Source organism: Siphateles boraxobius, unplaced genomic scaffold (genome assembly GCF_051911475.1).
Source record: "Siphateles boraxobius isolate OS27281-9 unplaced genomic scaffold, OSU_SipBor_1 24, whole genome shotgun sequence".
Classification (NCBI taxonomy): Eukaryota; Metazoa; Chordata; class Actinopteri; order Cypriniformes; family Leuciscidae; genus Siphateles; species Siphateles boraxobius.
In genome coordinates, this window is record NW_027508855.1 from 329,250 (window position 1) to 383,865 (window position 54,616).

The 54,616-nt window shown below is 38.6% G+C and overlaps 2 protein-coding genes and 1 long non-coding RNA gene across 4 annotated transcripts; all 3 read right to left on the reverse strand.

Moving 5' to 3' along the window:
* Positions 1-22,285: 22,285 nt before the first annotated feature.
* On the reverse strand, positions 22,286-25,924 carry LOC143748504 (uncharacterized). The gene is made up of 2 exons (XR_013206803.1): positions 22,959-25,924; positions 22,286-22,446 (listed from the first exon to the last, which is right to left on the reverse strand). It is a non-coding gene; the product is annotated as an uncharacterized LOC143748504 (long non-coding RNA).
* Positions 25,925-27,110: 1,186 nt separating this feature from the next.
* lmo4a (LIM domain only 4a) lies at positions 27,111-44,696 on the reverse strand. Of its 2 annotated transcripts, XM_077240600.1 has the most exons (5): positions 44,274-44,696; positions 38,996-39,241; positions 34,216-34,312; positions 28,259-28,414; positions 27,111-28,113 (listed from the first exon to the last, which is right to left on the reverse strand). In XM_077240600.1, the coding sequence occupies exons 2-5, from the start codon at positions 39,232-39,234 to the stop codon at positions 28,105-28,107; spliced, it is 501 nt and encodes a 166-aa protein (XP_077096715.1). In that variant the 5' UTR covers positions 39,235-39,241; positions 44,274-44,696; the 3' UTR covers positions 27,111-28,104. The 2 variants fall into 2 exon arrangements, with proteins under 2 accessions (XP_077096715.1, XP_077096716.1); XM_077240601.1 differs by lacking the exon at positions 27,111-28,113 and having other exon boundaries at positions 28,253-28,414; positions 44,274-44,618.
* Positions 44,697-49,152: 4,456 nt separating this feature from the next.
* ccn1l1 (cellular communication network factor 1, like 1) lies at positions 49,153-53,460 on the reverse strand. The gene is made up of 5 exons (XM_077240531.1): positions 53,250-53,460; positions 52,437-52,650; positions 51,562-51,912; positions 51,202-51,404; positions 49,153-50,961 (listed from the first exon to the last, which is right to left on the reverse strand). Exons 1-5 carry the CDS (start codon positions 53,355-53,357, stop codon positions 50,650-50,652), a joined length of 1,188 nt encoding a protein of 395 aa, XP_077096646.1. The 5' UTR covers positions 53,358-53,460; the 3' UTR covers positions 49,153-50,649.
* Positions 53,461-54,616: the final 1,156 nt, after the last annotated feature.

A 54,616-nucleotide genomic window follows, 5' to 3' on the forward strand; every position in this document is an offset into this window, starting at 1 on the left:
TATATGGGTCATTTTTTACCCATGTATGTAAAATTGATGTAGAACTACAAAAACTGTGTTTGTTTGTAAAGTAAGAAAGGAAACAAAAATATAAATATTTAATGAATATCTGGAATAACAAATGATAAAATACATATATTTTTAAAGATTCAGCAAAGAAACACTCAGCCATGACTGAAATGAATACGGGTCTTTTTAGACCCATGTTGTGCATTAGAAGGGTAGTGACACAAAAACAATTTTTATTCAAAAAGTAAGAAAGGAAAAATAAAAATAAGGATTTGTGATGATCAAAAACAAGTTAATTGAAGAATACCTGGAATACTGAATGATTAAATTAATTTCTTGTAAAGATATAGAAAATAAAAACTCAGTCAGGTCACTTTAGACCCATGTTGTGCATCAAAGGGTTAAGAAAGTCAAAAAAAGGTTAGCAATTAATCTTACATATTTGTTGACCACTACCAAAATACTTTGTATTGTACTCTATATATTAGAACTCCATATTGTAAAAAAACAAAATTCTGAAATAATCTGCCTATTCGTAAATGCATTGATGTTTGTGAAAGTCCTCAAAGCAATCAGTCTCTCAGTGACTGATAGTGAGCGAGGGCTGGCGCTTCCCTTGAACCTCAGTCAGCTGAGATTAGGGCTTGTGATGACAGAGATTTAGGTAGACTGGAGTACACACTGTCACACCTCTCTGTGGTGGCCTTTAATCAGAACAGTACACATCACTAATGGCATACATTGATTGATGAGTGAACGTTCTCTGGGGGCTTTTCCTCCTGATTGTGTCTCGCAATACAAAACTGACTTTGTTTTTCACAATCTATTCCACTTTTTCACAATTTGGTGTAACGAGGACATGATTACAGCGAAATTCTGATTCACATTTTTCTAAGTAAAGTGATTTGGTCAGGGTAGTGGACTTTGGGAGATTTTTTGCTGGGTTTTTATTGAGACCTTATCTGAATGTCTGTACAGGCCTAAGTGGAGCATTACTCTGTTTCTGTGTTGTTCTTGGAACAGAGCTGGATTGACTTGGTTGAAGTTAGTCATACTCATACTGTATTAGATGTGCTATTTTACTCTATCAATGGATAATTTTTTATACCAAATCATTGTTTGTCTTTACAGGCTTATTGCTATTGTTAAGCCTTTTTTAATCAATCTATTTGATTTTTTGTACCCTGATAAATTTATTAGAAAAACAAAAGTTTATACTTAATGGACCTTGATGACAGATACGACTTTGAGGTTGCTTGATTTTAACCACCAGGAGGCAGCGGCAGGCAACCACTGGAGCAGACTGTGGCACACTGCTTTTGGTGTAAATTAGCCAGTACTAAACACACCTGGAAAATGATCTGTTCTGGGTTGTTTCTCTTTAGCATGCCCGTTTTATAGCAGAGGAAAATTGATATGCCTGCTACGTGCCAAGAATGCTCAATTGCAACCAGTACACAAAAGCATACCGAGGCCTTCTAAATACTGAAGTCCTGCTTTTAAAAATGTGTTCAACAGTTTGTAGGAATGCTATGCTAACTGCTAGTGAAATCATACCATTGTTGTTTTGGAGATCAAATTTAAAATCAACATCAATAAATTCATCATGTACATTTACAGATACGTTATACCAGATATAAGTCAGTTTGACCTATTAAAAAGTTGCTCTAAAAGGGACAGTTTATTAAAAAAAAAAAAAAAAAGTAGGGCCATTTTGGTTTGTAATAAAAAAATATTTTTTTGCTGCTACAGAGAATTATGGGAAATGTAGTTTGGTCACACAGGTCTGACTTTAATCTTGGAATGATCACATTTGTGATTCAAATGCACACGAAACACACTGTACACTACTGTTCAAAAGATTGGGGTCGATAGGTTTTCTTAAATGTTTTTAATCAAGCACTAAAAACAGTAACATTGTGAACTATTTTAATAAAATTTCAATTTTAATACATTTTCTATTTTAATTTATTTCTGTGATGGAAAAGCTGAATTTCCAGCAATTACTCCAGTCTTGAGTGTTATATGATCCTTCACAAATCATTGTAATATGCTTATTTGGTGCTCAATAAACATGTTTTATTATTATCAATGTTGAACGTTGTACTGCTTATTATTTTTGTTTAAACCATAGTACATTTTTGTCAGAATTCTTTGATGCTAAAAAAAAAACAGTATTTATTTGAAAAATAAATGTTTTGTAATATTATAAATGTCTCTCACTTTTGACCACCTTTTTTGTCATTGTTCAAATTTAATAGAATGTAAAAGCTGTATGAGAATGTATACTACAAACTTAGTTTCAGAATTCAACACATTTATCTGATAGCCTCAATGTTTCGCCGTAACCTTCTCAAGGGTCCTTCGTGTATAGAAAAGTCTCATTTCTCAGTACTGCCTTCAGACTTTCCAGGAAGAGCGAGAGCCTCATGGGTGAAAACAGAATAATGAAAAGGAGGGATTTTGCCCATTTGACTTCAGTGGTAGCCTTTAAGATACTGCACCAAAGAAATGTCAGACCAGATCTTATCAGTGTAGTGATAAGAGGACAGCGCCCCCTAGGTGGCACTTTTTTACTGAAGGTCAGAACGGGGTCAGGCTGGTGAGGCAAAGGGAGATCCAGGTCCAGGACTGGCCACCCACTGTGTAAAATCCAGTTTCCGTTGAGGGATGGGAATAGACGAGACACAGAAGGGAGAGAAAAAGCCGGAGAGTGAGGGGGGGAGCAAACAAATCTGAGATCATGGAGCATCTCTGTCCTGTATCCATCCATAGAGCTATATCTCTCTCGCTCATCTCTCTCACCCACGCTGATTATTTCCTGGTCTGAAGCCCCTGTGGTTTTCCAAATGATTTTAAAATGGATTTCATTTCCTGTTGGGGGGGGGGAAGGGGGCAGCGATAGTAGTAGGAAAAACCTGAATGCTAGTTGTGTGGGAGAGAGATGAGGAAGAGAGATGGAGAGGAGAGGATGTGAGAGAAATAAAGAGAAAGGGGGATTCTTTTTCCTGGATATGAGGTTTTGAGTTTTGTCCTCAGGCCTCAACACCACACAGCATTCTGTTACAATGCTCATTTCCTCTCACAGACCCTGGAAGACTTCTCTTCTTTGGCACCGTTCTCCTTTCTTACTTTCAGTTGCCTGTTTTTTGGGTCTCTCCATCTTTATTTATTTTTTCTCAACTGCTGTGAGAAAATCACAAATTTTATCACAAAATAAAGTTTGTGAAATCACTTTGAAGCCACTTTAATTAGACATGAGGGTGAATAAATGATGACAGTATTTTCAGTTTTTTGGTAAAGCCAGGATAAAGATTCTTTTCAGCAATCTGTATTTTGTGAATCACTATCTACTTCAACAAGCAGATGAAGTTACAAACTCAATGCATGCACCTTTTCCCATTTCTTTCTCAATCTATTGCTTTCATTCCTTCTCCCACAAGGCCCGGGGAATCGGCATGACATAAGCGCCTTCCCCTCGAGGCGCAGGTCGGAAGACAGAAGGAAAGGAGGAAAAGAGAGAGAGACGGGGCTCGATTAGAGCCGCTATCAGAACTCACCCAAACACAGCGTCCGGCTGTTCTCCCTTGTGCATGCGGAGGAAAACAGATACAGGTTTGGGCACTTTTCCATGCTGTCTCTTCCCTCTTTTGTCACCCATTTCAATAGGTAGGTCTCAGAAAGGATGTCTGTTAGGATGTTCGTGACAAAGAGTAAATACAGCAATTGTCTTCCACACAAGAGGTTTTATCGTGTGTGTGAACCTCTGCAAGTAAGCTTGTGAGAATGAAGGTTTATTTAGTGCATGTTGCTGGCTGTTTTAAACAAATTGAAATTATAAAAAAAGAAAGCGAAACAAAAACAAAGGAGAAGAGCATGTGAGGAAATAGAGGTGTCATCACCTTCTTCACTTAAATCTTTCTTCAGCTCCAAATCCACATATCCGCTCATCCTGTTTCCCTCACTGAGCTATCACTTTCCCGAGCCCCCGTCTCCCTATCTTTCCTAATGAGCAGAGACTCTCTTAACCTGAGCCACCATCTACAGTACTTCTACGTCTTCCTGCTAATTACCATCGGCTTGTCACAGCTTATGCAGATGAAGCTCACTCCTTCCCCACAGGTATAGCACCTCTCACAAACTAGTGTGAAACAAGGCAATGCCACTATGTTTGGTAGCTAGACTTTTTCCAAAAGTTAGTGGACTTGTTTACTAAGTTTAAAATGTCATTTCTACAACTGAACAGATGTGGTGGAAATGACAGTGTGCTGGAAAAGTCCCCCTGTAGTCAATAATTGGATCCCTTAAAACTCATCTTTGATCACCAAAATGACATATTTAAATGTTTTTCCTGCCTTAAAATAGCTTGAATGTAACTGCACCCTTGCTTCATTTCGTATACAAGGAACCATGAATATGCAAGTGAGTCCGCCTCCACTCGCTCATACAGGCTCGTCTACAAGTTGATGTATCAGAATGGTAATGGGTTTTTAAGTATCGCTCTCTACAACATCGGATACATAATGGTAATTAATATTAGTCTTTGGCTTGACTACATTATCAAATAGCTAATAATGTATTGCTAATGTTACACAAACCATGTTCCCGTTTGCCATCTCAGAGTCAGACAGCTGCCTTCTAACAATCAGTATCCGTAGAAACGCTTTGAACAACTCAGAACGTCAGTGGAGAAAGGCATATAATTCATCATAACATTGTAATATTCATCATATAATAATTCAACCCAAGCTGTATTACTAAATATACATGATTGTTCATATCAACAGAAAAATATACCGAGATAACCTGGCTTCTCTTGAGAGGACATGCTAAAGCCTGCCCCGCATGTTGACATGATTGGTTACAAGGTAGTTTGTGACGTCAGAAACACCAGCGATTTCAACCACGTTTTTGAGACTGTCTTTTTTTTCCACTGCAGTTTTAAAGAGAAAATACTCAGTAATGGTGTTGACTTATGAATTTGCACATGGTTTGTCTTAAAACACATTAAAAACACCACATATATAAACAAAATTAGTCACCACAGGCTTTAATGAATTTCTAAGGGGGAAATGGTAAAATAATAGAATTATCTTGTGTGTAAAAACAATTCAGAGTTTAAAGGTGATTTTAAGGGATTGTTCACTCAAAATGAAAACTCAGTCATCATTTCCTCGTTCCAAACCTTTTTTTCTTTTGCAGATTATAAAAGAAAAAGTTTGGTTCTTTTATCTTTCTTTTGAAAGAACCAGCTTCGGTTCGGTTATGTGCCAAACAGGTTTGGTTAGCATTAATTTGCACTCTATGAACACAAGAAACTTCTCAATATAAATATATATATATATATATATATATATATCATTATTATTATTATTATTATTATTTATTATTTTATTTTTTAACGGATAAAAGGTAAGTCATACAGGTTTGGAATGCCATGTGAGTGAGTAAACAATGACAGAATTCAAATTTATGGGTAACCTGTCCCTTTAGGAGAGTTTAAAACAGTCCCCATAGTTTAAACTTTTGAAAAAACTTTGAAATGTTGCTTCATTAGTCCATATAATGAACCCTAGCATTAATTATTGTTTTAGATTATATTTGACAGTGGAACTCTGACTGTGTGTTAGTCAACCTGGGAAATTTCCCTCTGCTATGGCCAAAATCTTGATTTGAAACAGAATGTACAGCATCTAACCCCCATAGCTTTAACACAGGAAGTAAGGCCACCCTAAAAGTGCCTCTCATACAATAGCCAGGAGGGCTGTTCACTGGCCAGATATTTTTACATTTTATATATTTAGGACTTCTGTTGATGGAAGGAAACCCAATTGGGCATCAGACAGAAATGGAGAGAAGCCTTAAGAGTGGGACATACAGTGAGAGCTAGAGAGAGAGAGAGAGAGAGAGAGAACTCATGTGTGACCTTGACCACCAGCATAAACAGTAGCGTCCTGTGAAACCGGATTGCATTCACAAACCGGATCGCATCAGTGGTTCTCAGGCGACCAACCGGAGGTTCTTAGGTTCAGCTTTGTTTATGAAAAATTAAAGGAAAGCAACACCTTTGCTCTCTTGTGATCTATGCCTTATGTCCTCTCCTTATCAACCGAGATAATGAGTGAGAGAGGAACACAAGCTGTTTTGTCATTAAAGGAATATTCCGGGTTCAATTGAAAGCACTAATTTCCACTTGTTCCTCCTTTATAAAATGTAAAAATATGGTTTACACTTACTATGGAAGTTAATGTGGCCAATCGGTAAACGTTTTAGTTTGTTTCTGTGTCACAACAATAAAGAATAAGCCTCAAGACATAAATTATATGGGTGTCGATGTGCTTTTAGTGTGAAAATATCCTGTACGAACATTTTCTGTTTAAAATGATATCAACTTTGTGCATCTTTGTTATAAAGCCATAAACCCTAAAATGACTGTTAATTGATTATTTTTTATTTTTTGTAATCAACTTTATACCACGAATGTCATCCATTGAGCTTAACTTGTATATAACCCAGAATATTCCTGTAATTGCAAGACAAATGCCAAACCCTGATAATGGAGCAACTGTGCTCCTCCCTTTGATTTCCTCAAGGTGGAGCGGGCGATGGGAAGGAGAATCTTGCAAATGCACAAAGAATTCAGTCAGTAAGTAGGATGTTTCTGGGATGGATGAAGCCTGTTTGAGGGGGTGGGGGAGAGGAAGGAGGGAGGGAGGGATGGGGTTGGCCTTGGCTCCGCTTGGCTCGGCGGGGTTTGATCAGCCAGGCTCTGGGCTAATCACACTCGCGTTGATTAACAAGCTGCGCAAACACACAGGGCATGATTGAGCTGCCCGGGTAAAGAAAATAACCGGCAATCTACGAGAAGCCCAGGACACACATGTCTTTCACTCATCTCTCCTCAACCCCAAACAGCCTCATACACGCACACATCAGAAACAGCACTCTCCTTCCTTTAGTACCTCTGGTCAGACTTTCAGAAATCGTTCTGTCCTTCTCAATAATTTTTCACCCCCACTGTTTTGTTTTACTTAAATGTTCGGCGCACAAAGCCGTGAGGTAATCACATACTCTCCATAGTCTATCATATGGCTATTTACAGAGGTGCTCCCTCTTGACTTTTTCTCAACATTGTTAGCAGTTAGTTGGCTTGTCTAAAGCTCACTGATCACTTTGGGGCATTGCTGTCTGGACATACGCCCATACATGCATTAGATTTCAATTTAAGCATAGTGTTTAGGCACGTGTGGGGGATTGAAATAGGGGGTGCACCTCCACCTCCTCACTCTCCTTCACACACACACATACCCTCCTGCTTTCGCAAGCTGCAAATGAAACCAGATGGACTCATTTATTGCCAATTAGCTCCAACGCTGTAAGTGAAGCCTCACCTATACAATTTCAACTTTTTTATTGAAACCTCCCAGCACCTCTAACACTGCATCTCAATAAGAAGGACTAACATCTTTATAACCTCCACCTCCCACCAGTTCCAGGAAAGAAAGAGAAAGAGGCTGAAATCTTTGAGGTTTCCTTCCAGTGAGATGTAAAGATATACAGAGAAAGAAAGAAAGAAAAAATATATAAATCTGACATGTGTAAATAACCTATAAAATAAAAATAATAACTAAAATATAATAACTGTTAATGTAATATTTCAATTTATTTTAAAATGTCATTTATTTCTGTGATGGCAAAGCAGTCGTTACTCCAGTCTTCGGTGTCACTCCTTCAGAAATGCTGATTTGCTGCTCAAGAAACATTTTTTTATTATCATCAATGTTGAAAACCATTGTGCTCCTTAATATTCTTCTAGCAGAAACTTTTTTCAAGGATTCTTTGATGAATTTAAAGTTCAACTGAGAAGTATGTATTTGAAATAGAAATATTTTGTAACAATATAAAATAAAATTAATCTCAATTCAATATTTCATTTACATGTATTTATTTGTCTGGTTTATTATTCCTTACACATCTTTAATTTCTCAATATTTATTACTTTCCTAAACAGTTTGTTTCTTTAGGATTTATCAGGAAATGCATCAAATGTCTAATTTATGTGTAATTTATGTGATTCTGAAATATGGAAAGAACATTAGGGAGCACTGAAGACTCAAAAGGTCTTTACGCAACTTAACAGCCACATTATTGAGCCAACAAGAAATGGCTAAAGAGGGGTGAACACATGTCATTAATCCAAGGAGCCACACACTTGGAGGTCCCAAGAGGAGGATTTCCCATTAACATGACTTTTTAGTCATTTAGGCCAGATGTACTCTGTGAACTCTATACCGGTCTCAGACAATAATGCTTTCTTTTCATTCTTATGGCATACTCAGGTAATTTGTTAACTGTAATGGCATTAAGGTTGAAGTGTAGACTATTAGTGTTTCTTTAATCTGATGGCCATCTGTAGGTGTTTATGTAGCTCAAACAGTAGAGCTTGGTGCTAACAATACCAAGGCTGGGAGTTTGATTCATAGGAAATGCATAAATAAATAATATGTATTCCTTGAATGCAATGCTTTTGTCAAATGCATAAATTCAAATGTATGTTTTTGCCAAATTCAAATGCTTTTCTTGTTCCATAGTGACCTTGCTTCATCTGCCAAATACACTGAACAAAATTATAAACGCAACACTTTTGTTTTTGCCCCCATTTTTCATGAGCTGAACTCAAAGATCTAAGACTTTTTCTATGTACACAGAAGGCCTATTTCTCTCAAATATTGTTCACAAATCTGTCTAAATCTGTGTTAGTGAGCACTTCTCCTTTGCCGAGATAATTCATCCACCTCACAGATGTGGCATATCAAGATGCAGATTACACAGCATGATTATTGCACAAGTGTGCCTTAGGCTGGCCACAATAAAAGGCCACTTTAAAATGTACAGTTTTGCTGTATTGGGGAGGGGGTTAGAAAAGCAGTCAGTATCTGGTGTGACCACTATTTGCCTCACGCAGTGCAACACATCTTCTTCACATAGAGTTGATCATGTTGTTGATTGTGGCCTGTGGAATGTTGGTCCACTCCTCTTCAATGGCTGTGCGAAGTTGCTGGATATTGGCAGGACCTGGAACACGCTGTCGTATACGCCGATCCAGAGCATCCCAGACATGCTAAATGGTTGACAAGTCTGGTTAGAATGCTGGCCATGCAAGAACTGGGATGTTTTCAGCTTCCAGGAATTGTGTACAGATCCTTGCAACATGGGGCCGTGCATTATAATGTAGCAGCATGAGGTGATGGTCGTGGAAATGTTAGTGAAGATGATCGAGCAAACCACAATAAGAGCTAACAATAAGAGTGTAGTGTCAGCTCCACTTGACCTCTGACCTCTGCACTATGTACATGCTCCACATAAAATCCAGTTTGGAATACCTAAACCTCATATCAGATACACATGTTCCCTGACCTCAATTAAGATGCCACAACTAAATTATTGTCCCTTTAACAAATAATACTCAAATTTGTATTCTCCAAATTTTGTTCCAAACAACAACACAACAATACAAACATATTTTGTATGTTACAAATTTGTGTACTAAAATTGTTCATCCCACTTGTTTTCTCCATTCTAAATGTGTTGATGGACATGAACCATTAGCCTCATGTTCCATGTGACTTCTCTCTTGTTTACTTATAAGCAAAGCCATATGTCTGCTGACTTGCATGTCATATGGCTCATATTGTAATCATTTTCATTCATTTGTTATTTTTCTTGTCCTTATTTTAATCAATGCTACTTTTTTGTTAGCAAATGTAAGTGCTTAAAAAAAGAAAGTCTGTCATCATTTACTCACCCTCATGTCAAACCTGTGAAACAAATTTTTTTTTTAACAATTTTTGTTGTTGTTTTTGTCCATACAATGAAAGTCATTGGGGTCCAATTTTTACTTTGTACGCTCTCAGGAAAAAAAGTGAAAAAATGTACAACAGCTTGTCACTGAGTAAGTACCCTTAAAGGATAACATTGGACCTTACCCCTAAAAGGTTCATAGCTGTACCAGAAGGGTACATATTTCTACTCTAAGCTCTGAAATGCACCTTTTTAATGGTAAATACGGTATAAATGTGTCCCTTTAAAAGTACTGCCCTATTGACAAGATGTTGTAAGGTCAAATTGTACTGTTTTTTGTTTTCTGATTTGTATGAAAAACATTAATAATTACCTACACTTGCTGGATGAGCAAGTGCACAAAGAATCCAAACATGTTCTTTGAGGAAAGCCACATGAATGAAGCTTTTACGTTATTTATGTCCAGGCCGATGGAAACACATCCAGTCAATTTGTGTGTGCGGTTTCAGTGAACTGAAAATGATGAGGAAGAGGTTATTTTCAGTGCTCCTCATTGAGAGTGGCGCTAATTGTCCCTGCAATGCTAATCAGTTCCGCCAATCCCAAGTGGGCCAGAAAGAGAGACCAATTTTCCTGTTACTGATCTTTTGTGTGTGTGTGTGCGTGTGTGTGTGTGTGTGTGTGTGTGTGGGGGGGGGGGTCATCATATATTTACAGATGTGTGCAAATATATATGTGTGTGTGTTTACATTTGTGTATCAGTGTGTGTGAATCTACAGTCAAAGAAGTGCAAAAAACCTAAAGAGTTGGCATGGGACTCTCAGGTGTTTGATTAGATAGCTCTTGTGCTGTTGACATGTTTGTCATTTTTAAATTACATTTTTAAAGTAAATCTTAAGGTCTGGAAAAATTTGGTTTGTTTTATCATCATGTTGAGAAGGTGCTCTTTTCTGCGATGTGTAAGCAATTACAGACACCATCGTTACTGCTCATATCACTGTAGTTCTGAGGAAGTCTCCGGAGCTGATATCAAGATATGGTATGGATATGGTCATTTTGTTTGAAACACGCACTGTACGCGGTAGACCAATCACAACAGACTAGGCCATCTGACCAATCAGAGCGGAGTAGGCTCTCAGTTTAGAGAGACTGAATCTTTTATGGAGTCATTTCAGACACTGAGAAAAGAGGTGATGCTGCATGTAAACCTATTGTAGGAGGCCTCCAAAACAAAATTAGGAACTTTAAAATAGCATAATTGTGGCACTTTTAAAGTTTGTCAGCAGGTAGGAGTGTGACAGCTTTTAAACAGCCTTTTACAACCCATTTTAATGTAATAAACTAATTCTTAATGGCCAATTGGGGGTTAGCCTGATCTAAGAACTAAACTGTTCCGTGGTGGGCCTGAATAACACATGACCAGATGGACAAGATTATTTCTGTTGTGTTTACAGTTTCATTTGGAGATTGTGCATGGGTGCATCTAACATTAAATACTTTAAGTGTGGGTACACCATAGCTGCAATTTCAATCTGGCCAACCAGCTGGATTTTCCCTGGAGGATTTAGCCTGGCAAGCGCAATTTATGTCTGACAAACTATCACAACACATTACATGTGACTATGTGGTGCTACACAAAACACACCCGGTGGCTACTGCACAGATGTTAGAATCACATATAACTTGTATATCTGATTTCTCTATTCATTCTTTATGAAGTCCCTTGAGTCACACCATGAAATGGTGCGGCTTGAGTATGTTAACGGCACTATCAACCAACTTAATATTTAAATCAAATTTCTGCCCACTGTAGAAAGATGTAAACATTTAAAGTCCATCTTGTATACTTAATCATAAAAATAACAGATAAAAGTTGCCAGACAGATGGTGAAAATAAGACCGGAGGGTGGGCAATCATTAACAGACTGGATTTATTCACCTAAATGTTTTAAGAAGCAAAATGTAATGTTTAGCACTAAAGACACTCATTCATAATTGCTGCTAAGCTGTAAACTTGTGAAGTGATGTTGTCTTGGCCATTGGAATAGCATTTGTGTCCTTTATTTCTTTAATTTGATAAATTATTTGAAATTGATAGGACCTATTTGTGTGATGGTATTTTAAAGTCACTCTTTAGGACGCGTTATTGGCTAAATTTGAAGAAATTTGTTTCTTATAATTTTTTTTTGCTGTGGGATAAATCAGATTTGCTCAGATTTATGCCGTTGTAAAGGACCAGTTCAAATATATAAATATATAAAATCTGTCATTATTTTCTCTTTACCCATCATTTATCCTCATGTTGTTCCAAATCTGTATGCATTTCTTTCTTCTTTGGAACACAAATGTCAGTGGGGTCCTGTGTTGTTTTGGACTTTTATTTTATGTACAAAACCTGTTCTTCTAACATGCTTTTGGGTTTTGCAGAAGAAAGAATGTCATATAGGTTTGAATTTCCATTTTTGAGTGAACTAAATGAAAGTTAAGCTCTGCTTGTTCAACTGTAAGTGTTTACATTTCATAATACTGTAAGTGGCATAACATCGTCTTCTCAAAAGCGTATTTATAGAAGCAGTGTATATAGAAAACTGAAACAGGTGATGTGATTTCAGCAGGATGTTTAAAGTGTGACGTCTGACCAGTCTTTCCTGCCAAGAGTAGCCTTTTCTGTCTGAAGAGTGCTGTGGATAAGTGGGAGGTGGAGGGGGGAGGGCTGGAGGGGGTGTCAGCAGCCCTAATCAACAGATGACTGTAACACTATTGTCAGCTTCTGCCCTCCTCATTAAAACATTCCCCAAACTGCCCACGATGCCCATAAAGTCCCCTCTTTATTTTTAGGTGTCTAATTAGGGGCCTTTGGCTTAGGCTTCTCGCACTCTGTGTCGACTTTAAAGGGGTAATTAGGGAGATTATGTCTAGGCTGCTGTGAGAGTTTAGGGAAAACAGACCAAATGGATGGATGGATCAGGCTGGAAGTTTGGAGCAGGCAGAAGAGCATAAGCTTGCGTTAATATTTGGCACCAGCTTGGCATTGTGAGGCTGGCAAGACAAACATGTACCATAAACCAGATCCAAAAGGCATTCTATGAATAACCATGTTTTCTATTACAGTTTTTGAAAGTTAAGTAGCAAACGTTTTCACGTAAATCTTTTTTATGATAAATTGCGTGTGTGATGTGCCTTATTTGCAAGTTACATATAAATATAAAATCTTGTACATTTATGGAATGAAATAAATGTAAACGTTTTAGGGCTGATTAAATAAATAAAATAAACATTAAGGTATAGTTCACCCAAAAAGGAAAATGCTGTCATTACCCTCATGTTGTTACAAAACCCATAAGACTTTCGTTCATCTTCGGAACACAAATGAAGATCTTTTTGATGAAATCTGAGAGCTTTCTGTCCCTCCCCTGACAGTCTACACAACTACCCCTTTGTCGCTTCAAAAAGTTCATAAAGAGATTGTAAAACTAATCCATATGAATTGAGTGGTTTAGTCCACAATTTTCTGAAGAGACGATCGCTTTATATGATGAACAGATTAAATTTAAGCTTTTATTCACATATAAACATTCATCAACTCACACATCTGTTGTGGTATACAGAAGATCAAGCATGTTCGCATTTTGTGCGAGAACCAATGAGGTTCATTCTCACGCAGCACGTTTGAGCTTCAGCAAGAGGTTTGTTCTCGCACGTCAAGCAGGTTCACTTTAGCTTCTTTCACTCGGCGGGTAATTAATGACATAATTTTCATTTTTGGGTGAACTAACCCTTTAAAGGAAAAAAAAAATATGTGCTGGGTTCAGAAATTTGTTTGGATCACACTCACAGCAGAATGTGTACTTTTAATGGAGGTTAATTTATACAACGCTGATTTTTATTCATCTCCCTTAGTCCTCCAAAACAATACAAAAGTATTCCTATTTTTGTTCATTTTGTTCTTAGCTCATAGGCATAGTAAGTTTGAGAGGAAGCTGATTGATGAGTCCATTTCCCCCCACAATATTGATTTTTCGCTGTTAATATATATTTATACAGTAAAGTGAACCATTATAATATTGGCCATTTTCATATTATTAATGCAAATGCTAAGTGATATCCAGGATAATATGAGTTAAAAGAAATGTATTTCCGGTGTCAATGAATGAATTACTGATGAGACTGTGTGTAGGAGAACATAATACAAAAAAGGTTTGGAAAAAACTGTGATATGTGATATTGAAAGTGTAATTAGCAAATACAGTAGAAATTCCTGGCTTGTCTTAAACAGCATGCATGCTGTTTTCAAATAACCAGATAAAAATTCCTAGCAATTTCCTTTAAATTCCCACAGGGATGTCTGCGGAGGCACTCATTACAAGCGAATACATGGCCGTTATTTAAGAGACAGCGGAGTCAGGCTAGATTTGGTGCAAAATCTGAAGTCCATTTCATTTCTAGCTCTAGTCCGTAGAGAATGAAACTAATCATTATAAATAACCCCGGTTCTGGCTTTAGGATGGAGAGAATCGGTATGAGACAGACAGAAAAACAGAGGGCGATTTGGGAGGGTGGCACTGGACCAGCATGGTGTAATGGAGTTGGAAGTGTCCTTAATTACACATGTGGCTCTGTGACTATGCAAGTGTGAGGCGAGTGAATCTGCGTGAGAGAGACATAGACACACGGGCAGGATAAGCATAATATGCAAAAATCCAAGTATCATCTATCAAAATCACACAAAGCATCAAAAGACTGAAGAATCTAGAAAGGGAAACAAAATGATTCTGTAGGCAGACAGAAAAGAAAAACAGGGAGGGAGGAATAGAGAGCAGTGCTGCTTGGTGTGGGCCCCGTGCTGTAAATTGCATCTGTTCCTAATTAGGGAGTGCTAATGAAGGCCCGTGTTCGTCCCGGTCCCACTGAGAGACGGGCTGGCTCACAGCCTTCATCACAGAGAGACTGAAAAAGAGAGTGAGAGAGACTTTAATATCATTCGGTTACTTTGCACAGTACTTAAGTCTAAATGAAAGACTGAAAGGAAATATGGCTGTAACTGCAGACAAATTCAGCTATTTGGATGCAGATTCCTGCAGAACTACTCAGGTGACTGTGTCTTGTGTCTTTTTAGGCGTACACACTTGGCTGTGTCAGTGTGTGCATGCACGTTTGTAAGCAGCAGGCGTAATTAGCAGGGATTTCTCAGATAACGAGTTTTTCCTCCAGCAGCAGGGGATGCGGTAAGGTCAGGCTGAGTCGGACATTCCCACACCCTGCAGTGAATACAGGTGGCCATCCTCTCCATGGCGTGCACATGCTCGCTCATTTTTGTTGACCATGAGTCCTTCACTTGCATTAATTCACTATCCCACACAACTTTTTACAGGAGATCAATTCCATTCTTTCCACTGTAAAACCATAACTAAAGGAAATGTTAATTTTCCTCAAATATTACTGAAAGTTCATTGTACTTTAAAGGGGTAGTTCACCCAAAAATGAAAATCCTATCATTAATTACTCACCCTCATTTCATTCCAAACCCGTAAGATCTTCGGAACACAAATGAAGATATTTTTGATGAAATCCGAGAGCTTTCTAACCCCAGACTGCGACGTTATAACCACTTTCAAGGACCAGAAAGGTAGTAAAGACATTGTTAAAATAGTCCATGTGACTAGCGGTTCAATCTTAATGTTATGAAGCGACGAGAATCCCTTTTGTGCAGAAAAAAAACTATTTCTTCTCTTCCTTGTCAGTCTCTGATGCTCCTGCGTCAGCATCACATGCATGCGTCATGATGCACGTTGTGTTTAATGAATCCCAACATTCATAGTGGTTTCTGTTGCAGTTTTGCAGGGGTTACCATTAAGTCAAGGATGGACTGCAAAACCTTAAAACTATCAATGTTGCATGTTGATAAACTGTATACATAGTATAGTGGTATCTCTTTGCTAGTTAAATTAAAGGCTAACTAAACCCTAAAACAACTTTTTTTAGTTAATGAACTGTAAGACTGGCTTTGTTAGTGCTGTTCATTGATTCGAGTAAATGTTTTGACATTTGGGTATAAAGTGTTTTAATTCTACAATATATGGTGTAAAAACGTCTGAGTGCTGCACTCGAGTTGAATGGTGGCTACTGCAGTTGATTTTTTTGTTTCCCCGCGTGACGTATACAGGCTCTGCCAACGGCTCAGCCACACCCCTGGCACGAGCTCACCACACCCTTTTTGCTTAATTATTAACACTAAATCATACCAAAATTAACCTAAATGCATGGATTTGAAATGTATGAAAGTTCATTCGTATTTGCTATGAGGATTAGCTTAAATTAGCCATAATGCTAATGTTTTACCACTCATACACTGTCCCCACTCTCTTTTGCGCTGCTGCTTCGCTAGCATTGTCGGCATTGGGAGTTAAGACCGCAGTTTGAGCCAGCGGCTCGAATTGATAAGGCTCTGACCCTGTGTCCACAGACAATTCACCCTCCTCCACTTCAGGTGAAGCTAGGGGAGAAAAGTCCTCTACTTCAAATAGCCGCACTATTGCAAAGTTACTGGCGTCACTCCAGTCACTCTCCATCTTTGCGAGTCTGACAGCTGTCAATCAATCCATCACTGCGAGTCTCAGGTGCACGCCCCCCACTCAGCCCCGCCCACGGTTCGCCCCCTCTGTCTCCACTGGGCTCTGCCCACTTTTCCAGCATTTTTCAAATATTGCCAGTGGGTGGAGTTAGGCTCTGTTAAAATTCTGTCATTACTTAAGTTCTTTCAAACTTCTGCTGAACACAAAAGTAAATATAATGAAGAATGTCGGTAACCAAACAGTTGATGGACCCCATTGACTTCCATAGTACTTTTTTATTTTTTTTTACTATGGAAGTCAATGGGGTACATTAACTGTCTGGTTACAGACATTCTCCAAAATATCTTCCTTTGTGTTCAGTAGAAAAAAAAGAAATTCATACAGGTTTGAAAAAATTTGAGGGTAAGTAATGGTGACAAAATTTTAATTTTTAAGTGAACTATTCTAACACCGCAAAAGAATATGATGTTTATGCAATCAAATTGCTTGAGTTAGCTCAGTCAATATAGTGGCGCAGGTATGACCTCAGAACCCGGGAAGTCTAATTCGCCGCTGGTTCCTTCGAGATATTCCTATGTGGTTTTATACTCCTTAAATGCATGCATGTTTTGCCAATCCTTATTGCATATTAGGTCTTTAGCGACCCGGATCTATACCTATATCTATCTCCTGGTATTAGGGTAACATTTACAGAAGAATAAAATAAAGCATATTTTGTTACCTATTGGAGCTTGGAAGGGTTCAGTTTGAGTAGATGTTTTATACCACTATCACTGTCACTGTCCTCTTCAGAGCTCATTTTCTAGTACATTCAGCATCTGGCTCATTTTCACAATCTCAAACATATTCTCAAATCTATAATTTTCAACATCTTCATAATCAATATATTGATCGCTGACAGCTTCTTCACCAGATCCACCATCAAGTGACAGTGACACTAATATTTGATTGCATTCAGTACTTGCTCTGCAGTAAATCGCTGAGCCATTTCAAGTTTTCCTGATAATACTTCCTATTCTGTTTTCTGCCTGCAGTAACTATGAGTGAAACTTCACTTCATCATTGTGTATTAGACATGGTCATCTTGTGAAATAAAGGTGAATTGCACTTATTCAGTCATCAGAGATAAAATTATTGTTGTGGAAAAAAAAAAAATTTACACTTACACACGATGTCGAGTCGTTAGTGACCCTATACAATTTTTACCAAAAAATTAATGGGAAAACAGGCGTTTTTTATTAATAAAAATTATTGTTATATTGTTTATAATGAATTGATTGAGGAATACTGAGAAAGTTGATGTCTAACTTTAAAAAATTAACGAGGAAGATGGTAGTGAATGACATCCCGGGTCACTAAAGACCCGAGGTATGCACTGAAGGGATAATGGGGTTTTTCAATTGATGAGTTACATAAAGCCTGTGGTAAACATAACTTGACGATACTTTGATGTTTTGTTCTAAAATGTACACTGCACACACTTCAAAATAACTGCTTCAAAATTCATGTTATATGGGTGTGTGTAATTTACATTGTTGAACAAAACATCAAAGTGTTGTTAAGGTATGTCTACCACAGGCTTTATTTTACACATAAATCAAAAAAACAATTAAAACTCCATAGGAAAAACTCGAAGGAACCAGCTGCGAAGACTTCCGGTTTTTAACGTCATACCTGCACCACTCTATGCTTCAATTAAACTGGAATTAGCATGCTTATGTAGTACAAAATCAAAATGTAAAGTCCTGCAAACGTATTTGCCCATCCCGAAGTAACTACAGATTGCGCCAGCTCCAGTTTGGATCCAGCATTGGTAATCTTTTCAGGTGACGCCAACAATTGCGAAGATTTCAGATGACGGCACAAGTTGTAATTGCTGCGTAACACATTTTTTGTGTTAGATTTACTGAATACATGATGTTAGATAACAATGTATTACATTATAGCTTTATATAACTATGGACATGTTTTATTAGATGTTGATCAGCTGATTACCTTATTAGGGTTTAGAGTGAAGTGTACAAGAACAAAAATCAGGAAATGGTCTTGAAGGGGTCAGTACTCCCTGACTAGAAACACCATTTGACCAGAGAATGGAATGCAACTAATGTGTAAAGCTATTGGCGTGGTCCACTCACAATCCGCAGTGAAGGTATTCAGCTCGCACAAAAGGAACAGCTTGTGCACCTCCCCTCCCAATTACTGACCCTGACAGGGGTAAACAGAGCTCCCCTCCAATCTCTGCTACATATCCTACCACCCAGGCCAAGCTGCGGCCCTTTGATCAGACTGGAGCTCATTAATGCTCTTATCTGCTTTAATTAGCTCCCAGGGTCACGGCGGCCCCTCTAAAGCCGACCCTAGACCAGCTGTTCAAGAACTCAGATCAGCATGCCACGAGAGCAGATCTGGGTGGGAGTTCTGTCCAAAAACAGATACAGAATCAGTTTTTCTGGCTGGAAGTTCAATCGTGAAGCATTATGCGTGTGGAAGTGGAACGGGCCCTGGGTCAGTAGCTTTTGAGTTTTCACAATTCATCTCTTTAGATATGACACGGTCAAATGTAATTCCATATACCTTCTTTAAGTTTTAATATGTCTGCATTTGTGACAAAATCCTCATTAAGGAGTTATTTGGAAGCTTAGGCCCAGATTCGGTCATGCCACCCAATGTTAGCCATCGGCCAAGAGCTGCATGCTATCAAGTTTCATGAGACATCTCGTAATGAGGTCCACTGGCTATAAAAGCTTACAAAGTTACTCAAGCGTTCAGCTGTGCTACTAGAACTGAGGACGAACATTCGTGTCATTTTAAACGTGTTGTGTTCATGCTTACGCGTATACAAGCAGGTGTCGGTCCATTGTTGTATAAAGTAGCACACAGCATCTCTCCACTTTACTCACAAGAGAGGGGAATAGTGCATCAAAACCAAAGCAATTAATCCACAGCATGCTCTCCTGCTGCTCTGTAGGACAAACCGCCTTTGAGGCAATTGAAGGTAACCCAGACAATTAACTAGAGGGATCAGGTCTGGACAGGGACCACAAATGCAGAAACACAGGGAGCTAATAAGACACTACGTGGAGTGTTCTAGACGTTTCTAAAATATTTAAATGGGTCATTCTTGTTATGCAGTACATTTAGAGAAACATATATAGGCCTATATTTTTTTTTAAATAATATTCCCCTGTTATATAGTAAAATATTATTACCATTTACTGTAAAACAACTGTTTTCTATTTTAATACATTTTAATATGTAATTTATTCCTGTGATGGCTGAATTTTCAGCATCATTACTCCATTCTTCAGTGTCACATGATCTTTTAGAAATCATTCTCATATGCTGATTTGCTGCTCAAGAAACATTTCTTATTATTATCAATGTTGAGAACAGTTGTGCTGCTTAATAGTTTTGTGGGAACCATGATAACTTTTTTTGGGGATTCTTTGATGAAAAGAAAGTAAATGTGAAATACGCACATATTTTGTAACAATGTAAAAGTCTATTTTAATCAATTTAATGCATCCTTGCAGAATAGAATAGAAGACCTTTGAATGGTAGTGTGTATTTTATTTATTAATAGCAATATTTTTTTATTAAAGACTGTGGAATGTTTTAGGGTGCAAACTAATTGTAACCAAATCAACCACAGAATCCATTATATACAAATACGCACACGCATGCATGCTACCGCTGAGGTGAGTCTACACATTGCTTGCGGTTAATGCAAGCACCTGTAACTTTGTGACAGTGTATCATTGTATAATGATTCATTTCATTAACAGCAGACGTGTCAGGTACTCGAATTTGTGCATATGCAGCATGTGCACAAAGTTATTCGTAGAAGTGAAGGTGAGTTGTTAAAAAAAAATGAAGCGAAGAACCACGATGTTGCTAATTCATTTACAGATTTAATTAGATGGATGGAGCCCCTCGCAGTTATTAAAACAGAGGGGAGAAAATGTTGCCAGCACCACAGCACTTTTTAATTATGACTCCAGATCCCTGCTTGCTGACGTCTGGGGAACTGCTTAATTAAAATCCTCATTATTTTACTTTTAATTAGTTCCCCCCTCTTTTGTTTCCTCTCACCATATGGCCATGTTCCATGGTCAAATCAACTTAATTGAGCTAATTAAGCTGATCAGTTTAATTATTCAAAGTCTTCTGATTGGATGGAATTGCTGTCCAGCATCCCTGCACCCCCTTCCCTCCCCCCTCCATCATCCCTCTAATAAAGCTTTTTTGTCATTCCCTTCTCCTCTCATACAACTACTTCTCGGTTATGCTCAGATCATGCTCATTTATTTATCAGTGACGTACACACTATGTCTAGTGACCTCTAGTCTCACGTAGCCAGACTTTTAGAAATTGGCCAATGACCGCCCACTTAGTCAGGAAGTGGCCAACAGACTGACATGAAGTGACTATTCAGTTTTGTTTTGTTCAATGTCATGTAAATTATGCTACACTAACCTGTTAAACCAGCGTGCCATAGGATAGTGTATCAGTAATTTCATGTTTACCTGCATATGATATTCCCTTCTCAGCGAGGTACTTTGCCTGATCTTTCAATGTAAGAGGACACACAACTAATACAATTAAATCACTCAGGAATCTAAAAGCTCCCAGAACTTTTGCCTTCACAATAATGTTTCCACTTTAGTGTGCCATATGCATCAGATGTTCAGTGAACTTAGAAACTAACCCTACTTACTATATAGTAGGTGAAAAATGCATGTGAGCCGAGTTCCGAATTCATAAAATATAAGGCGGAAAATACCCTGAAAATACCATTTCTGGTGAGATTTTGAAGTGTGCAATCTGTGCATCCAATGGACACTTTATTATCCTCTGAGGCCACAGGAGAGGAATTGTGAATGACAGTGAAGCGTCGCAACTGACGCTGTAGGTCACATGACAAAGACAACATGGCAGATGTAGTATGTCTGAATTTCATTCATACTACACACATTCATACCACATAGAACACACTTTTTTTTAGTGGTCGAGAAGTAAGTTTAAAACGAACTTAGTACATACATTATACGATTTTGGATGCAGCTTAAGCAGTGCTCAATGTGGACTGGCACTTCTATATATTCTTTAGCTTACCTTCACTTTTTCTTGCATACCGCCAATGTTGCTGGTGAGGTCAGGTCAGGTCTAGGTGATTAGTAATACTTCACACTACCCAGGAGCCACTATGTGAATTACTTTTATGATGCTAATTTGAATAACCTGAATGAATGTCATGTAAAGGCTAGTCGTGCAAGGAATTCCGTATTACTATAATTCAGTCCTGTGATTAATCACATTGTACCAGCAATATTTCCAAGGTGGGGTTTTTTGCATTGTAGAAATTTGAAATGTGATAATGATTTGCACATGCCAGCCGGTGCACAAGAGAGTACCGGCACTTTCCCCCACCCGACACCCCCCCCACCCTTTAAGCACTGAGCTTAAGTGACCTCACACCCCCTGCTGCTGGGACAACAGTCTCTACTGAGCCTATTCTTGTGTCCCTGAGGGGCGAGACCACCACATAAATCCCTTGGTACTAAGATGAGCTGACAGCCAAAATTGTTCTCTGACTGTCAGTAAATTATGTCCTCACAATATATATCTGCCAAATAAAAACAGACACTTGCTCTCTGGTGTTGTTTGCTGACTCTGGCTGGACTAAGTAAAGCGGTTATGGTCATTAGCAACAATAACTGCTCTGCTAAGTCTGCTAATGAGAGCCATTAATGAGGGCTGACTTGTCTTTCAATTTTGCCAGTAACACCTCAACCTTTACCCTTTTTTCTTTTTCCTGGTTTTATCCTTATTTATCTTTTTTCAAGAAAGAAAGGGATAGCATTGTGTCTTAACCAGCCGCAACCACAATGAGCAACGACTACGAGTGACATTACATTTTATTGATCAGTTTGTATTTCCAGTACTATATTCCTGCAATACCGGAGGCTGCAGTTTCAGGACTGCAGTTATAGGACCCTCGTTTTTTTGTCATGGCGCCGCCTAACCAGTTCTACTCCAACAGAGAAGACCTGAATGAAACCTAAAAGAAACAAACACAAAGACTGATACAAATACCACAGAAATTATAACATTTGTTTTCTCTTTCCACCTTATTTTTAATGTAAGACAAGGCACAGCCATTTTAAATTCAAATGTGAAATGCTTTCGGTGTCAGGCACCTCCAGTCATTTTAGCTGTGCAACACCAACAAAATCACAGAAGTCAGACAGAGAATTTGTGTCTAAAATGCTTGATATGAAAAACACGTGTCATTATTAATAAAACATACTATGTACAGGCAAGCAGATAAACCCAGAATTTTAAGGCAACACAGTTTCCCCATTAAGTATTTTAGCATAGAAAATAGTTTGTGTTCACTACTCAGTGTGCAGTATCGGTTACCTTACTTGGCCTTCAGGTCATGTGACTTTAATAAGGTATACTCTGAATTTGATATTTTATCGGTCATTATACATTATATAGTTTCATCTTGAAGAAGACACTGTATAATCAGCATTCAGGGAGTCTAAACTGATTGTAAAGTTTCCTTACACGTCTTCAGCCTATCTCCCCATTTCTTTCTGTCCAGTATGCGGATTGGCACTCGTCTCCACTGCTTCTCTACCACGAAGCCAAACAGCTGTGGAGTTTATGATGCTGGCAGCTTAAAAACAGATCAGAGACAAGTAAGGAGGCCTGGTCATAGCCATATATATCAGAGGCAGGCAACAGGATCTGACTCCATTGGCTGCTGAAACAAAAGATAGCGGTGCACAAGAGTTTCAGGTCACTGAAGTAGCACAAGCAGGGTATTAAACCAAAAGCCTTCTCCTATGACTTATTATATTAAATGACTGAGCATTGGATTAGATTTTCAGATTTGTGTGCCTTTCTGGGACATCTCGGAGTTATTAGAGTTAGTTACTGTGGCTGTGGTTTGCACATATTTAATTACACTGGGATATTATATTGGGCGTCTTACAATGTGTCAGTGCTCTCATCCAATTGTGGGAGCTAATGAATGATTAAATGATGCACAAAGAACTATTTAAGCTGCTTCCACAACTTTATAACTTTATATATGTGTGCACTTGGCAGATGCATTCATTCAAAGCGACTTATATAAATGAATACCTTGACTGCAATGTTAGTTAAAACAGTTCTGAGCCTTTATTGTCTAAATATTTTTATAGAATAAACTGCACAAAGAACGATACATGATCCATTGTTATAGTCTTTATGTTGTAGGTTATCGCAATGTGGTCGACCCATTGACCTGTAGTAGCAGTACTAGCCTATTGCCGTGATTTAGTTGTGTTGAGGAGTAATGTAGAAGTCTACGGTCTATGCATCCCTCACTGTCTGATAAAAAAAATATCCCGTCTTCATCTGTTCTGCTTCTTCCCCATCTTCACTCAACATGAGGTGAGGAAACAATGTAATTACACCAATTTGCATGTGTTAATTGGATTAATTAGAGAATTGAAGAAAGAAGAGGGAAAACTGCGTGCATGTCCTCACAGACAAGGGCTTCTTTAAATCAGTGTACTTAAAAATAAAGTTTCTCCTTCCTTTACAAGTTGGCAAAACCTTGTGGTAGAGCTCTGATTTTAGAAACCGTTAATTGGCTTTTGAATATGTCAGACTAATTAGAGATGCACAGTTGAAGCATGATCGGTTTGAATGCAAAGAGCTACTCGAATGGCCAAGGGAGTTCTTATTTTATTTTTTGAGATTCACTAACCCCTCCTCTCACTTAACAAGATTTGGAGATAATCGCAATTAGGATAATTTGCATAAGTTAATGAATTTCTCTGATACGTTCCTTAACGATCTCAGGCCACAGAATATTTATGGAGCACTGAATCTTAAGTACAGTACATGGACCCAATACTGTAAGCTTTCACCATAATGCGTTTACCACAAAGCAGCTTTCATTTCAAGAAGTTTTTTTCTTTACTTTTTGATGCTACTGACCCCCAAATATGATCCTAATGTTATGGACTTGCATTATAAAATATATTCAGCTGTATAATTTAATGTAAAAAGGAAAAAATTTATGTCTATTTACCAAGTTGACCCTTTATGCACACCACCAGGGTACTGTATACTAACTGTTGAATACAGGTCCTTTTAAAAAAATTAGCATATTGTGATAAAGTTCATTATTATCCATAATGTAATGATAAAAATTAAACTTTCATATATTTCAGATTCATTGCACACCAACTGAAATATTTCAGGTCTTTTATTGTTTTAATACTGATGATTTTGGCATACAGCTCATAAAAACCCAAAATTCCTATCTCAAAAAATTGGCATATTTCATCCGGCCAATAAAAGAAGTGTTTTTTAATACAAAAAAAAGTCAACCTTCAAATAATTATGTTCAGTTAGGCACTCAATACTTGGTCGGGAATCCTTTTGCAGAAATGACTGCTTCAATGCGGCGTGGCATGGAGGCAATCAGCCTGTGGCACTGCTGAGGTGTTATGGAGGCCCAGGATGCTTCGATAGCGGCCTTAAGCTCATCCAGAGTGTTGGGTCTTGCGTCTCTCAACTTTCTCTTCACAATATCCCACAGATTCTCTATGGGGTTCAGGTCAGGAGAGTTGGTAGGCCAATTGAGACAGTAATACCATGATTAGTAAACCATTTACCAGTGGTTTTGGCACTGTGAGCAGGTGCCAGGTCGTGCTGAAAAATGAAATCTTCATCTCCATAAAGCTTTTTAGCAGATGGAAGCATGAAATGCACCAAAATCTCCTGATAGCTAGCTGCATTGACCCTGCCCTTGATAAAACACAGTGGACCAACACCAGCAGCTGATATGGCACCCCAGACCATCACTGACTGTAGGTACTTGACACTGGACTTCAGGCATTTTGGCATTTCCTTCTCCCCAGTCTTCCTCCAGACTCTGGCACCTTGATTTCCGAATGACATGCAAAATTTGCTTTCATCCGAAAAAAGTACTTTGGACAACTGAGCAACAATCCAGTGCTGCTTCTCTGTAGCCAAGGTCAGGTGCTTCTGCAGCTGTTTCTGGTTCAAAAGTGACTTGACCTGGGGAATGTGGCACCTGTAGCCCATTTCCTGCACACGCCTGTGCACGGTGGCTCTGGATGTTTCTACTCCAGACTCAGTCCACTGCTTCCGCAGGTCCCCTAAGGTCTGGAATCGGTCCTTCTCCACAATCTTCCTCAGGGTCCGGTCACCTCTTCTTGTTGTGCAGCGTTTTTTGCCACACTTTTTCCTTCCCACAGACTTCCCACTGAGGTGCCTTGATACAGCACTCTGGGAACAGCCTATTTGTTCAGAAATTTCTTTCTGTGTCTTACCCTCTTGCTTGAGGGTGTCAATGATGGCCTTCTGGACAGCAGTCAGGTCGGCAGTCTTACCCATGATTGCGGTTTTGAGTAATGAAACAGGCTGGGAGTTTTTAAAAGCCTCAGGAATCTTTTGCAGGTGTTTAGAGTTAATTAGTTGATTCAGATGATTAGGTTAATAGCTCGTTTAGAGACCCTTTTCATGATATGCTAATTTTTTGAGATAGGAATTTTGGGTTTTCATGAGCTGTATGCCAAAATCATCAGTATTAAAACAATAAAAGACCTGAAATATTTCAGTTGGTGTGCAATGAATCTAAAATATATGAAAGTTTAATTTTTATCATTGCATTATGGAAAATAATGAACTTTATCACAATATGCTAATTTTTTGAGAAGGACCTGTATAATATATATAATATATATATATATATATATATATATATATATATATATATATATATATAATACACAAATTTTACACAAAGTTTATATTCAACATTAAAAAGAGTAATGAGATTAAATCACAATAAAAATAAATTATAAAAGTGTTTTGCACTGTGACGACATTAAAAAAACATCTGGCTGCCCCCAATACATATCTATTTAAATGTAATAAACATTTCATAATAAAAAAGGGAAATGCACCGAAAATTGTTTTTTCAGTATGATATAACCTCCGGACTTTAAGATCCCACAAACACACAATGCTTCAATGTGAAAAGTCACAGCTGGCTTTTACACCCCCTACCCAACACATACACACCCACCAACAGCCATAATGAGGTATGCTTGGCTTCTATATTTCTTATAAGAAACACAAGGGAAAGGATTTTTTTATTATTAATCGTAAAAGTAAATTGGAAAGGAACACCTTGTGAGTGCAGGCTGTAGTTGGTTGAAAAAAAGAGAGATTTTAATTAGCTAATTAAATAAACAAGATATTGGGGAGTTTAATGCCAAAACGCAATTACCAGAAATGTCATAATGAGAAAACTTCTCAAATACCTCTGCAAATCTGATCAGAAAAAGGCAAATTTAGAAGAAAATCTTGAGAGGAGGGCCAGATGAAAGAAAAGGGAGGGAGCGTAACGTTCACTTCTGTAGCGACGTTCACAAAGATGCACGAGACCTTTTAGCAAGACCCACGGATTGAAATCACGGCAGGAGAATGAGAAAGTGCCAACTCAAATGCCTTTCATTACTCTCTGTAATGATGCAGACGCAAGAGTTTGTGTTGAAATCTGGAGGTTAATGAACCATGTTTTTGGCCAGGGACTATTGGAGAGCGGTCTCGACATCTAGTGAGTGTCCAACACACCAAGCCACAACCATCAAATGTTGATGTACACTGAGCAGAGATGTCAAGACAGCATTTTTGATGGTTATAGTTATTTAATTAAGTACTTTTTTTGTTCTTTTACAGATATCTTATTTTTTAATGGTTCCTCTATTTAAACAGAGGACACAAGGAAACAGGTCAACCATTGAACACGATACAACAGCACATGAAATATATACAATTTTACACTCAATCTCCCTCACTATCACAACAAATGTCTTGGCAGACACTGAATAACAGTCTCTCTTAGAGAATATGCATACAGACATAGAATGTATTCTACCAAACCATTGGGGGGAAAAACATGCCGTTTCATCTGGAGACTACGACCCTTTCAAAAAGAGCGCTTCATACGTCAAACTTGAGTGACGTAACAATACATGTTCACGTATCTGTACTGTGCATGTGTATGATTACTTGCTAAAAGGAAGTTAATGACAAAGGAGGGAAAACTGGACATAAAAATGTTTTAGGCACCAAAGACGACAGAACATTTTCAAAAAAGAAAGATAAAACTTGGCTTGTAAACAAAAGGCAACCACCACTGCAACAAAATGGTCATTTTTAACAGTCTTTATATATGGATGTCGTTTTATGGACAAGAAGTGATATCAATCATCATCCATAGAACCCCACAGTCCAAAATGCCAGGCAACGTCCACAACATTCCTTGAGAAACTTCTCAAAGGGGATCAAAATCATGTTGAGCATCACCCCAGCATTATAGAGATGCTCTTTTATGGAGTCTAAGGCTTTCAGGGTCAGGCTATCCCAGCCATAACCAGACAGACCACATATGAGTGCACATGATCATTTTTAGCTTCTGTGTCTTTCTTCGACTTGATTATGTTTCCCTGGATGGGGTGATTGTCTCACAAGTGACTCACAGTACTTGCGTGGTTCTGAATTCTTCTAAGGTGGCTGAATGCACAAAAGTGGCGTGGACATTCACAATGATAGATTGGAGGGAAGAGGTGAGGAAAAATATGAAGAAAAGGCACACCGCAAATTATACATCCTTCTTTCCTCAGCAAACCTGTGTAAAAAGAACCAAGGAGCCTATCAGTTTGTTTTCCAACTAGGAAGAAAAATGCAATATAGTCATCTCTCTCAATTTTTAACATGTATTTCGATCATCTGGTACCATAAATGTTCATTTACAAAATGTGTTTTCATCATACCTTTTGGTCGGGTAGGGTGTTGCTCTGTAGGGGTGTCAGGTGACTACTGAGCAAAGCTCCACCTGGCCGGTCATGCTCACAAAAGATGGTGCCGTTGACGTAGTGAAATCGGTCACCAGGCACCAAGCGATTTCGACATGTGGCACAAGTGAAACACTGTGGAAGAGAAAAAAAACAAACAACATTTTTTTACTTTACTGGCATTCTGGCGTCTAATTTAATAAAACAAGCAATTTTACCACAAAAAAAGTATTAAAGTGAAGTGAAACGGAAATTCCATAATGTGACACATCTGAATGAAATCAATGAATGAATCAAGTTGCAATACACTTTTCTTTTTTATTTAATAATCTACCAATTGTTGATTGGATAGAGGCAGATCGGCTGAATGCGAGCTTACAGGCGACTGAAAGAAAGGGGATGTTTAAAGGAGAACTCCGGCGCAAAATGAACCTGGGGTGTAATAACACATTTGGTACCGAGTCGACTGTTCTCTGGGATTTGTTTTCATGATAATCGAGTGTAAAGAGTTTTATGTCTAAAAATGGTTTAGCTTATAACGCTAGTATGTGGGGCATATAATAAGTAAAAAGAGATCGCTAGTTAATACCACTAACAAGGCTCAAAATAGCCCCACACTAAAACGGCAGCTTAATGAGGGTCTCTATACAAACCGAAGCACTGAGAACTTTGTAAGTGTACAGACAGTTTAATAATACTTTATAAAGACAGTACCATCGCGTATACAGGCAGGAGCCATCTTTGGGAAACAGCCTCGACCAGTCGAACCACTAACGCCGTGCGAAGTGAGCTGAACTGTGAGATTCCAAGTCACAGTTCAGCTCGTAGCACGGCGTTCGTGGTTCAACTGGTCGAGACTGTTTTCCAAAGATGGCTCCGCGATGGTACTGTCTTTATAAAGTATATTATTATTAAACTGTCTGTACACTTACAAAGTTCTCAGTGCTTCGGTTTGTATTCGGTTTGGACATACATGAAGCCTATGAATTCAGACATACTACTCGGCTCATATACTGTTTTTCGCGTATTATATGACATGGAAGTAGGCCTATTTTGAATAAGTGACTGTGAATTTTCATTATCTCACTTTAAATAGACTGTACTTGAACAACCAATATGAGGGGGGGAAATTCCTATAAATAAACAGTAGTTTTCCACTATTGATAGAAATAGGGAAATGAGCGAGAGCAGAGTACCTACACATATGGTTGAAAAAAATCTATTACACTCCAAGCTCACATTTCTTCAGACACTCACAAATTAGAAATTTTGTCAGGATGTAGTTACCCAATTTTGAAAACTTATGCAAACAAGGACCACTGGGAAACCAAACCGAACCACTCAGCTTAATCAGGGAATGGTTTCCTTTTCCAATCAAATATTATTAAGACAGGTTGACACCTACACCACTATAATTAAGGAGGAATGTGTGGCGCAGTTGGGAAAATGGTTAGTTGATGAGTTTCGGCAGGCGTCTCATGAGACTATCCTGCTATCCGTGTTCAGTAAAAGCGAGACTTCAGCTGACAATTCAAAGACAAATATATTTCCCAAAAAAAGAGACCGCTTTTGGTCTTTACAGATGTTTCCATTCCAACCAAATAATGAGAAGCATAAACACATACGTTAATACAATAATGCCTCTAATTCTCACTCTAGGGATATGGATGTGTGGGTCCAAGTCATTGTTTTGCAAGAATTATTCATTTCAGTGTTTCAACTTCCAGTCTTGAGGGAGTTGCAATACAATACTTCGAAAAGACATAACATTTCACAAATCTAACTATTAAACATTGTCTCAAGCTTATGTTGAGCAATTTCTGCTGGCTTACATGCCAATGTCAAAGGGAATTAGGTAATTGCAATGTACAAAACAAATTCACTTATGTTTGGGACTGGTTCGGAAATTGTAACCATTCAAGTGTACAAGGATGTTGCATAAGTGATTCTGCAAATGGTAATTTTTTTCTTCCCCATACTGGAAGGTGTCTAGGCATCAGGTAGTCTGATCACAAATGGGCAGGTTTAGTCATATATTTTACAAGTCTGTAAAAAGAGTTAAGTCTGATGACTATCGTACTGTAAATAATTTAAATTAGAGTCATGACAAAATACTACCCATCCATACACTGGGGTTCTCTGATTGATCACATACAGATTGCTATCAGCCGATAATCACTACTAAAGACTCGACCGGCAATCTCTCAATTTGCCGGTCTTAGAAACCGATCTTACTTAATTTCTTACTTACTTTTTCTTTCTTTTTCTACCCGTATTACGGATGCACTGATAACTTATGAGAAATTGACACTTCTGGATATTGGATATCGCTGTACTGACCTATTTTGGGACACTTTATCCATGAACTCTTCATTTCCACTGGAGATTCTTCGCAACGAGGGAACAAACAATGGACACTCACCGAGACGGCGCTACAAGAAACATCGCGGGAAACGCGCCGGTATTCGCAACAGATTGAGGCTAAGAGCACATAGTCCTACTCTGCCTAGCATCCTGGGGGGATGCTAGGCAGATACGTGGTCCCCTCAGTGAATGGGGAATTCACTCCATTTTCCACAATGAAATTTAGGCCTTGAATTCTGAAAAGCATTCCTATAAATAATGCTACATGAAAAAAATTTGGCTTATACTAGCTACTTCCTTTGATCGGTAATCGTGATCCTGATCGGAGCACCCTTGCCATGCGCGCATATATATATATATATATATATTTATATATAAAATCCAATGTTCAATCCTTGGAGAATAAGATGGACGATCTGAGAGCTAGGACAAACTTCCAACGAGACATCAGGGACTGTAACATCTTCTGTTTCTCTGAAACATGGCTCTCGACCTCAGCCCCGGACTCTGTTGTGACGCCGTCTGATAACTTTCTTGTGTTACGGAAGGACAGAACAGCTGAGGCTGGGAAAGCAAAAGGTGGTGGGGTGTGTTTTATGATCAACAAGAAATGGTGTGACCCCAGGAACATCACCACTCTATCGCACTCTTGCTTGCCCCATCTGGAACATTTGTCCATCTCTTGCCGTCCATTCTATTTACCCCGGGAGTTATCATCGATCATCGCCAGTGCCGTTTACATCCCTCCACAGGCCGACACCAGTGAGGCTTTGTCCAAACTCCATGAAGAGCTAAGCGGCTACATAAACAAACATCTTGACGCTGCTTTTATCATCGCGGGGGACTTTAACAAAGCCAATCTCAGGAAAGTCATGCCAAACTTTTACCAACAGGTCTCTTCTCCTACTAGGGGGAACAACACGCTGGATCATTGTTATTCTCAGTTTAAAAATGCTTACAAGGCCGATCACAACCCGCTTTTGGCAAATCGGACCATGCCGCCATTTTCCTCACACCGGAATATAAACAAAGGCTCGTCCAAGAACCTCCGGTGCAGAAAGTAGTGACGCGCTGGTCCTCCAACTCAGAAACTTGGCTACAGGCGGCTCTTGATGACGTAGACTGGGACATGTTCCGGGCGAGCTCATCTGACGTCAGCGAGTTCACGGAACCAAGCAACGGAAACTGTAACTATTAAGATATTTTCGAATCAGAAACCATGGGTGGACAAAACTATTCGTGCTGCAGTGAACAAACGCACTGCAACATACAACGCCGGTCTGCTGTCAGGGAATATGAGCGAGTACAAATCATCGTGCTACGCTCTTCGTCACGCAGTGAAAGACGCCAAACTCCGTTACAGGGATCGAGTGGAGTCTCATTTTCAACTAAATGACTCTGGACGCATGTGGCAGGGACTGAGGACCATCTGCACCTTCGGAACTAACTCCTCTACAAAGGTGAGAGCAGATCCGTCGCTGGCTGACGAGTTAAACTCTTTCTTTGCTCGCTTTGATTGCAAATGCGCCAGCGCAACTCTGCCTCTTGACGCGTGAGAAAGTAGCGGTCAGAGTGGCGACGGCCCTGTAATCACTGTGTCGGAGGACGAGGTTAGGAAGGCGCTAAAGCGAGTGAACGTCAGGAAAGCAGCTGGGCATCTCTGGTCGCGTTCTGAGGTGCTGTGCTGACCAGCTCGCTGGATTGTTTGCATCAATATTCAATGAGTCCCTGGCTACCTCCGTGGTCCCCTCATCTTTCAAAAAATATGTCATCATTCCTGTGCCTAAGAACAATAAACCCTCTTGCCTGAATGACTATCGTCCAGTTGCCCTCACATCCACAGTCATGAAGGTATTTGAGAGATTGGTTAAAAACTACATTTGCTCCTCCATACCTGAAACACTGGACCCTCTTCAGTTTGCCTATCAACCAAACAGATCTTGTGAGGATGCCATCTCTCACGTTCTACACTCCTCCCTTGCCCACATCGACAGTAAAAATGGGAACCATGTAGGGCTGCTTTTCATCGACTACAGCTCAGCCTTCAACACTATAATTCCCAGCAAATTAACTTCCAAACTTCTAAATCTTGGTCTGAATTCTTCACTCTGCAATTGGATTCAGGACTTTCCTTTACACAGACCTCAGGTAGTGAAAGTAGGCCGGTTCCCCTTCAACTCCATCACCCTGAGCGTAGGAGCGCCACAGGGCTGTGTTCTGAGTCCCCTACTTTACTCTCTCTACACACATGATTGCGTGGCTTCTCACAGCTATTTTACATTTCACTACAGGTTGTATATTCTGTATAACTGTGTATGTGACAAATAAAATCTTGAATCTTGACTTACAGCGGCGCCATCTCAATCTCTGTCCAGTGTGGGTAAAAAAAATATATAATGCTGAAGGTTTAGGTACAGTTCATACTGTACTTTATTTAAAACCTTTTGAAAACTTTCTGTGAGAAGTGACTTCACAAACGGCATGAGTGAAATAACGCATGCTCCTCTTAAAATGCGCAAACATGGCTTCACATCTCCACATCGCGTCTGCACTATCAGCAGTTCACTATGGATCCGTGCATGAGGTCTTTAAGTGACAGCAGCCTAATATTCCTGTTGCAATTTGTCCCATTAATGTTAATCAAACAAAAGACAAAAAAAAAAAAAAAAACTTTTGTAACTTTAAATGTAATGATTAATCTCTATTTATTTTACTCAGGGAAGACTTTCCATTATGTTACATTTGATTCTCTATTCAATTTATTTACTAAAAAAAAATCTTAAAGCACTGTTTATTTATTTTGTATCATTATTATTGCATTTATTTGTGCTACTCTTTGTAATTTGTTTATTAGTTGTTATTTTATTACAGAGTGTTTACTTGTCTTTTTTGTAAATTCAATCCAGTTTGAAATCAGGCTTGTGCTGTGCAACAAAATTGTCTGATTGTAAAAAAAACTAAAATGCATTGCATTTTTTTCCCGCAAAATTAAGGGGGGAATTCACTCCATTTTCCAAAATGAAATTTAGGCCTTGAATTCTGAAAAGAGCATTCCTATAAATAATGCTACATGAAAAAAATTTGGCTTATACTAGCTACTTCCTGTGATCGGTAATCGTGATCCTGATCGGAGCACCCTTGCCATGCGCGCGCATATATATATATATAAAAATACAATACAATAAAATACACTACAATAAACGGTGTACCACTTCAGTGTATAATGAAATTTGGCCTTTTTTTTATATTCTGATCTTGTAATTTTTTGTTTGTTTTGGTTACAAACACGATTTTGCATTCATTACTTAGAATACAAACAAGAAAAAGAGAACTAAACTAACATTTTGTTGTTGGATATAATGAAAGTAAGACCAGATTTTTTTCCTTTGCAGATTTCTTTTTTCTGAACTTACTTAGAGTCATTGTAAGAAAGGGGCGGGGTTTAAGCTGACAAAATTATTGGTAAAGTTTTGCATGTCAGCAGAAGATTGAGTTATATTTTGTTTAAAAATGAGGAACACACATTAAAAAAAATAAAGATGAGCATTTGCTGACAACAGACTATGGCTCACCTTTAGATGGTAGACGTTACCCTGGGCCCTCATCACCATCTCACTGGCAGGGATAGACTGTCCACATGCACTGCAGGCTCCACTGTGACCAAACAACCTGCACAGTGGGGGGGAAACAGCAATTAATACAAGAATATTTTAAAAGAATGTCATTCCACACATGGGGAAATTCACTTTTACTCCCATAGCTTGAAGTTTGAGTGCTTTGCAATGTGTTTGTGCGTGCATGGCTTGGATGGCAGGGCACCAAAGCCCCTATAGTCCTTAGACTGCAGCCTATCAGCTAATCTGGAGAGGCAGTGTAATTGGTGGCAATGGGTGGGGGGTGGCTATAGGAGCCTCTGATCCACCCTTGGCTCCTAATTAGGGTGCACTTGATTACTCTGCTGCCTGTGCTTGAGGTTGTTATGGGCAATTTTAGGAGAACACTCAAATGAGTTCAAGTCGTGCTCTTGATGAGCTAAAAGAAAAGGCATTCCACACACACACACACACACACACACACACACACGGTCGTAGAGATAAAACCCAGATGCACACAAACACGCAACATACAAGCATTCCACTCGCACATATGCACACAAACAACTTGTTTTCATTCAGAACACCTGGAGCCACCATGTCACAGTCATGTTTCAGTAGGAAACATTTCTTCCGCTCTCTCAGGGGTCTTTATTGTGACGGTAACCAGACCAGTTTGGCAGCTAATTCTCACCACCTCACTTTCTTCTCTTCCCCCTACCTCTCTCTCTCTCTCTCTCTCTCTCTCTCTCTCTCTCTCTCTACCCCTCCTCTGCTATCATTGTCCCAGCTCTGACTGCTCGCAGTAATGAATTTTTGATCTTAATCCAAACAGTAATTTAATAAGAGACAGCAGAAAGGAGCTCTGTTCTCCCTAATTAATGCACCCTACTTTTATCAGACCTCAGGCTCCACGCGGTGTCATTTGGTAACGAAGCTCTGTCCTTTTGATTAGCTGTATTATACATATTTAATACACTGCAGATTGAGTACACCTTACATGCACTATTAAAGGGAATATCCACAAGACCACTCTTGACACTTATAACATGCTTGCTGAATTATAGTGCTGTAAGAGATGCCCTTTGTGAGAAAAAAAAAAGTATTTTAACCCAAACTTGTCATGAAACATGTACTGATAGGTTGTGAGTCATTGTGCAGTAACTATTAAGGAGACCTGAACTGGCGAAAAATAATATAAAATAGGCATAATATACACTATACTGAATTAAAATAATCAATAATATAATAATAAAAATGATATTATTTATTTATTTTTAATTATTTTTCACCAGCTCAGTCAGTCTCACATCAAACTATTTTGAAGATTATATAGGCATGTTAATGCATAATAATAATAATAAGAAGAATACTACAAACTAATAATAATAAATCTAAATGTACATAAAATAATTATAAATTAATCATTATTATTATTATTATTATATTTGATAGGAATCTAATATACAATTATAATTTATTAATTATATAAAATTAGATTTTATATTATTTTTAATCTGAGTCAGTCCCATGCACGTTCAAACCCATTTATAATATTATATAGGTATATTAATAAAGTAATGTGCATCAATAATAATAATACTACATTAATAAATATGAATGAATGATTATTTCATATCAATATAAAATGCATATAAAATAAATTAATATAAAATAATAGCTAATATGAATTAATTATATGAATATACATACTATAATAATATACATTTAAAAATATTAAATGTGGGAGCAATTCAAAATTATTTAAAAACAAAAAATACTGTTGGCCAATTGCTATAAAAATCAACTATGACAGATATTTTGCATCAGTGATATTTGTTTCAAATATGGCAGGACTGCACAGTTTCTTTTTGATTTTGGGGTCAGAGAGATTGTCTGACTTTTGAGCAGGCATCTCTGGCACTTCTACAGCAATCACAGGCACAAAAAAACAAAAACAAAAAAACATCTGCATGGCAATGCCAAATAGTCAGACATCCCTGGTTGAGGTCCAAACAAACCAGAGTGGGTCTAACAGGCAACAATGCTGTGCCGTCATGGACCAATGCATCACTGCACACATCCAAACACACAGAGGTCAATTTCAAAGCCTCAGCGATTATAAACCAATCTAATCTCCTCACCTCTTGAGCCTTCAGCTCAAAATATACAAGGGAATAGAGGCCAAATTCAATCAAAGAGTCATGTAAACTAAGCATCATATGGCACATATGCAATCGTAGACCTCAAACTGCCATAAAAATAAACGATCAATTGTTAGGGTTAGACTAGTCAAACTTTATGAAAAAAAATGACAATTCTGCGTAGAGTTCTAATTTGATCACTGACTGTGTGCTTAAACAATACAGCTTGAATCTAAAGCAGTGTACAGCACATGAAAAACATGTGGGGAGTCCTGGCTGCTCCAGATGCCATGTTACATGCACCCACACACTTCCTGTCATAATTGGTGAACTGTTTTTGTCCTGTTACAGTTCACGCAGTAACATATATTCTAATGTGTAGCCACAGGAAAGATGTCTAAAATAAGTATGACAGACGCTGCACTAAAAGTAAAAATAAAATATTTTCACAAATGGATGAATTAACATGTGGTTTACTCGTTTAAATATGTGTTAAACTTTACATTTTGATCTTAGACAAAAGTATTAAACAATAAATAGAAAAACCTTGCACAACCAAAAGTTGCACAAGATGACTAACATCATAAACAGAAAAAAATGGCTGTTTGATTATGGATGAAGTGGTAGCAAGATATTGTAGTGTGGAGGGTTTTATCGCTTTTCTTGCGTTGAAATATGAAGCACAAATGTACAACAAGTCTGTGGAAGCCCATCTAAATGAATTCAGCCTTTCAGACCATTCACCTGAACTTAGGCTACGTTCAGACTGTCAGTCCAAATCTGATATTTGTGTACATTCTATTGAAATCCGGTCAGATTTAGCAAGTGCGAAAGGCAAAAAAAAAATCATGTGAAATGCGATTTTTACAAATCAGGTTTAAGCTACATTCATATGTGGTTTGAAATCCTATTCAAATGGCATTTCTTTAAATCCGTTTCAGTCAGACTGCTCTGACCGGATTTCTTGTGGTTCATGTGACTTTCATGTCAGACGTTGTTATAGGAAACATGCTGAAAGTTGCTGCAGAAACAATGTTGTGTTGTTGCAAAGTGCCAGACTACCCATTGTCATGTAGTTATGTAGTTAAGAAAACAACATCTCTATGGCAAACCCCTCCATGTTACGGTTACTGTTGTTGTTGTTGTTTTTGGTGTATTCATAGATGCCACCTACGTCACTAGAAATAGAACGCCGCCATATTGACGACCGATCTCGCCCGGCGCCGCCCAAACTGCCCTTTTGAATGAGAGAGAGAAAGACAGAGATAGATCGATAAAAAATTTATTTTAGGCTCCGATACTTATTTGTTACCCCCAGTTTTCTTTTGTCCTTTATCATCTGCCCCAGACTTGCCCCAATTTGCCTTCCATGATATATATATTTACCTTGTGCATAACCCCTCCCCATACAGTGGGGATCACTTGAAGGCTTTCAAAGAGTACAGACGCGTATCAATATGCTGTGGCTGGATGGGTTACAAACGTAAAAGTGCGGCACCTGGCCACCAAGGATTTATATTTAATCATGGGAAATGTTGGTATTATAAAAATAAATCAAATGTATGATTTTGGTGGTAGTTTGCTCTGACTAGGCAGCCAGCTGTTAGCTAAGTGGCTCAGCTGGTAGCTTGCTAGCTGTTAGCCACGGCTCACGGCTAGCTGTCATTAATCTGGATTAGGCCTGTCGTGATAGTCAATAAATAAATTAATCGCATTATAAAAAAATGAGCTCGATAATATTTCCGGCCGCGATAATTTCCATTTGCATGCTATGTTTTCCTCGTCTCTCTCTCTCTCTTTCTCTCTCTCTACACCAAAGAGACTGGATGACAACCCTGTTTAAGACATAACTGACATATTTTACGTGAATACTCTCCAAAACGGACATTTAAACATAATGTTGTGTGTATTTGTCCATTCAGACACGAAACAGAGCTCAATTCAGTACTCGCGAGCTGTATAGGAGTCTATGGCTGCACGCTTCGGGTCGGGTGTGTGCGCACAGAAAGATGAGACATGATACAATATTAGACATTCATACAATATGAGACATTTATTCTATCCTTTTCTTTTGGTATAGATTAAAATACCAGTTCAGGGTTCCTCTTTCGGCTGTTGTTGCAGCCAACTGCACAACATATTGCAGGCAGTACTGAGACCGCCGGTCGTCAAGATGGCGGCGCAAAGCTACAGTGACGTCATGTGAACCGAACGAATACCTACCAAGGCAAACCCATTGCCATAGAAACCAATGCAGATATTCCAGAATACTAAAGAGTGGTATGGACACACAAATTGGATCCGAACAGTTCCTTTACACAATGTGGACAGTCAATTTTAGATCAGATTCCAATCGGATACACAAATAATCAGATTTGGACTGACAGTGTGAACGTAGCCTTGAAGAACCACTAAATCTGGAAAGGAGATATGGATATGTCAACTGATATAAAACAACGATCAAGTTCACAAATCAAAGACATTTTGATTTGTTTCCAGTACTCCTCGTCTAACACATTACGACTGATGCCATGACCAGGAACATCATTTATTTGGTCGTTTAACATTTCTATCTCAGTCCCAACAAATCCCTGACTGCCCATTTCATTTAGTACCTGATGTAATCGTTCCTGCAGAGGATCATTCCTCCTTTGCTGAAGCAGGTGCTGCCGATCTCTCCCAGTTGAGCCTGGCAGCAGGAGCACTTAAGGCAGCGCGTGTGCCAGTACCGATCCATAGAGAAGAGCAGGAAGCGATCCGAGATCCGACCTCCACAGCCTGCACAGGAGCGCACTGCCCCGCCACTACCTCCTGTTACCGCGACGGCGGTGGATTCCACACGGCTGTTCACCATCGCCTGCCTGCGGGACAAAGCGGAGAAGCTCGTAAATCAGCATATCTGGTCTGTGTTATCCAGAGGCCAGATATTTCCACAACTATCAGAAGATCAGCCATTAAAGATGTTCCCCAAACCTCTTCAAACAAATCACCATAATACATTCATTCTTATGATCCTAAGAAAAAAAAATAGAAGAATAATGGGACAGATATATTTCTTGCCTTATTGCTGATTTGATTTTCAACATCCCCATCCCATAAAACTGTATTATTATAACGCCAATTAGGTCAGTCTGTTTATTACAGAAAATAACAGTAAACCAGGCCAGGAAAATGACTGATGTAGCAGTACAGTATCCTCTGGTATATTTACAGATTAAGTGTAATAGGATACGTATACAGTACTCTGCTGGTGCTTAGGTTCCTAAAATGCAGTGCAAGGTGAATTCATAATGTGGTTGCATAATGTTTATTTATTTTAATATTTGTAATCTTATTTCTGTGCGTCTGTGCTCACCTTTAGGTTCTTGCTTTGTAAAGTTCAGGGTTTTATCACATTTCAAATTCTTTTTTTAATATCACCATTCTTTTGTATTCTGAGTGAGGAATATTCATACTCAAAATTATGCCCGAGTAGCAACCAGTCAGCTCACAACAACAGTATTGCAAGCCCTCAAAGGCAGAGATCTTTTAAAGCATTAAGATATTATTTATTTTCCTTTAAGTTACGATTACATACAGTATAAGGGCCGGTTATGGCGTTTAGCATATTTTGTAACATTTTTATACTGCCTAAGAGAAAAGTAAGTAAATAAGGTTTCTAGGAAACAATCATAACTGTGACTTCACCATTTACCATACATTTATCCCACAATGCAGAGTAATGAGAGAAAAATATGTGGTTGGCTATAGCAGAACTGTAAACGGTAAATGAAACTTCACTCAATACATGTCTTGGGAGAGTTTCACCAATGAAGAGGTACACAAGTCTGTCTAGAAAACAACCTGCTCTTGCACGAGAACAAGGTGCTTCTAAAATGACTGCATAATGGACAGAGTCATATAGGCACTGCTAAACAACCGAGGCCCATAATATTATAAATGTGATGTGATATTTTATTAACAATAGTTAGTTAACATTATGAACACGTCATATCAGTTTTTATAATTAAATGCATTCCAAATGTGTTTGTATGTTAGTTGAAGTAACTCAAGAAAAGTTACAGTTTAAAAAAAAGAAATGTAATGCAATGTTATTGCAACAGAACTGAATCTCATGCTGCAGGCAATTCTATGGAAATGATGTAGTCCACAAATTTTTATATCTGCCTTAACATTATCAGTTTACATCAACAGCTCATTTCCAGAACTTTCATTGCAAATATGAGTGGAGATCAAACCCAGCTGGAGGCAGTGCAGCTTTCAAATGGCAGTAACTGAAACCATAAGGACAAAAAGAAAAGTCGGTTGCCTTTCAGAGTACGTTATCTCAGAGTGTGAATGTTGATCCGAGAACAGGGGTCATATCAATATGGCATCTCCAAATAAGAGTACTAATCTAGAAATCTAGCTATCCTTATCTGAGATATGAAACTTTACAAACATCAACTTGATTTACCACAGTTCATGGTTCTCACAGTACCTTGTAAACAAAAATAATGCAGAGGCGTAACTCCAACAAACTTTTTCCAAGACTGGTTTTGAATATGTCCTAGTTTGCAGTCGGAATGCCTTGCGATAAACAGCCTATAGCCGACACGAGAACTCAATCACAACACCAACCACTGTTAATGATGTTTTCCTAATGAAATTGCAGCTGATTTGTCATTCCCTGTCTGTTGATTTTAGTTTGAGTATTTTTTCACTTATGTCGAGTGTATTCCCTTGACGAGATACTGTTCACCAGTCGCTTCCCTGCGAGCAAGCAAACTATACCCTCTCTCAATAAACAGCCTTATGCAGTTCCAGAAGGATGAATTCAGTCCAACCACCAACCATCCTCACCACACACACAAGTACAGTTTTAGTATGTTTAGCTACAGGCCAACATATTACCTTTTCTAACATTATATAAAATAAACACAAAGATTGTGGTTTGAGAAGGTCAGACCGTCCAACTAAGCAAAAGACATTCAGACTCAAGGCACCATATGCTCAGCCTCAGACACATTAGGAAATGCTTGCACATTTTATTTCTAAAAATAACTTTGTGTCTCTGCATTGTTTTCTGAACAGACACAACGCAAGCTTCTATGCTGCATTTGGAAAACCTCAGCAAAATCCTGTGAGGACCAGTAGGTGCAGTTTTCTCCTTTTGGAGAGGCTGGAGCAATGTGAGGAACAGGCTTTGGACATCTGGCTATATCACTTGTTATTTCCTCCCTCTGTTGTTCTAAAGGAGAGGTCAGTCGGCAGCAGACTGGAGACGGAGGCCAGGTTAGAGGTCACCACTGAGCCCTGTTGATTGGTAGGGTCGACCAGGGGTCAAAAGAGAAGAGGAAAGCAACAGGAAGGCTCTTTGTGCTTTGCTCCAAAGGAGAAGGAATGCTTTACTCAGGTCCTATCTGTCTTCCCAGCCTTGTGCCGGACATAAGATATCAACCGCCACATGCTTTCCCACAAAAACATTCCCTCACCTTACCTGATAAAACTGGCCGAACAGGTCTAAGACAACAGAGAGCTGCATAAGCATTTCCCATACAAACAGAGTGACATCCCGAAACTGACATGAACATACATGCCTGAATTCTTATTGGAGAATTTGCCAGGCACCAGTTTAAACCAATTTCCGACACCCATGGCTCTAATCTTTTCATTTTCATGTCAAAGTTGGGCATATTTGTAAGCCTTACACAAACTATGAGCCTGATATCTTATTAAATGTATTGGGACCAGCTGTACAAGATTATAAACCTGAACCAAAAGTAAATTTATTCAGCGCTTCTACACAAACAGATTTTGCCTCAGGACCTTTTCTCCATAACTGACACCAGTAACAAGCACCATACATTGTCTTTCCCGCACACCTGCAGAATTGCCGTTGCAAAGCAGGTTGCCAAATAACTTTGCAACAGTTAATTTCATGAAAATGCAAATCTCCCATTTTTTAATCAACCTTTACCTGCAGACCTGAGAGCTAGAGAGACAATGCTGTTGAAAGGGACCCTGGGGGAATATCACACGCTTTGAGGCTTGGCTGTTTCAATACTGAACAATTACATTATCCCTCTAATAACTTAGGTAAATTAATCCTTCGCTGGAAACGTTTGGCAACAATCTTTCTTAAGCTATGAGGCTTAATGTAGTGTCTTATCACAGGGTAGCAGGAGTCGTGACGCTATAGGCCTATATCTTTGGCAGTCTGCATTGTGTTGTGACAAATTCCTTAACTTAAGGCTAGTAAAATATGGCATACACTGTAAGACTAGAGTGCAAAGTTTGTTTAAAGGTCGCTGCTAATTTAAAACAGGCAAATCTGGGCATATAAGTGATTTATGGGCAAATGGTTGTAGATAAATGTGCAGATTATGAGATAAACCAGTGGATAATGTGTCAAAGCTCTACAGACCCACCTTAACTATTTTTTTTTACTTATTAAAGAGTGTCTTCATTAATCGTGTATAATATATAATTTACAAAGGACCAACATTAGATTAATAAAACATACATAACCTACAAATAAAAAGATTGTACCTCAAGGTCTTCAAGTCGAGAATTCATCCTGTTTTCCCAAACGCATGAATAAACTGAACTATTCAACCAAGTCACTGCTAGTTTAGAAGTGAGGAGCTATTAGGAAACAGACCAAACTCTTCTTTCTCTCTCTCGTTATTTAAACGCTGTCATCAGAAAGGTCAGCGAGGGGGAGGCTCGTTCAGTTCCACTCGACTAACGGGCTGATTGATGAAATAAGAGGCAAAAACAGAAGCTAATGAAGAGAAACACAATACCGTCGCTGTCCGAGCGCAGACTGATGGATTGGTGTCGGCTTGACGGAGCAAATGATGGGTCTACACTATTAGACAAATCACATGTCATCAATTACTAGCCTAATGGTGTAGAACTCTTAAGAACACACTATTATGGTTGTGCCACAACTTTTCCTTTAGTGGGGCTGAACGTCTGTTGAAAACTAACCGCACGGTCTCCATAGAAACTCACTAACGCGAGAACGCCCGTATAATTTCGCCTTTTTAATACAATTTCACTTATGCTGTAAATGTGAGTTTAGTGTTTTAACACGTCGGTTAGGACTAGGAGAACAAATAACTGCACACAAACCCAGTGCGAGTCGGTGATAATTAAAATAAATGAGCGTAACACCATGCTTCACAGCCTCTAAAAATAGTAGCGAGTCCAGTAAGCAAATGACCAAACCCTGGTTGGCACCACCGCAGATTAGCAGTATATCCTTCTCTTTTAATAATGCGCTCTGGGGCCATATAACTACACGCTTCGCCGTTTCATTAAAACGGCTCTCTTTTTAATTAACACTCCGCGCACAACTCCCCATTGTGCACAATTCTCCGCTCCAGTGACAGCACACATAAAGCCTGCGTCTCAAAACATAATGTGCTGCCTACCTAGACAGCATTTTACCTAGACACCAACTCAGCCCAGATGTCTAGGTTGGCAGCTCACTGTGATTTGAGATACAGCCTTGAGTGAGAGTTAAGTTATTGCACGCGGAAGTAACGTTAGCAGCCAAGACGCACCAATGTAAAGTTAATACATAATTTAAAAATGAATAAAAAAAATATAAAAATAACACCTATATAACTCTAAATTGGTCTATTACTCAGTTGGTAAAGTATGACACTCGCAACGCTGTTGCTATCAAAATGCAGACTAAATTGCTTGGGCGTCTGCTAAATTAACGTTAACATAACTAAACGTGTGATGAAATACAACCAAATGAAATCTTAGGCTCAGAAGTTGTGATGTGCGTGATCAGAACTGACTGGAAACTGTGAAAACAGACAGACAACGAAACTCTCTAACCCTACAAGTTCACAATCTGTTTAACTAGGTGATTAAATGTTTCTAGATTCTTACCGTAATTTACGTTACGTAGTCTGGAAAGAAGTCAAAGGTGGTGGAATATCTCTCAAAGTTATTGCGCGGTATTAAGCACTGAGAGAGTGGCTGTCCTTGTGTTTTGCTTTCGTCCACCCAAAAATCGTTGAAGAAAATGCGCTTTTGATAATCCGCGTGTTCCAACAAACTTCAAAATCTTCCCTGCTGTGGTTAGAAGCTCTCCGCCACAACCGTCACATTCATGTTAATGCTGAGCTATTGCACATTCTCCTGCACGAGGCGCTTTCTTAACACTAGTATTTATGATAACTCGCTTTCTTAGTGCCTTAAACCTCCTATGGGATGCAAAGTCTTATTTCTAGCGTCAGTTTACGCTGAAAATAGTCATGAACGAACAGGGAGAAATTTTTAAGGTCACTCCTCTGGTGACGTACAATAGGTGCTACCCCCGCAGCCAATAAACGGCGAGGGGGCGTGGTTTTTGACAGAATGATGGATGGCTGTTTGGGCAACTTCAGATTATTTGAAACTAATTTAAATTGCCCATAATCACCACGGCTGAGTTATGTTGAAAGGATTTAAAAGCCGTCTTTATCCACAACATTTAAACCTGCTGCAATTTAAATTAGTTGTGTTCATTATTCACCTATGTGCTTACACAAATGGACAGTCTACACAGCATCAATCTATAAATAAACCGACAATAGATGCAAAAACACAGTCCAAATAACAGATGTGCTCACGCGAAAGGAAAACAGGCATCTGTTAAATTGAACACTACCACGTGCTCTCACCTTATATTTGCTGCGTCTCTCGACGCGATCGAAGCTGCGAACATCTGGCCAAGATGGAAAGCCAATTACCTCTGGCGCCGTATATCTTTATTTAACCAATGCAATACTGTCCAATTTGCTTTGATTTACCATTACAGGCTTAAATGAACTAGCCTTGGCCTATCTCTTACAGGCAGTGCTAACACTAAGAAATGTGTGGCTTATGATGTCAACTACTATAAACACACCCTCGAGGCAGTAGCAATCTCTAAACTGTTAATGGCAATGCATAATTTGACAACTGTAGCCTAACACAGTCTTATAAATAACTTTGTTGTCTGTTCTACAACTAGGCCTACTCTGTTCATTATTTAAGAGATGCACAGAGCAGTCCTTATACAGAAATGAAGCAAGGATGCCCTAATATTGTATAAAATTGAGTGTTGCATTGAAAACCTGGCCTATATTATGCAGAGCCATTAAATAATAATTGATTTAGCCTACAGAATCATACTTGTACATTCGATATTTTTTTCATGTAGTAAGGAATTAAACATTTGGCCGAATTTAATTCACTTGTGCTTTGGTTGAATTTAATATTGTACTTCTTATTTTCTTTTTTTTTTCTTTTTTTACAAAAAATTATTTGAGGTCAAACAATAATTGATTGACGTCTGACACTAAAAGAAATCAAAATGAGAATTTAGGGTACTGTACGTATGTACTGTAAAAGACCCTATGCAAAGTTCACAAACAACACATTCATTTTCACAAATGCCACAGAGCCAAAATAACATTTTAAGAAAATATTCACATAGGAGGTGTACACATTCATGCTCATGTCTTCTTTAGTCAAAGCAGTGGGGCCAAGTATTTAGAGGGATAGTTCACCCAACAATTTAAATTTTGTTATTATTTACTCACCCTTATGTTGTTCCAAACCTGTATGAGTTTCTTTATTTTGTTGAACACAAAAGAAGATATTATGAAGAATGTTGGTAACCAGACAGTCGACGGCACCCTTTTTTTCCCTATTGGAAGTCATTTGTTGCCGTCAACTGTCTGGTTACCAACATTCTTCAAAATATCTTCTTTTGTATTCAGAAGAAGAAAGAAACTCATACAGGTTTGGTACAATCCTAAGGTGGGTGAGGGTAAGGAGTAAGTAATGACAACATTTTTATTTTTGGGGGAAACTATCCCTTTAATAGAGGAGTTAGCAATCGTGTTATTATTCCTGCTCCAGAAATAAGGGTCTGGCGGCATCTAGTGGAGGATTGTGAGCTATTTTGTTTGCATGTGGGGCTAGAACTAGAAGCAGCAGCAAAAAGAAAAGAACAGAAAACAACATTACTAAGTTTGGACAATGATTATTATCCCACTGTAAAATTAGAATATGTTTGTATTTGCTTGTGTATCTCTCCACATATTTCTCAGCAAAATGTGAAACATTGATATAATTTATCCTGTTAGTATCGTATGGACACAATTAATTAAATTTGAGGGGTCAAATATGGGTCATAGAAGGATCTACCGGCTCTATTCTGATGTAAGGCAATGTCATTTGTTTAAAAAAGGAGCAGTAGTGTGATTCTATTCAAAGCAGGCTCTGCATACAAAGACTTTAAAGCAAGCAGTTCTTAGACACACACACACACACACACACACACACACACACACACACTGCCTTGGGAATCACCTGAGCAGACTGGTCTTTGATGAGACACTGTGGAGTCCCTTGCTACTCTTACAAAGGTAAATGTATCCACCCCTACTTCCCCCCAACCCCCTGGTACCAATCTCCCTGGTGTCCCCATTGTTTCATAGAAACTTAACACTTTGCATGAGATAGAGAAAGGAAATAGACTAACAGAAGCCCAAAAAAGATGAACAGAGCACAGCAGTGCGGGTGAGAAAATATCTAAGCCAGGGAGGGAAAGAGATAAAGAGGATGACAGGACGAGAGAAAAAAAAGAATACAATTGGAACATCATAGGACACTGGGGCACCAGTTGTCATTGTGGAAATTCCTTTGATGCTCCTAGAATATATTTGAATGGATATCTAGATTTTTTTTAAAAAGAAGAAAAAAAAGAAAGAAAACTAAATATAGCCTACTCACATGAATATGCTACAATTAAAAAAAGGTTGTTGTTGTTGTTGTTGTTGTTGTTGTTTTTAGCTCTGAAGTGTTTTCAACATAAGAACTGGGATTTTGGGATCTTCTACAATATGTTGGCTATAAAATGGGTTAGATTATGAAAGTAGACAAGAAGGTTAAATGATGTAATGGTCAGTATCTTGCATTTATCTTATTTAATCAAATAAATATGATGGAGATAATCTACATTGTCATTGTTATCTTAAGTCAATTCGCGGGGAAAATTCCATATCTGCCCATTCATAAGTCAAACCCATCAGATAAAATATTCGTGTTCCACTGGAACGGTAAAGAATAATTTGTTATACACAACAGTATAATATTGTACCATTCAAACTCGATTCTAATTCACACAATAAAATGGAGCTTTAGCCATGTGTTATACAATACAAGGAATGATATAGGAGTTTCCACTGTAATAAATGTTTTTTGTTGTTTCTAACTCTGAGGTGTCATTTAACCAATAGAGGGCGCTAACGTGCACATTTAACCACGTTTAATCCGTTGCCTGATGCACATCCACAAAAGCACACTTACCTCACAGGCAATGAGTTACTTGCAGTAGCTCCATCTACTTCTTGGGACAGTAGTGCAGGAGCCCCTTATCAAGGTAGATGAATAACAGTTATAAACTGATAAAAAGAAACAAATGACATAAACAACAGTTATAAACACTGGTTATTTTTTATGGTTTTATATGTTGCTCATTGTGTAGGACTTACAAGCTCAGTCAGCATATTTATATTTTACCCTCTGTTTTTTTTGTTAGAGTGGATTTCATCCTCTAAGTCCCATGCCATCCTTCCATCCACCTGCTTACTGCAGGTCACTGATTGGTCCCCGTGCTCAGCCACGTGTGGAATAGGCGTGTCCAGCCGTGTAACCAATAGTAATCCTGAATGTCGGCTCGTCAGCGAAACTAGGCTCTGTCAGATACGAGAGTGTGGCATCAACCTTGCACCATCACAGAAGGTAAGTGGCGGCTGTAGTCGGATTTGCAAAATGACATACATAATATATAAAAGTATAAAAAGGATCTGGAATTACTAAGTAATAAATCTGGAATTGTGTGTGTGTGTATATATTACTTATTATAGCCCCATGAGGAAAACAGCTAATAAATCATAAATAAATAAGTTTTTTGAAAAGTGTGTGTGTGTGTGTGTGTGTGTGTGTGTGTGTGTGTGTGTGTGTGTGTGTGTGTGTGTGTGTGTGTGTGTGTGTGTGTGTGTGTGTGTGTGTGTGTGTGTGTGTGTGTGTGTGTGTGTGTGTGTGTGTGTGTGTGTGTGTGTGTGTGTGTGTGGTTCGAATCCACTATGAGACACCAATGTGTCCCTGAACAGACTGATCTCATGAAATGGCGTATGTATGACACGCCAATTCGTATTTCCATTTTTGCCGTGCTATCAACACGCATAATCGCTTTTCAGCGTGTTTCTCAACGCCTTTGACTTAACGTTATATTACTGTATTATGTATATATAGATATATGACCTACCCCAACCCCGTCCCTAAACCTACCCGTCACTGGGGTTAATACCATTTATGAGTGTCCTCCTACCATCCTAGGAAAAAAATTATCGCTCCACATATGTAGATATAGATTTTGCTTCGTTTCGCTCGGACATTTAACGGCGTAGACATACACGCGGAATCACTCGGACATTTAATGGCGTAGACATACACGCAAAAGATTTCGGCGTGGACATAGGCCTACACGCGGATAGCTCAAAATGCGTATAGATAACACGCCACTTGACTTGAAAGTGGCGTGTATGTTTACGCAAAGTCATGATGTCATGTTGCCCTGAACAAGACACTTAACCCCTAGTTGCTCCAGAGGCGTGTGACCTCTGACATATCTAGCAATTCTAAGTCGCTTTGGATAAAAGTGTCAGCTAAGTGAATAAATGTAAATTTAACCAGTTACTATTGAATATAAGATATATAATTCTGAAACATCTGTATTTATCCGTCTCCCCCATTGTATTTATTTAAATAAAGAAATCACTTACAGAAACGTTTTTAAATAGCACATTTTTTTGTTGAAAAAAGAGCACTTAAGTCTGGATTTATACACAAAGCATACCTTTGGAAGAGTGCACTCAATCACATTTAATACAGTTGTTGTTGTCACACAACACACGGACAAAACATATGCTGACTAGTGACAAATGTTCAGTGTGTATGGCTCAAATGATCTGTACTGTGAGATTGTTCAGTCAACACATATTTCATCCTGCACATTCTCAACACATTTAGACATTTCCTGTTCACTCGTCGTCATGGCAGTGCTGAAAGTCTCAGCTGTGTGAGAGAGAGAGAGAGAGAGAGAGAGAGAGAGAGAGAGAGAGAGAGAGAGAGAGAGAGAGAGAGAGAGAGAGAGAGAGAGACTGAGAGAGAGAGACTGAGGGAGAGAGAAGCTGAGGGAGAGAAATATAATAGTGGCAACCCAAAAGTCCTTAATAAATATTGATCTGGCCGGTGCTTTCCTATGGTGATTAAATAACAACAGAACAGCATAATTATTATTGCATTATTATTATTGCCCAGTGTGTGCTCTAATCTATTCTATTCACTGGTATTTTTTCAATGTTTGCCATACACAAAGCCAAAACATAAATTGGAATACATTTTATTTTACAAAATGAAACTACTAAAATATGCATAAAATGTCTTTGCTCCATGTTTGTTATTTGCCATTCACCTCAAAAAAATGAAAATGAAGTTTGAATATGACACTTCAGAATTGAAGTCTGTTAAATATTATAAAATAAAAACTAACATTTTAGATATGTACAGTGGTACTGAAACATATTTACATTATATACAGTAAAAAATGGGGTATAAATATTTAACTTTAGTGAAAAATGGTAAGTGTGTGGGGAGGGGGAATCTGGTAAAGCCTACATTATGGGGACAAAATGTCCCCACAAAGATGGCAATATCTGAAATCTTTGTCCTTGTGGGACCATTTTTTGGTCCCCATGAGGAAAACAGCTAATAAATCATAAATAAATAAGTTTTTTGAAAATGTAAAACTGCAGATCGTTTTTACTTTGATGGGTAGGTTTAGGGTTAGTGTAAGGGAATAGAATATACAGTTTGAATAGTATAAAATCATTACATATATGGAAAGTCCAAACATGGAAACGTGTGTGTGTGTGTGTGTGTGTGTGTGTGTGTGTGTGTGTGTGTGTGTGTGTGTGTGTGTGTGTGTGTGTGTGTGTGTGTGTGTGTGTGTGTGTGTGTTAACAAGCTTTACAGTCATAATTTACCTCTTATACTAGCATATAATGACCATATGACCCCTGTATATAAACAGAGCATAATAAAACAGCAGTCTTATTCATAAGTTATATACATATTTTTGATATATTGAGAATATTGTTGGATGCTGAGCTTAAGTGTTTCCATAGAAATGTGAGAAAATGCTTTAGAACTTGTTCCTGAGTTAATGTCATTGTGTGTATGTGTGAATGTCGTTTGGCAGATTGAGGAACTCTGCTTGTGATGACAGGCCTTCTCGGCCGTTTCTTTGACTGCAGCTGCAGCGCTGTATCCACATGACGTTGCGGGTAAAGTCGTCTCGTTCTGGCTCAGGACAGTGAAAGTGTAGACGGACCGTACGCGTCACAGAGGGAACACAGAGGCGACCATCAGAGCAGGATCCACATGTACGTGGACGGTAACGGCGAGCAGTGAAGCATCCTGCAAATACGATCTGCATAGATTTCTGTGGTCGTGTGGTCCTCTGACACTTTTTTCCTTTCTGAGAAAAGGAAAAAACAGGAGGAGAGAGGAGACATTTAGATATGACTGTATTGTAAATCTACTTCAACAACAGAGCAGAATCGATTGACCAGAATATATATAAATGAAAAGTGTATTTTTGATAATTTTAATATTGTTTAAATTATATATTATTTATTACTTAGTAATTCCAGATCCTTTTTATACTTTTATATATTATTTATGTCATTTTGCAAATCCGACTACAGCCGCCACTTACCTTCTGTATTGGTGCAAGGTTGATGCCACACTCTCGTATCTGACAGAGCCTAGTTTCGCTGACGAGCCGACATTCAGGATTACTATTGGTTACACGGCTGGACACGCCTATTCCACACGTGGCTGAGCACGGGGACCAATCAGTGACCTGCAGTAAGCAGGTGGATGGAAGGATGGCATGGGACTTAGAGGATGAAATCCACTCTAACAAAAAAAAACAGAGGGTAAAATATAAATATGCTGACTGAGCTTGTAATTCCTACACAATGAGCAACATATAAAACCATAAAAATAACCAGTGTTTATAACTGTTGTTTATGTCATTTGTTTTTTTTAATCAGTTTATAACTTATTCATCTACCTTGATAAGGGGCTCCTGCACTACTGTCCCAAGAAGTAGATGGAGCTACTACAAGTAACTCATTGCCTGTGAGGTAAGTGTGCTTTTGTGGATGTGCATCAGGCAACGGATCCACTTCACCAATGCGGTTGTCATCATCACACACCCACTCCTGGCAGCAGCGGCCAGGCAGTTTGGTGAGGCGGCGGTGGAAACAGGGCCAGTCGAGTAGAGAAATGCGGTGTGGGCACAGTGGGATGCAGCCGACTACTCCATCAACACATGTGCACTGATGCTCGCAAGTTGGCTGAAAGTCCTCGCCGTGCTGATAGACCCGTCCATCCAGCTCACATGGACGACCTTGTGCCTCAGCTAGATGTAACAATAATATTGCTTGATTACATGACAATGATGAGTGCCATATTCCTCTTTAATACATTTTCCCGTTTATTATTATACAATAATGGATTAATAAATAATTTAAAACCAGCTTAAAACCTGGTCTGGTTTTAGAGGGGTTTATGGGTAATTTTCAGCTTGGCCAGGCTAGGGGAGCAGTTTAAACCAGCTAAGACCAGTAAACCAGTTTAGGCTCTTTTAAGCTTTTTTTTCAGTAACATGTAAATGGTAAATGGTAATTCAAAATCTAAATCTTAAATATTACTATATATTACTAATATTTTTATTAGTATTTTTTTTTTTTTTTTAGCTTTCATTTATTTCAGTTTTAGTTTTAGCAATTTAAGTACACCAGCTTGTACATATTTAATTCAGTTGGGTTTTTTTATTTGTACTTTTTTCATCTAAATTTTCATTTTATTTAAGCTTTATTTCAAATAGTTAAAAAACATAGTTACCAATCACAACACTGTCTAAGATTTCCTTGTTCCTCTTACCTCTACACAAGCCTTTGTCGGGGTCTCCTTGGGCCCCTAGGTGGCAGTGCAGTCCTTTGATGTGGTCGCAGGGCTCAGTAGGGCTGCAGTTTTGGTTAAACTGCCTGGCACAGACCCGACAGCACCCACATGGGTCAAGAACCGAACTGATACCAGCAGGACACGAGGTGGGCGATGCGGGACAAGAGCATTTCAGTGGACAGCCACCCTGCACCTGAGAAAGCACAGAAGGAAACAAGAAAAGGACAGATTTTAGAAAACAATAGCTTATATGAGATGTTTTCCCTTCTTCCATTTCATAAATCAAGAGATGATAAGTTGCTTTCACTTAAGAATTTAAGAAAGAATGCTATATTTATGCAATGAAGCAGATGAGTTATTGCAGTATCTTCTTTAACCACCACAAAGTCATTACAAATTCATGCAGCCTCTATATTAGACCACATACAAGAATAATACTGGCTCTGAGAGAGCAAAAACCTGATACTACAAATCAGGGGAATCTTGGTGCTCTGTAACTCCCTATACTAAAATGCTTAAGAGACAGAACGCTTTTATCTGCAACTGAAAACTGACATTGTGATTAAGCAATTTTTATAGTGCAAAGTGCAAAACTAATAAATGATTAAATGTTTTTTTTTAAATTATTATCAGATCTAAAATCAGTTTATGGAAAAGCAGTTACACTTATTTTTTAATGAACTCTTAAAGGTAAAAGTCATAATTATATTCTTAAAGGCAACCTGGATGTCAGATATTGAGCATATTGTACACTATCAGGTTCAAACCATCAAACAGAACACAAAAACTCACCTCCACAGCGGCCCATGACAGCAGCACCAGTGTGAAAAAATGTCCTCGCCTTAGTATACTCCTTAGAGGTGACATGGTTTTATCCAAAATGTTTGCGTTCCTCTGCATCTGTCAGTTCAAAAGAATTTAGTTGGTTGGCAATCTGCACTCACCCCTTAAAGTCTGTTTAAGATTTGCTAAATGTATAAAACTGTAAAGCTCTGCTCCACTCGATTTCCTTAGTGACTGCCACTTTTATAGACAGATTGGCACAGCCCCCTCTGACATCACACACACACACACACACACACACACACACACACACACACACACACACACACACACACACACACACACACACACACACACACACACATCTGAAATGTTTTGGTGCATATTGCCTTTATCCCTTTTATTGCGAATTAATGGTTAGAATGAAATCTTTTGGTGCTTCTATATATTATTTTACCATTTCTATAGGCTACTTTAGCAAATAAAAACTGCACTCTTAGAAAAGTTTCTACATAGGACTTTTCCCATCATGGGATCATTTTAGTATCATTTAAAGGATTAGTACACTTCAAAATGAAAATTCTATCATCATTTACTCACTCTCAAGTTGTTTCAAACCTGTATGAATTTCTTTTTTCTGCTTTACCGTGGGTTTTTAAAAATTGAGTCCAAGATTCTATATAGAACCTATTGAACTTTTTCTCCAAACGTGTAGAGGTGGAGAAACTGCTAAAAAAATATTGAAAGTGTTTGTGTCTGATTTCAAGACCTAAGGTGCTGTTATGAAATACAGGAAAGGTCTAGCACATTTTGGTCAGAGGAGAGTCCAGTAAGACAGACACACACACACACACACACACACACACACACACACTGCAATCCCTCTCACCTCCACTGCAAACAGCACAGACAGTATGTCAGACGGCACTCGCTCTCACCGCAGTGGCGGCGAGACATCACACACACATGGCACATAGCTGCCGGCCCGCTCAGTGACGTACTGCATCCACTCACAAAATCTGAGCAAGAGAGGAAAATCATTTGAGTAGGCGTTGTGGAAATATCAATGTGTGGAGCTTTTCATTCATTCCTTTTGAGGAGAAGAGAGCAGCTGGAATGACATTCCCATGATGATGCACTAATGTGACATCTACTGGGTCAGAGGTTAAGTCTGATGGAGATTAGTCATTGCGTATGCAGAAATGGATGTAATGACTGATAATAGAGTCATACCACATGAATTTAAACAAGTGCAATGAGATCCATGCATAATAAATCCATGGCACATGTTCTTCTCTTAAAGGGATAGTTCACTCAAAAATAAAAATTCTGTCATTATTGACTCACCCTCATGTCCACCTTTGAATAGAAGATAT

Coding starts and splice junctions, on each gene's coding strand:
- lmo4a (XM_077240600.1), bottom strand. CDS start 39,234: ATGGTGAACAGCCGTGTGGAATCCACCGCCGTCGCGGTAACAGGAGGT. Junction 34,313..38,995: donor TGCAGGAACGATTACATCAG/GTACTAAATGAA, acceptor CCCACTGTGCAG/GTTGTTTGGTCACAGTGGAG. Junction 28,415..34,215: donor GTAACGTCTACCATCTAAAG/GTGAGCCATAGT, acceptor TCTCTTCCACAG/TGTTTCACTTGTGCCACATG.
- ccn1l1 (XM_077240531.1), bottom strand. CDS start 53,357: ATGCAGAGGAACGCAAACATTTTGGATAAAACCATGTCACCTCTAAGG. Junction 51,913..52,436: donor CGACAAAGGCTTGTGTAGAG/GTAAGAGGAACA, acceptor TGTTACATCTAG/CTGAGGCACAAGGTCGTCCA. Junction 51,405..51,561: donor TGCAGGAGCCCCTTATCAAG/GTAGATGAATAA, acceptor TTTTTTTGTTAG/AGTGGATTTCATCCTCTAAG.